The 72,089-nt window shown below is 37.5% G+C and overlaps 4 protein-coding genes across 4 annotated transcripts; 3 read left to right on the top strand and 1 right to left on the bottom strand.

Moving 5' to 3' along the window:
- Positions 1–6,184: 6,184 nt before the first annotated feature.
- On the top strand, positions 6,185–9,023 carry LOC115994463 (serine hydroxymethyltransferase 4). The gene is made up of 4 exons (XM_031118634.1): positions 6,185–6,951; positions 7,370–7,760; positions 7,854–7,955; positions 8,460–9,023. Exons 1-4 carry the CDS (start codon positions 6,274–6,276, stop codon positions 8,702–8,704), a joined length of 1,416 nt encoding a protein of 471 aa, XP_030974494.1. The 5' UTR covers positions 6,185–6,273; the 3' UTR covers positions 8,705–9,023.
- Positions 9,024–11,390: 2,367 nt separating this feature from the next.
- On the bottom strand, positions 11,391–56,923 carry LOC115994183 (DNA repair protein RAD50). Its single transcript, XM_031118240.1, has 26 exons — positions 56,628–56,923; positions 56,455–56,541; positions 56,036–56,379; positions 55,618–55,732; positions 55,010–55,238; positions 54,734–54,912; positions 54,471–54,641; positions 53,572–53,676; positions 53,374–53,481; positions 53,062–53,273; positions 52,870–52,962; positions 43,370–43,497; positions 35,374–35,485; positions 35,128–35,257; positions 34,755–34,964; positions 33,572–33,780; positions 32,888–33,089; positions 29,874–30,043; positions 29,474–29,798; positions 18,368–18,493; positions 18,240–18,292; positions 12,742–12,892; positions 12,456–12,518; positions 12,241–12,374; positions 12,030–12,158; positions 11,391–11,898 (listed from the first exon to the last, which is right to left on the bottom strand). Exons 1-26 carry the CDS (start codon positions 56,748–56,750, stop codon positions 11,859–11,861), a joined length of 3,948 nt encoding a protein of 1,315 aa, XP_030974100.1. The 5' UTR covers positions 56,751–56,923; the 3' UTR covers positions 11,391–11,858.
- On the top strand, positions 39,761–42,641 carry LOC115994185. Its single transcript, XM_031118241.1, has one exon. The coding sequence runs from the start codon at positions 41,002–41,004 to the stop codon at positions 41,563–41,565; it is 564 nt and encodes a 187-aa protein (XP_030974101.1). The 5' UTR covers positions 39,761–41,001; the 3' UTR covers positions 41,566–42,641.
- Positions 56,924–61,417: 4,494 nt separating the features above from the next.
- LOC115950039 lies at positions 61,418–69,112 on the top strand. Its single transcript, XM_031067291.1, has 5 exons — positions 61,418–61,967; positions 62,263–63,059; positions 65,827–65,935; positions 66,276–66,416; positions 68,625–69,112. The coding sequence occupies exons 1-5, from the start codon at positions 61,418–61,420 to the stop codon at positions 69,110–69,112; spliced, it is 2,085 nt and encodes a 694-aa protein (XP_030923151.1).
- The last annotated feature ends 2,977 nt before the right edge of the window (positions 69,113–72,089 follow it).

The raw sequence follows: 72,089 nt of genomic DNA on the forward strand, positions 1-72,089 counted from the left end.
CTAACCATGACTCAACTATTCTTGTAGGGGTATTTGTATCATTCTATTTAAGAACCCATTTTTGCTTGCGTTTTCTCTATAATTTGGAGAGATTGCCTTTTGGTGGGCTCAGGAAGAAAACACTTAGGCCCCACCAAAACCCTTCCTATTTTCTTCCCAAACCAAACACTCCCAAAAATCATTTTCTGGACCCTTTATTATGAGGTCTTCAGTAGTAATTTTCTTTGGCCTTCAAATGTCACAACAACTCCCAATAAATGAATTACTTCACAAATTCCTTTTAGACTAACCGACTTGATATTGCTATATATACATGAAGTTTTTGTTGCAAATAATGGACACACTTAGTATCATGGGGACATGTATTTCGGCCATAAAAAATAAAAAAGAGTGGATGACCACTTAAGCTTTAAGTTCTATATACAATCACTTTTAGCTTTCTCTATTTTTTCCACTACTTACTTTTATTCTATAAGAACATTTGTAGTAGATGTGGTAAATGTGCCAAATGTCAAATATTTGGCACATTTGCCACACTAAACACAAAAATGGAGGTTTATCAGATGTTCCAAATTCCAAAATTTATGCAACATGGCTACAGTACCGTCTCAAATATGAGACAGTATGGACAGATGTTGCAAAAAATTTTATAGTTTTTTATTCTCTTTTCTCTCTCCTCTCTCTTCATTTTTTTCTTTTCTCTTCTCTCTCACCGGTTCCCTCTCTCTTCTCCTTGTATTATCTCTATACTCATCTCTCAGGATCTTCGACCAGTTCAGGATGTTCACTGACAGCGACGATGGCGTAGCTCCGACGACAACAGTGCGCTCCGCCGATGAGGGCTTGGAGGACAGCTTCTTGGAAATGCGCGCCGATCTCTCTCACCCTCTGAAGCCGCCACCGCCGATCTCGCCCAGCCGCCGTCAATATCGCTCAGCCACGCTCGATCTCGCCGATTTCACTCACGGGCCGATCTCACCCAGAGGCCGCCGTCGATCTCACCCTCTTCCCTCTCCTCTCTATCCGCCTTTCACTCTGCCTCTCTCTGGTTGTGGGTTTTTTTTTTTTTTTTTTTGCTGCAATTTGGGTTGATCTGATATTGGTGAGTAATTGTAGTGGTTGGTTTATAGTAGAGGTGGGTTGTAGTGGTGGTGATGGTGGGTATTTGTGTTTGTTTTTTAAATTGTAGGCGACAGGTGGTGGTTCAGTTGATCTGGGTGATGGTGGGTTGTGGGCTATGGGCAGTGACAGTGGCAGTGGTGGTGGGCTGTGGGGGTGATGGTCGATGGTGTCTGTCGGTGTTGTTGCCGCAGTGGATATTTGTGGCCGGTGGTTGTGCTGTTGATGATAATGGGGGGAGGGAATAATATATTATTTTAATGTGTAGTAAATATTATTTTAATGTATAGAATTATATGATAAAATATCTGATAAATGAGATGTTGTAAAATGATGTGGTAAAATAATAAAGTAGGTCTTTTGTGTGGCAAAATGGTATAATTTTTGCCACATCTGTTGTGGATGCTCTAACACGTTATCAGTACAACGTTCTAGCTAAATTCAAAAAAGGAGTTATCATCTTTTTTCCACTTATGTGAAAGGTTATTTATGCGACACTTTAACATTCACATGTGTTACATAATCTATAGAGAATAAGTTTACATATGAATAATGTAGACTTTTTTTTTGAGAAGGAACTTGAAATATTTTATTAAGATGCGGCCAAATTGGCTAAATCATTCTGGAAAGTGGAAAACAAAGGTGGTGGAACATCCTCCATCCACATGACATAGTCTAAGACATTAATGGAATGTTTAGCTAAACTATGGAGTTTATTTCCATCTCTTCTGCAATGAGAGTATAGTAATTTTGAATACAAATAAGATAAAACAAGGGCATCCTAAATGAGAAGTTCCACCGAAGCAATAGTGTGACCACCTGCCTTCAAAGCTTTAATGATAAGTTTGGAATCTCTCTCAAGCACAGCTTTAGCAATACCAGTTTCCACACCAAACTCAAGGGCACAGGCAACAACAATGGCCTCAATCTCAAGTGGTTGAAACGCATATGGGAGTTGTTGGGCAAGGGAAGCAATTACTAGTCCTTGATGATCTTGAATAACTAGTCCTATGCCGCTCTTGTTTTCATTCTTAAAGACTCCGTCGAAATTTGTCTTGAACATGCTTGGATTCGGTGGCTTCCAAGCCAGTCATGGTCTTAGCATCACTGGTAGCTTTGGTGGAAGGGTTACAAGGAACTCATCCAGCTTTTCTTTGGCCTGAGGTATAAGCTGGTCAGAAGTGTAGTAGGGGATATAGAGTCGAACCTAGTTTCTTTGATGCCAGATTCCCCAAACTATCATTACGAAGAGCTCCGGATTGGCATGGTTTTTAAGGATCCAATACAACAGTTCCTTGAAGTTTTAAAAGCTAGTGTTGAGACGAAACCTCCACTCACCCAAGGAAGACCAGACCATGTCAAGCTCTCTGCAAGACCATAATGCGTGAATTGGAGATTCCACCTTACTGGAGCAGCATTCACACAGCACATTGTCAGTGATATGGCATCTCATCAAGTTATCTTTTGTAGGGATAGAATTGTGGCAGGCCTTCCATATGTAATTTCTGGTTTTGTTTGGGATCCGCAAAGCCCAAATGCTTTTCAAGAAACTCCCCTCACATGCCTGAGCTTTGTTATCTCCAACCCTATCAAACTCATCCTTCAAGAACCTATATCCAAATTTGCAAGAGTGTTTCCCATTCTGTGTCCACAGCCAGTACAAAGCATACTTAGTGGAATGTCGTGATAGTGGTTTGCTCTTGATGAGCTCGGCTTCATGTTGAAAAAACAGCCCGTCAATCATGCTGGTGTTCCAAGTCTGTGACTGAGCATCAATCAAAAAGTCCACAGTGACTTCCTCCAAGCAATCTAAGACTGGGGATGACACATTGGTTGGATGCTTGATAGGTAACCATGTGTGTTGCCAGATTTTGGCTGAATGACCATCACCTATTCTCCAACAAGTGCTTTGATTAATCACTTCACGACCAAGTAGCATGCTCTTCCAAGCATATGAGCCATTTCTACAATCGAAGGCCTCCATGATAGTGCAATTTAGGAAGAAATGGGCTTTGAAGACTTCGTAAAACAAAGAACTTCTATCTTGCAATAAGCGCCATGCTTGCTTGGCTAAAAGAGAGTCATTGTATAAGGCTAAGTCACGAAAGCCCATTCCACCCGCCACTTTAGATTTGGTCAAATCATCCCATTTTTGCCAATGTATTTTTTGTTTATCTCCATGTTGACCCCACCAAAACTTCCTTATCACTTTAATTTCATTACACAACCCTAAAGGCAATTTAAAACATTCCATAGCGTAAGTTGGAATAGCTTGAATAATAGACTTAATGAGCACCTCTCTCCCAGCTTGGGATAAGAGTTTGCCCTCCCATCCCTGTAACTTCCTCCATACTCTCTCCTTGATGTAATTGAAGCTGGCTTTTTTTCCTTTTCCGATCAAAGAAGGCAACTCCAAGTATTTTTCACAGTGATGGATTTCACGAACCCCCAAAATCCCTTTTATAATCTGTCTGGTAGCTTCCATAACAGCTTTGCTAAAGATTAAAGCTGTCTTTTCCCCGTTTACTTTTTTCCCAGACACTTCCTTATACACAGATAGAAGATTCATCACCTTGCTACATTCTGCCGAGGTGGCTTTGCAAAAAAGGAGGCTATCATCTACAAAAAAACAAATGGGTCAATTTAAGGCCTCTCTTGCAAAGACCAAACATTGTGATATCTCCATTGCTTGATACTTTTTAAATGAACCCATGTAAGCCCTCAGTATATAGGAGGAAGAGGAAGGGGGAAAGAGGATTCCCTTGTCTAAGGCCCCTTGAGGGACAGATCAAACCCTTCGTCTCCCCATTCACTAAGATAGAGTAAGTAATAGTTCTCACACAAACCATGATGAGCCCAATCCATCTTTCACAAAAAGCCATTCTTCTCATTAAATTCTCCAAGAAACCCCATTCAACCTGATCATAAGCTTTACTCATGTCAAGTTTTAGAGCCATAAAACCTGAAGAACCTGATTTGTAATTTTTCATGCAATGCAGGATTTCAAAGGCTACTAGGATGTTATTAGTTATACAACAATCTTTATCAAAAGTAGATTTAAGCTTAGTTATAATAGATGGGAGAAATTATTTTAGCTTGTTAGCTAGGACTTTTGAGAAAATTTCTTAGAGAACATTGCATAAACTAATGGGGCGATATTCAAACACAAACTAAGGATTTTTCTTTTTAGGGATAAAAGTTATAAAGGTATGATTCACTGGGAGTGGCAAGATACCTAAATTTAGCTAAGACAACACCAATTGAGTTACATCACCTTCAACCATTGGCCAAAAATGCTGGTAAGATAAAGGAAGCATTCCATGAGGTTTAGAAGCCTTCATCAATGCCCTTTGCTTCAAAGTTGTTGCCACTTCCCATTCCTCAAAATTGCAAATCAACTACTAATTCATGTCATCAGATATAACATGAGGGATCTGATCCAATACTGGTGGGGATAGGGTTGGGTTTGATGAGTTAAAGAGCTCTAAATAAAATCCAAGAGGACTCTAGCTATATCATCCAGGTTGACTCTCCAATGGCCATGAGAATTGTTGATGCCCATGATCACATTCTTCCTAAACCTGAGAGAAGCTCAACTATAGAAGAATTTGGTATTGCCATCACCTTTGCTAAGCTAGAGAAGACAAGAATGTTGATTCCACATTCTAGTTTCTCGGTCTAGCAAAATGTTGATCTCAATTTTCAGCTCTTTGATTCGTTGATTACTACCACTTCTCATTGCTGCGGCCTCCTCAATTAGCAACTGCCACTTTTTGTTGAGTTATTTACAAATGTTGCCAAAGACATTTTGATTCCACCAAGTCAAATCCTTGCCACATTTATCAATCTTTCCAATTATTGCACTGTCCGAACCCCTAGAGGCACAAGAACACCATGCTGCTTCTACCACTTCCCCACACCGGCTATTGGATAGCGACATCCACTCAAAACAGAATGTTTTCTTACTAGTTAGAGCTTTAATTCCAATTGGATTAAGTAGAAGAGGGCAATGGTCTAATGATAGACAAGGAAGATGATAAACCCATGTGCCAAGGAACCTCAAAAACCAAGAATTGGTAGCTAAACCATGGTCTAACCTCTCCCAAACCGAATGACCACTATCAAAATTTTTACTCCATGTGAATTTAGGACCAATGAAGCCCAAGTCCATGAATTCACAATCATCAAGGACATCCTGAAATAGCGGCATTTGGTTATGTCCACGCATGGCGCCTCCCAATTCATCTTGTCATGTAATCACGTTCAAAATCCCCTACACACAACCAGGGAATGCATGGTTGATCATTTAGGGTTCGAATTTTAACCCATGTTTCATGCCTTTTTTGTAGTGATAGGTTCCCTATAGAAACCTGTAAAACACCGCTCCTAAGGAGTATTTTTTTTTTGTATAAGTGCATCAATGCAATACTTTGATGAATCTTCAACCGAGAGATATATGCTATCCTTCCACAACAGAACTAATCCACCTCCACAACTATTGCTAGGAACAGTCCATCTATTTTTGAAATCAAAATTACGTAAAGTTTGATATAGCCTTGCATCATCTGCTTATGTCTCAGCTAAAAACATGATAGAAGGATCTTTTACTCAGATGTATTCTCCAATATCTCTCTTGTACGTGGGTTCCCAAGCCCATGATAGTTCCATATTAAGAGACTCATTGTGATTGGTAGGACTGATCAACAGTCTCCACCAATATAAATTAACTGCAAACTCAAAATATAAGGACAAAAATAATATTAAAAAAAAAAAACCAATTTCTTACCAGTGAAATTGCGGGCCAAAGCCAGACGAACCCTTGGAAAAAAATAAAATAAAAAAGAAAGAAAAGGAAAAATAGATAGGTAAGCTAGAAACATTGTGAGGTGTGGATTACACTACAGGGCCACCACCTACCCACCAAGAAAATAGTATAAATAAATAAATAAATAAAAAGAAGATTTTTTTTGGAGGAACATAATATAAAAGAAGAAGATTTTTAAGGAAGGGTATTGTAGTAATTTGGCAACCAAATAAACTCCTTCAAATAGCCCCTACAGATTAAACCCAGAACTCGCAGCAATTCATTGAATTTCATTTCATTTCTGCTCTTCTCTCTGTTTGTCCTCCTCAGATCAGAGTCAGTCCATAAAAATGGATCCCGTGAACGCTTGGGGAAACACACCTCTGAAAGCAGTGGACCCAGATATCCACGATCTAATCGAGAAGGAGAAGCGTCGTCAATGCCGTGGCATCGAGCTCATCGCTTCCGAGAACTTCACCTCCTTCGCTGTTATTGAAGCCTTAGGCAGTGCCCTGACCAACAAATACTCAGAAGGCATGCCAGGTAACCGATACTACGGAGGTAACGAATTCATCGACGAGATCGAGAATCTCTGCCGATCTCGAGCCCTCCAAACCTACCGTCTCGACCCAACCCAATGGGGTGTCAATGTGCAGCCATATTCAGGTTCACCAGCTAACTTCGCTGCCTACACCGCTGTGCTTCAACCACATGATCGTATCATGGGTTTGGATCTTCCATCTGGGGGTCATTTGACACATGGGTATTACACCTCTGGTGGGAAGAAGATCTCTGCTACCTCCATTTACTTCGAGAGTTTGCCTTATAAGGTGAATTCCACAACTGGGTATATCGATTATGATAAGTTAGAGGAGAAGGCCTTGGATTTCAGGCCAAGGTTGATCATTTGTGGTGGGAGTGCATATCCAAGGGACTGGGATTATGCTAGGTTCCGTTCTATTGCTGACAAATGTGGAGCCCTTTTGCTTTGTGACATGGCTCACATTAGTGGTCTTGTTGCTGCTCAGGTATATCCATATATCTTTCTTTTTCTTTTACATAGATCTACATCATGCATCTCGGTCATTCTACATCTGGTTTAACACTTCCATCAAATTGTAACTTGGTAGCTCATCCAGTAAATTTTTCCTTGTTTTGTCTAATAAGAGATCTGGGTCCAAAAACCAATTCTTCTCTGCTAAAGAAAAGTATCATGGAGTCATAGGATTAGGTTCAAATAAATAAAATAAAATAAAAAAAACAAAAGTTGTAACTTCAATCACAATTGAGTCTCAGAATATCTATTTTTAATCTTCCGTACTTTAAGACTGCCTCAAAATTTCGTTGTACAGATCTTACATGCAAAGAAAAGCATCTCTGGATTGCAAATCTGTTATTGGGTTTATTTTTAAAGATCCAAATAATTACATTTGTTGTTGGGTGTAGGAAGCTGCAAACCCCTTTGAGTACTGTGACATAGTTACAACCACAACCCACAAGAGCTTGAGGGGTCCCAGGGCTGGTATGATCTTCTACAGGAAGGGGCCAAAGCCAGCCAAGAAGGGCCAGCCAGAGGATGCAGTTTACGATTTTGAAGACAAGATCAACTTTGCTGTCTTCCCATCCCTTCAGGGTGGTCCTCACAATCACCAGATTGGTGCACTTGCTGTTGCTCTAAAACAGGCCATGACACCTGGCTTCAAGGCCTATGCCAAACAAGTTAAGGCCAATGCAGTTGCCCTTGGAAACTACCTCGTGGGCAAGGGATACAAGCTTGTCACTGGAGGAACTGAGAACCACCTTGTTCTCTGGGATCTTCGCCCTCTTGGCTTGACTGGTATAACAAATGACTCAATCACTTGGTTAAAGTAACTAACTGTTTTGGGCATTGCATTGATTCCACTAATGCAATTCTAATTTCTTGATGCAGGCAATAAGGTTGAGAAGCTCTGTGACTTGTGCAATATTACTGTGAACAAGAATGCTGTGTTTGGTGACAGCAGTGCCTTGGCTCCTGGAGGAGTACGAATTGGTAAGTACAACCATATAAATAAAACTGATTTAAATAATTAGCATCTATTTCTAATTACATCTGAAAGAAAGCAGAGGCCTTCATAAAACGTGATATTAGGTTGTCATTCTCTGAATGAGATGTCTAAGTTACTCATCTTTAAATGGTTGTATAAGCATCTCGTGAGAATGATTTTTAGAGAGCTTGACTTGTATGATAGTTTAGTGTCTTATATTGTGTTGAAATAAAATAATATTCTTCAATCTCTCTATCAAAGTCACCTTTCCCTTAGAAGCATGTGACAATTTATATCAGTGATTGCTTTCCACCTGGTAGAAAGATTTAAGGTGGAATACATTGTTCATGAAAACAAACAATTATTGTATTGTAATTTTCTGGTACTTGAATTTGCTAAACTTCTAGATATCCAGCTTGATTACTATACCTTTCAGTTGTTGATAATTTAAAGAACTGATTTTCTTTATCTGTCATGACTAAATAAGTAATGGTGAGTGTTTTTGACAGGTACCCCGGCCATGACTTCAAGAGGGTTGGTTGAGAAGGACTTTGAGCAGATAGGTGAGTTCCTTCACCGAGCTGTTTGTGTCACCTTGAGGATCCAAAAGGAGCATGGAAAGCTATTGAAGGACTTCAACAAGGGCCTGGTGAACAACAAGGACATTGAAGCCCTCAAGGCCGATGTTGAGAAGTTTTCATCCTCCTTTGACATGCCTGGCTTCCTGATGTCTGAGATGAAGTACCAGGATTAGAAATATGGAGCTTATTCACTGCTAAAACCATAAGATTCTGAGTCCTTACATCATAAACTCTCTTGGAGTTGCCTAATGTCCACAAAAAATTTGGTGAAAAGAAAAGCTTTGTTTTGCCATTTTGTTGTAGGTTAGCTGTTTCATTTCCAAAGGTTTTCTTTTTCTTTTTTTTTTCTGTTTTTTGGTCTGTGTTGTGAGAGTTTGATATCTATCCTCTCAATAACAAGTTGTGCTTTTTATTTCCATATTTTTTATTTTAGCAAATCGTGTGCTCTCGTTCGCACTTCTAATAAACAATGAAATTGCAGTTTCTGTAGATTTTCTTCTCTTTTTCCCTGCCAAAATGAGATTATGGTTTTTGCGAGAACGGCCGTGGGCTACATTGTTCCCCTTGCATTAAAGAGTTACGTTTGTACTTCACCAATCCAATTGTCACGAACTAGTTTTTTAGAATGTGCCTTATTGAAGTTTTCTATGCAATTGATGTGTTTTCTGCTAACATCATATGATAGGATTTCAAAGATGTGTCCATTTAAAAGGTCATGATTCAAAAGTGAATAAATTTAGTGTCTGGATTTTGGCAACTCATAACCTTGGTTTCCTTTAGCCATAATTAAATTATAAATGAGTTGGCAAGGCCTGGACCCTAAATTTATTTAACTTTGAACCATCATGGACACTATTTCAGTTTGAAATGGAGAGAATCCAGCCCGTGCTAATTTACAGCTTCTAAATTACTAATATTAAAGGATACATATGGATGTACAAGAAATGAAGAAAGTATGACCATATTTCATTCTTAATTACTCAAAGCACATGTCAAGAAAAACAAAGTTACGAAATAAAACAAATCGCCGGTTATAACGTCAACATAAGTTAGAACTTAGAACCGAAGACCTGTGAGATGGGAAGTACGACAGAATCAATTAAAAAAATTTAGCAAGAGGACTAACACAATTTTTTTTTTTTTTTTTTTTTTTTTTTTTTTTTTTTTTATGACTACCACAAGTTTTATCCCCGTTTTGCTTCCTTTCTACGTCCCTGGCCTAATTGGTTATCATATTTGCCACCGATGTCCAAAATTAAGCTCTAGAGTGAGGAGCGAAACATCTTTTTTTAGCATATTTTTCTAGAGTAATTTTCAGTACTCCTTATGTACAATGGTATAGTACACCTCTCTTATATAATAATGTGGCCAAAATAGTCAAATATCATCATTGGTCAAAATAATTAGTATTCTATTATTGTTTGCAAAATATTTAGCAATTTATCACCTTTTTAAAATTCGAGTATGTGAAACTCGAATTTCAAAAAATTAAGTTCTATAAAAAACTATTACGGTGTTACCCGTTGACCTGAAATTTAGAATTAGTAATGCCACGTGAAACTCGAGTTTTGTAAGTATGAGCTCCATGTTTGAAAGTCGATTTCACCATAATGGAGTTCCTTGTTGTGTAGTGTTGCAGTGTAGCCGTAGCTGCTGTAGCCGTAGCAAGTTCCAACTGACTCTCAGTCACTACCACTGTCTATTACTAGACAAGCTTAAACTGTAACTATTACTTTTTTTTCTAAAAAAGAAAGTTACACTTCAGTACTTATTCAATTCCACCTACGTCACACGCTCACTTGTCCCACAGGCAATTTCCTAGTATATTCTTATTAATTGATACATATATATATATATATATATATAAAATACCATAATACCACATTACCACCCACCATTTTGTCAATTTGTTTGTATCATTAATGTTACTATCCCACCTACCCCTCACTTGCTTTCATTACTCTTCCATAAGTCATATTTCTCTCTGCAATACAGCAATACTACCATCCTCTCTCTCTCTCTCTCTCTCTCTCAAAAGATATGTTGGATACCACTCCACGCCACACATTCTCTCTGAAGATATGTTGCAAAAAATCTGTTCTCATTTGTTCAAAAACCCGTTTGGTAATGTTATTCTAATAAATGTTGTTTAAGTTTTTTAAAAATATGTGTAGGTAAAATAGTATTGTGAAAATATATATTGTGTTGTTTAAACAATGAAAATTGTTACTTAAATACCTCAACCAAACACCCCCAAATTTTTAAAGAAAGTCACATTTTTTCTTTTCTTTTTTTAACTTGATTTTCTTAAAACTCGAGAACTCGAGCTTTAGGAATTCAAGTTTCAAAATAGTGGTAGATTGCTAATTATTTTGCAACCAATGATAAATCACTACATATTTCGGTCACAGTAGTATTTGGCTATTTTGGCCCACAATTAAACTTATTATAGAATCCACCATCCGTGTGAATAAAGAAGGTATCTGTGTAAAAGAAGAATGTATTTAGGGACCCATTTTTAGGGGTTAGACGAGTATTCAGGAAGTTGGGCACTTGTGTAAAACTGAAATATCATTACGATTTAACCAAAGCCGAAGATCAGGTGGCTCTTTTTTCTTTTTTGATATTAAGGTAAGAAATGACAAATATGAAGACCAAAAAAAAAGGGTCTCCGTTCTTTAAATTTGTGAAAAAAGTAGATTGACCCATAGATAGGGCAAATTATAGTAATCTGTTCCAGGGTGTTCAGTGGGTAAACTCATTAAAAAAAAAAATGGAAGGTTCACTTTGCAAACTTGTTTTTTAGATGAACCTTGGTCCTCCATTCATGGATCAGGTGGGAGGTGGTTTAGTATATAATTTAAATGATAAATACTGGTCATTTGCAAAGCAACGTTCAGCCGCAATATGATGTTTCTCAAGTCCTGTAAAATATAGACATTCATCTTACATTGTCTGAAACTAAATGGATGCAATACTTTAAGCATCTTGGTCCTCTTGCCTTCAGCTTGTGGTTTGGTTAATTAATACCACAAGAAAGGAGAGAGTAAATCCTCAAGCTTCAACTAGCTGTAATTGAATTCTCTTGCCCTCAACATCATCATGATTTCCAACTAATCCAAACGAATAAAAATGCGTGCAGCCAAAATTCCTTGTTTAACGTTGCCTTTTGTAAAGCCCACATCACATCATTAGTGCATGATAATTAATTTTTTACCATACAAGCTTACATATTCTGGGATTGTGCCCATTCTGTAGAGAACTTTAAATATGCAGCAGCTACATCCCAATAAATGATAGTATGCATAAGACTCATTTGGAGAATCCTCAATCAAATATCTCCTGGGCTTCAATTACACTGTGCTGACTGAAAAAGAGAGCAGGACAAGCTAGGGTGATTGGACTGAGTCTGAGTGTATAAATTGAATTTAAGTCGAAAATATAAAAATAAAAAGCAGAAGGAAAATCAGATCAAGAAAGAAAAAATTATGATCTTACTGGTCATCCTTTGCGACCCGATAATATTTTTCTGCATGCTGTCGTTGACCGATTAGTTGAGCAAAACGCTCATCATGAGTAATCACTATCAGCTGAAAATTTTCCTGGCCCTTTCTGTCCTCCATAATTCTGAAGAAAGAGGACAGAAGATGGGTAAATGCAGGCCTTCATTCTGTAATGGACTCTCAAGTGAAGATAAGTAAATTCATACCTCAGAAGAGCTGCAGCTAGACTCTCAGCATTTGGGCCATCTAAGTTTGTGGTCGGTTCATCTAGTGCTAGTATACCACAGTTGAGGCAGAAAGTTTCAGCTAATGCCAACCGTATGATCAGGGACGCAAGAACCTGAACTAAACAATTATTTTCCAATTCCTTGTAAAAGAAAGAGGCAGTAGAATACAAAGTAAGCATTTAACGATCACTCACCTTCTGCCCAGCACTACACCTTCCCCTCATTTCTAACTCTGCATCACCAGTCTGCATGAGAACCTGTATAAAAATAAAAAAAATGCAACAAAAACAAAAGAAAAGTTATTGATGAATAATAAAATGTTACAAATTACGCAATGGGTGATCTTGAACCCAGAAAATTTCACTCCACCTTGCTCTTACATAGAAGGAGGCACATTTGAGCTAAAACTCGTTGGCAAAGCTATAATAATAATAATGATAAGAGAAGGAAAGAAAGAACAGTTGAAAATAGTTTCCATACCTTGTAGCTGTAAGAACGAGTCCCAGCACCTTCAGAATCTGAATGGATACTTATGTAATCTATATCTTGTCCTCTGTAAGTTTGCTGCCACAATTCTCTTATAATTTTATTTATTTCCTCCATTTTCATTGTGTGGAAGCGCATAAGTGCTCTGAAAGGATATGGATGAAGAGAAATGATTATCAAAACATTGTCAACATTCATAAGAGAACTTTCATCATCAGTTTTGTACCAGTAATAAGAACCATAAAACAATGTCTTTTCTTTTCTTTTTCTTTTTTTGGTTGAATAAAACAGTGCCTTGTCTAATCCACTATTTTTCAACATCAGGTAATGCTGAGTAATTTAAACAATGCCTCTGCTGAATATGGCCCGAGAGAATTCCATCCATGGAAAAATAAAAAATAAAAAACCAAGTTATTAGATAATTAAGAATATAGAGATGTCTATTGGAAAAAATATAGATGATTGCAGCGATTAAAGAGAGATGGGAATGTGATAAATTCTATAGCAATAACTGCAATATAGACAATCTGTTCTCTACTGTTATAGAATTTAAAGATAGTAAATTTACTAACACTTAGATCTTTTCTCTCTCCTTCATCCCCAAATTGCTATAGAATTTATCATATGCCTTAGATTTAGCCTTTTGGACAGGTAGGCTGCTATAATTCTAGGGGTGGCAAAATTGGACACGATCCGTGAACCCAACATGACACGACACGAAATTAGTAGGTTATGGGTTGAAGCTTAATGGGTTAATGTCATATTCGGATTGACATGATTGACCCGTTTAATAAATGGGTTGTGCTAGTGTTCAACATATGGAACCCGTTTGACCCGTTTAATTAAATGACATTTTACTAATATACCAATCAAACCCAAGGTACATAAACTTATTAGTTGTTGTGGTTTATTTTCTTTGACATATTGTGATTGATTATTTATTTATTTATTTTTTGATAAGTAATAAGAATTTTATTAATCAAACTGAAAAATAGAAGAAAGCAAGTACAAGGTGTTCATAATGGTGAACACAAAGAAATGCTACAAACAAACAAAAAGCAACAAACAAACAAACAGCACCAAACAACAAAAATAAACTTAATGAGCAATACTAAGAGACGAAATAAACTCCAAGATAGTGGAACAATCCGAGAAGCCCCAACACCTAGACCAATCAAATAAAGTCTTTTGGCATAGCGCTTGTAACTGAACCAAGGATTTCTCGGTATCCTCAAAAGAGCGCCGATTTCTTTTCGTCCAAACAATCCACATCAAACAGCCAAGAACCATATTCCAAATGTCTGAATTAAATTTTCCCAGCCAAAAGCTCCAACAATACACCAAGCTTTCCACAGAGCCTGGCATGACCCATTGAGTCCCAAAGATCTAAAACATATAAACCCACAAAGAGTGAGCTATAGGACAGTGGAGGAGAAGATGATCCACAGTTTCCTCATTCCGATGACACATACAACACCAATTCACCAAAATGCGACCCCTAAGCATAAGATTATCCAATGTAAGGATCTGCCCATGAACCGCTATCCACACAAAAAAAGCGACCCTCTTAGGGATTTTAGCTTTCCAAACATCCTTCCACGGAAAAATGGATACAGCTGCACCCCTAATGGTATTATAATAGGACCTGGTATCAAATTTGCCATTCCCTTTGAGACACCAATGAGAAGTGTCACTCCCACCTATGATAAATAGTCTTATAAATTGCCACATAATGGGTTGAAAAAGATGACTCCACAACCTTTGTCCATAGTATGAAACTAGAGGTGGAGTTAATTTCAAATTAGAAATTTGGCAAGACGCTCTAAAATCTAAAGGCTTTTGATTAAGTAGGATTACAAGAATACATGGAATGTAAGTCAAGTAAAAATAGGAACAAAAATGAAGGGGCAGTAAGACTCGATGGTCAAGAAATATTAAAGAGTGATAACTCATAAAATTGGAGAGATTGATGAGGATATAAATCATAGGATAATAGCACGGTGTATGAAGTGGAGAAGTACATCAGCAGTATTATGTCATCTTAGAATAGCTAATAAGTTTATAAGACAAACCATGCTCTATGGTATTGAATGTTAGACCAACATATTCATAAAATAATAGTAGTTGAAATGAGAATGTTAAGATGAACTAGTGGAAATACATAGAAATATTGGATTTGAAACAAGGAACTTTGCTTGAAGATACAAGTGGCCCTATTGATAAAAAGTTGAGGTAGAGCCGCTTGAGATGGTTTCATAATGTTCAAAGGAGAGCGATTAATACACTAATGAGGAAGAGTGGGTTAATTCAAGTTGAGGGAAGGAAAATGGTAGAGGAAGACCAAAACTAACATTAGTTGATGTAGGACGAAATCCGCTATTTAATTTTTGTAATTTATTAATTTTGGTATTTTTATGTAATTTCATTATTTTAGGTTTAGGGTATTTACTTCCTTGTTTTTAGGTGCTTTTAATGTTTTTTAGGTCAAATTTCATTCTCATTATGGTTAGGTATTAATTAGGATTTATTTTAGAATATATTTTCTTATCTTTCAAGTTTTATGGAGCCTTTAAATAGGCCTCTAAGTCTGTATACGTTTTTAAGAGATTATTATTAATAAAATTCAGACTATCTATTGTTCTCTCTAGTGATTCAAGATCTATCACCCTGTAGATTCAAGGGACTCCTCATGGATTTGAGGTTTACTACCATAAACTAATATGTTAGTTTCTGTTCCATCAAAGAGAGCATCATGTATGCTTTCTTTGGGCTTCCACGACATCAGTTGCTATCAGAACCTTGACTTACCCTAGTTTGATGGCTAATGGTGTGATGGTAACCACCACAACGACAACGACGAAGTTGAAGAAACAATCTTCACTAGGGCTGAGTTCCACCAATTTCCTGAAGAGAGACAACAAATTATGGGCGTAATCTGGCCAGGGATTTCTACTCTTCTTGCTAGGAAATCATCTCACAACAATAATGATCAATATATTCAAAGACACACTCCTAACTACAAGAAAATTCTATTCTTTGATGGAGAGATGCTTAAGTTGGATTTTATTGATTGGCTTCTTGATTTGGAAGAGTATTTTAATTTTTGGAAGATATGTTATGAAGAAAAAGTATGGCTTGTGTTTAATAAATTAGACGGTGAAGCAGAGGAATGGTGGGAAGACATTCAAATCGATAGAAAGTGTCAAGGTAAGCATCCAATTCACTCTTGGCAAAGAATGTAAAATGTATTGATTTATTTATGGTTTCCTCATGACTATTATGATATACTAGATTATACAAGTGTTGACTATAGATCTATATATTCGTATGAAAAACAATATGTTCAAAACAGGAAAGGGCAACCACAAAACAAAAATTATTACAGCCAAGTCCATGTTTCAAGATAAGAAAAGTGTTTGAGGGTTGACAAGATGCAACCAATTTCTAAAGAAAATTTTGAAGTTGTTGAACTGAAGCTTAAAGATAGCACTTTCCAAAATTTTGATGAAGAGGTCAAAGAAAAGAAGATTTAGTTGATTATGGATAATGATAGAAATCAAGAGATGGTAGTTATTGAGAATATTGTGGAAGGTCCAATTGAGATGAGGATGAGTCCATCACCCACAATCACCATGTTCCAGTTGGTTTGCTGAAGATGACTACCCGATCTATTGATTTTCTTGGAGTAAAGAATTTTGATTTTATTATCAACACTTTGTTGATTGATGTTGCAAATAAATTGAAGGCAAATGAGAAGAAATTTTATGCTACACTATACAAAGGATACAAGTTTCAAAATCGAATCAAGTTACTAAAGCATTCAAAGTATATGTTTATTTCGAGAGAAAGATTTCAAATCTCAACTATTAACTCAAGGACAAGCTTTTAATGCCTTTTAGGTCAAATTTGATTCCCATTATAGTTAGGTATTAATTAGGATTTATTTTAGAATATATTTTGTCTGTCAAGTTTTACCAGGCCTTTAAATAAGCCTCTAAGTTTTAAATGTTTTTAAGTGATTATTATTAATAAAAGGGTTTGATTAATGTGTGCCCTTAGGGCACACATTAAGCTATCCATTTTTGGAAACAATTTCTCGAGAATTGAAAAAAATGTCAATACTTTTTCAATTCCCGAGAAAATTTTTTCCAAAAATGAAAATTATTGTGTGCCCTTAGGGCACACATTAGAAAAATCCTTAATAAAATTCAAACTTTGTTTATTCTTTTCTCTGGTAAATTATAGATCTATCACCTGATAGATTCAAGGGACTCCTCATAAATTCGAGGTTTACTACCAAAAACTAACAGTTTAGTTTCTATTCCATCAAAAAGAGCATCGTATGTGCTTTCTTTAAGCTTCCGCGACATCATTAGTAGAAATTGTTGAAAAGAACATTTCAATTATGGAAGTTACATAAGAGTATAATTTCAAATGGAATAGAATGGCAAAAAAAACACATGTGGTCAACCCTAATTAATCTTATGAAGATGCATAGCCAACCCCAAAAAATTTGAGACCAAGGCTTTGTTGTTGCTGACTAATAAGTAATACACACATTCTGGGTCTTAAGCAGACAACTTCACCCTTCAAATTGTTCTTCGATGAGGGTGTGGCATTTGAGCTTGAGCTCATTGGCTAAAGCAGGTATAATTAAGTGAAGGAATTGGAGGGCAAAAGGAGCATGGATCATGACAGAGAGAAACATAATGTCTTATGATTCTGTTGGATTACCAGTTGTCCTAAAGGTTGAAGCTTTAAAGTATGACAACAGTGTTTATTTAGCATGCCACAAACTACAGCCCATCATGTCTTGGCCTGCCAAACAAGTTATGACAAATTTGGGCCTTGCACGTACATAATAGAAGAATTTACTAGAAAGGAAGTCACAAAGACCAAAGGTAAGTATCTCATAAACAATAAGACTACAATACCTAGGTGAACCATCATTTGCAGAAGCGACACTGCATATTAAGCATACCACACTCTAAAACATGAATCAAATGTAAGCTTTCCCCTCAAACCTGAACAGATATGGGCCTAGGAAGTGGGACAATAATGCCGATACTTGAAATTTTTTTGAACTTTATGTATACACCATGTATGGGTTCCCCTCTTTTCAACTAAATTGCTTACTACTTTTTTTTATAAGTAAATTGCTTATTACTTATCCACTGCCTCCCCCCCACCCTCAAAAAGAAAAGGAAAAAAAAAATTGGGTCAATTCACGTACTTGATTTAAAAGAGATATGCACTGCATAAAGCAGAATGTAAAAACAATATATGTAGCTTATCCCAAATGGGTAAGAGTTTTACCACGAGTATAACACAAAGATAAATTCTTTTAAAATAATAGCATAATGCATTGGTTTAAGGGGTTGCCCATAATCAAACATAACTGAATAAATTTAGGAAGACTTTAAACCTTGATTAAATTATTGCGGGTGATATAAAGAAACAAATGAATAGTAGTATTTATCCAAGAATCTTACTTGTCAAGCGCATTGTAGTATCTGTCCAGGTCCTTGTTTGCCATCTCTGTTGTCTGTCAAAATAAAGTTCAGGTTAATAATACAATGGAATGAGTAGCAAAGGAGATAACCTAAAAAACATATCCCACCTTAAGCTGGATTAGCTGATCAAAGTACCGCTTGTCAATGTCCTTGTATTGTGCCTGTTTAAGATCAATTTTGTTTTTTGAAATATTACTTTGGTAAACGGACGTCGTTCCATGACACCTGTTTAACTGCCATGAAAATTACCAAGGTATTAATTCTTTTCATGTAAGTAAAGGACTGCTTCAAAACAAAATTTTAATAAGTGAACTTAAAAGCATAAAAAAGGTGTATAAGATAGAAACCACATTCAAATCACTCTTCAGCTATTGGCCTTCAATGTGTTTTAGAATGTGAGCACTTGCAACCATAACTTTCTTAGTAATGGCAATTAGTCACCTTTTTCTCCACTTCTTTCTTTCTCTCCCCAAGCAATTAGAACTTAATCTCTTTCACATTTAGGGACCAAAAGTGTATTTTAGTATAAAAAAAATAAAAAAAAATAAAAAAAGACTAGAGTACACTTTTAGCCCTAGAACAAACTCTTTCAAATTTTCATCCTTCAACCTAATTGCACACATTAACTGATCCTCTAACCTACCTTGCACTTCACATTCTGCAGGTCCAGCACCATGAAAGGAGTTTTCATCTTCTATATCATCATTCTCATCCCCGTGGCTGAACAAGTTTTCTCCAACACAAGTGCATGGGTAACTCACCAATAAAATAAAAAAGACAAGGCCTTTGAAATGCCATGTGATGCGGGAGACGCAAGAAGATTATTATTTAGCACTATTTATGTTTGCAAGTCAATTGTATTTTTATGTTTAAGGTCCTAATAGTTTATTAGGCTATTAATATTTTAATTTGGAAGCAAGGTTATTTTTGTAATAAGGCAATTAGGGTTTCCTAGCCAATTAGAACTAGGGTTTAACAATATTTTATAAGCAACCTATTGTACTCCATGAGGAGTTAGTTGATATTTTGATAAATGAAAAAATGACCACTTGGTCTCTTTCTCTGGTCTGGTGCTGACTCCAGACCCACCCTAGGTGCTAACTCCTAATGGTTTTCCCGCTTGGTGCTGACTCCAAGCAAGGCTTAGGTGCTAACTCCTAGGTCATATCCCTTTATTTTATTGTTATTTTAGTTTTGTTTTGGTTGTCCTGCATAAGTTTTGGTATCAGAACAAACACGATCTGTTTGAAGCATCGTCGCAGTCAATCTAGAACCAGAAAAATATTACCAAAAAAAAAAAAAAAAAAATCCATTCACCTTATTTTTTTCTACCACCAGAAGGTTACCCATCAACCCAAGCTCTTAGACCCAACAACCAACAAACCCCACAGCCAGACCTGGTCAGGTTCTTTCAAGAAGTTTCTTCGCACGCCACGACCCATTGGAAAGCCAACGCTCATCCCACGTCTGTCAGATCGCACCACAGTGAGCCCCACCACCATCCTCTTCTTGGTATTGCACCACCATGACCCTCAATTGCCCAGCACCATGCCTCCGCAATCCCTTCCATCTCACAAGTAACAATAACTAGCCTTTTATTTAATTTAAAACCCCAGCACCTTATTTTCTATTCAAACTCTTCCCGATCATTTTTTAATTTGCAACCCCACATTGTTTTCCCACTAAGAACAACTTGGCCCGGTCCGTTTGAAATAAAGAAATCAAATTGAAACCCATTAAACTACTTGACCCAGTCAAAACAACAAACTCATTATACAGTCACACAAGCCCTTGACCAAACCCATTTCATTAACAAGACCCCAAGTCTAGCTTTATACCCAAACCCTTAGCTCCGGTTTAAAATAAAGAAATCAATCAATATAGCCTTTTGCCTTTAATTGACAAACCATCAGCCCCACCAAGCCCACTCATCACTAGTGTTCCAACCGTCAGGTTTTACTTGGTAAGGCCACGGCAATGCCTTCTTTAGTGGGCCATACTTAGCAAGTCAAGTTGGCAAAATCTTTTCGCCCAGTGAGCTATGATAATATCAGAAGCACCTTATTTTGATGGTTGTAAAACTAATCCATAGGATTTTGTCAATTGGATGAATGGGATGGAGCAATTCTTTGAGCAAGCAAATTTTGTGGATAACAAAAAAGTCAGGTATGCAAAGTTGAAGTTAAGAGGTGGAGCACAAATGTTTTGGGAAGATCTTGAATATTTCCGCTATCTAAAGTATGAACCTGCCATTAGCGTGTGGGAAGATATGAAAGAAAAGTTTTGTGATGAGTATTTGTCATCGTACTTCTGAGCTAAGTATCTACCACAATCTCAGTGTGGTACTTTTCAAGTTGAAGCAAATACAATGAATCACCATCCCATTTCATGTCCTTGGTGCACTTTTGAACAAAATACCAAGGAATTAAAGAAATTATCTAAAAAGCTCACGAAAGGTGTTCAAGACATGATTGCTTAAATGAAGCAAATGAAAACTCAAACCGATTCAATTGGGAAACCAAGGATAATTGGTCACGATGAAATTATTGCTACCCCCATAGAAGACAACATTGATGATGATATCTTGGTAGTGGAGAAACCTCAAGTAACAACAAAGCCTAATGTAGACAAAGACATACATGCCTCGACAAGTTTTGCTTTAACATGCATGCAAGGAAACGAATCTATTGAAGAGCGGCAAGGTGTAGAGATGGTTTCTAAAGAGAGTATTATGTTAGAGAGTGCACATGGTAACACCAAAGCCTAATGTTGACAAAGACATACATGCCTCGACAAATGTTGCTTTAACATGCATGCAAGGAAACGAATCTATTGAAGAGCAGCAAGGTGTAGAGATGCTTTCTAAAGAGAGTATTATGTTAGAGGGTGCACATGATGTAATATTGGAAGCTAATGAATTTGCTTTTGATCAACCTTCCATGGTGCATGAAGACAAATAGTTTGCTAAAGTGGAGAAAGTGGATAACATAGTGCTTCCAATGGTTCAAGATAAGATTGTGTTGACTCCACACATTGATTTTGTTATTTCAGAAGAGTTTGACATGGTGGAATTCAAGGTTTTTCTTTTCTCTATGCTCCCTAAGGTGATTCCAGACTTGAAGCAAGTGTTACTTGTCAGCATCCTAATCTTTCAATACTTTAGAACTCGAGGTCGAGTTTAGCATCCTAATCCTTCAATGCTTTAGAACTCAAGATCGAGTTTTCTTCAACCAAAGGAGAATGATGCGGGAGACGCAAGAAGATTATTATTTAGTATTATTTATGTTTGCAAGTCAATTGTATTTTTATGTTTTAGGTCCTAGTAGTTTATTAGGCTATTAGTATTTTAATTTGGAAGCAAGGTTATTTTTGTAATAAGCCAATTAGGATTTTCTAGTCAATTAGAACTAGGGTTTAGCAATTCTTTAAAAGCAACCTATTGTACTCTGTGAGGAATTAGTTGATATTTTGATGAATGAAAAAATGACCATTTGGTCTCTTTCTCTGGTATAGTGCTGATTCCAGGTCCACCCTAGGTGCTGACTCCTAGTGGTTTCCCTGCTTGGTGCTGACTCCAAGCAAGGCCTAGGTGCTAACTCCTAGGTCATATGCCTTTATTGTATTGTTGTTTCAATTTTGTTTTCGTTGTCCTGCGTGGTACTATCATGTTATTCAAATCAACATGTGTATGCAAACCTTCTGTCCAAAATAACACTTTTAAAAGTTGCATCAAACGCTTAGTGTGCATCACTCTCTTGAATAGTTTCTTTTATATGAACTGAAGTATTCACCTATAAACTATCATCATCAAAGTAGACATCAAAGGTTGGTGGAAAATCCTAAACTATAGAACAAACTCTTTCAAATTTTCATCCTTCAACCTAATTGCACACACCAACAGATCCTCTAATCTACCTTGCACTTCACGTTCTGCAGGTCCAGCACCATGAAAGGAGTTTTCATCTCCTATATCATCATTCTCATCCTTGTGGCTGAACGAGTTTTCTCCAACACAAGTGCATGTGTAACTCACCAATAAAATAAAAAAAGACAAGGAATTTGAAATGCCATGCCTAGTCCAGTAGCTACAGAAATGATTAAAATAACCTCAAATTAATAAAACAGAGGCTGAATCTAAATCCAAATAAGATACTAGAGAACTAACAAACTACCAAACACTGGTTTCAAACATTTTTATTTTAGCTAAATGCAATGTACATTGCCTAGGTTCAGCTTCCTTCCAAAGAGTATATTTCTTTTTCATCTAGATAAAGCCCTATAGCACCAAAGATTCTCAGCCGTAGGACACATCAGAAATAGCAGTTCCAGTAGTGAAAGCTGTGCCCAGAGGAAGAAGGAACTTGACACAATACTCCACAGAAGCTACCCCCTAACTCCGACCTCCCAGTCTCACTTTCTCCCTCTGCCCTTCCCCTGTTACTGCCCAAAAATGCATATTAAAAGACATTCACCAAGACTTGAGATTTATGGTCAGGCTGCAGCCCACCTAATTTCACCAGCTTCTTGCATCTTATCCCATTTTCCATTATGTCTCAAACTTTTGTTGTATTTGATTGGCAAAGGGAGGCATTTTTAAAGCATTTAAAAAAATAAAAATAAAAAACAGCGGATGAAATGGGCCTCAATAATGAAGCCCATATCTCAAAACTAATCCATGCCAACCCACAAAAGGTAATTAAGTAAATACCTCTACCTATTTTAGTCTGGAGGCCCCACCACTATCAGCCCAAGCACTCAGCTCACAAGCCATATCCAAAGGTTAATTTAGTCACTCCCCAATATACCAAACACAGCTTCTACTTAGAATTCCAAGGCTCTCTCGGTCATCATGGAGCCCATCTCTGTGGAGGTTGAGAACCCACAGGATGCCAAGCTTATCTTGCAGGACTAAAGTACCATTCCGTTGGTATCGGCACTGCCTTGCACTGGTGGTCTTGGATCCCAATACTAACACCGCAGGTGATTTGACAGAATTTCAACAACAAATCCAGAAGCTTTTATTTGATCATGCCGTCAACGCGAGTAGATCATAGGGAGCTTCAAACAAGTGGATTTTGGAACTCCGTGATGGGAGAAGAGTGGTGGTGCCAATTGAGATTGGGACACAGTGAGCAGATTTCTCTAGGGTTTTAGTTTCTGATGAAGAGTTTTAAGGTTATTGAAGATTCAAGGAAATTCTCTTAGAGGATGTAGATTCCGTGAATTGGTCTAAGGAAGGTGATGAGATGGTTGAAGCTCAACCATGTGAGGATTATTCAGAACCCCTGAAAGTGACTCCCTTGGCTATATCAAATCCTTTTGAGGCCGAGGATGTAGAGATTTCTTCTGTTTCTTTGGAAGATGGTGAGTCTGAAAAAAAATCTCACCTGTCACCTTGGGTTAGAAGTAAGTTCCAGGAGTTTGATACTTTTTTAGAGACTCCAGTTGAAGGTTTGGAAGAACTAGCAACTAATTTCCTCTTGGTTGTTGAAGAAAAATTGAGGCAAAGGGCTGCTGAGAATGCTCAAAATAAATCAAAGGGAGGAGGGAAGGGTTTACAGGAGTTGAGGAGTTTATTTAGTTTTGTTAATTATGATTCCTCCTCTGTTAAGTCTCACAGCTCCAATTGGGAAAGGGCTTTATTTGCGTCTTAATGAATCTAAAGATAGTCTCTTGGAATGTGAGGGGGTTAAATGAAGGGGATAAGAGGCTTCAAATTAGGAATTTTTTTAGAATATGGCGGGTTGATATCATTTGTCTGCAAGAGACCAAGATGGAGTTGATCATCAACGGTTTTATTAGAAGTCTTTGGGGTTGTCATTATGTTGATTGGGTTTACTTGAGTTCTATGGGTGCTTCATTAGAAGTCTTTGGGGTTGTCATTATGTTGATTGGGTTTACTTGAGTTCTATGGGTGCTTTGGGTGGGATTTTGGTTATATGGGATAGGAGGGTAGCAGAGAAGTTGGAAGAAACGGTGGGGAAATTTTCGGTTTCCTATAGATTCAAAAATGTGGGGGGATAATTTTGAATGGGCTGTTTCTGATGTTTATGGTCCTAATGTGGATAGGGAGAGAAGCTCAATGTGGGAGGAGTTGCTGGGTCTTTATAGTTGGTGGAATTTGCCATGGTGTATGGGTGGTGATTTCAATGCAGTTCGTTTTCCTTCTGAGCAATTGGGGGCTGAAAACTTCACTCAGGGTATGCAAGATGTCTCAGATTTCATTTCTATTCATGGGTTAATGGATATTCCTTTGGAGGATGGCAGATATACATGGTCCAATTCTATGCCCGGATCTAGGATAGAACATTTTCTCTTTTCGCTGAAGTGGGAAGATTTTTATCCCAATATTTATTTAAAAATATGGTTGTTCTTATCATACCACTTTCCAATTTTGTTGGGGAGTGACGAAGTTCAAAAGGGACGAAGCCCTTTTCATTTCAAAAAAATGCGGCTTCAAGTTGATGGTTTTGTGGGGAAGGTAAAGTCTTGGTGGGATTCTTATCTTTTTTATGGTACTCCTAAGGTTGGCTATGAAGTTGAATGCTTTAAAGGTAAATTTAAAAAGGTGGAATGAAACAGAGTTTCGGAATGTAACTATAAATAAATAAAAAATGAAATGGTGGAATGATTTGAATGCTCTGGATTCTATAGATGATAATTCTTCTTTATCTTAAGATGAGAAACTGGAAAAGGAGAGGATTAGTAGGAAATTGAAAAGACCACTCTATTGGAAGAGACTAGTTGGAGACAAATGGCAAGGGTGATATCTTTGAAGGAAGGGCACAACAATACAAAAATTTCTCACCAGATGGCTAACTCAAAGATCAGGAAGTTATTGAAGACAGTATTCTTCCGTTTTATAAAAATCTATACACTGAAGATAAGGCCCATTGCCCCCATCCAGATGTGCTGAATTTTCCCAAGATCTCTAGGGATAAAGCTGGTTGGTTGGAGCAGCTGTTTGATGAAGCAGAGAGTTTTGGAGTGGTTAAGGATTTCAATGGCTACAAAGCTCCTGGACTTGACAGTTCCTATGGCCTTCTTTCAAACTTGTTGGGACATTTTTAAAGCCAATCTTCTGGCAGTCTTTCAGTACTTTTTTGATAATGCTCAATTGGAGAAAAGTTTGAATGCCACTTTTTTTGCCTTCATTCCTAAAAATTTGGATGCAGTGGAGGTGAAATATTTTCAGCCTGTTAGTCTGATTGGGGGATATGCAAAATCATTTCTAAAGTCTTAGCTAACAAGCTGAAAATGGTGCATGGGGACATTATTTTTTTAATCTCAGAATGCCTTTGTTAGAGAAAGGCAGAATTTATCACTAACGAATGCTTGAATAGCAAGCTAAAATTAGGAGTTCCTGGGGCTTTGTGTAAGTTGGATATGGAGAAGGCGTATGATCATGTGAACTAAGGCTTTCTTATTTACATGATAGAGCGTTGTGGCTTTCCTGATAAATGGAGGTGGTTTTTTTTCTGCATCTCTACAGCCAAATTCTCAATCCTCATCAAGGGAGTTCCTTGTGGGTTCTTTGAGAGCTCTAGGGGCATAAGACAAGGTGATCCTTTTTCCCCATTGTTGTTTGTCAATGTCATGGATGCTTTTAGTAAAATGTTGGATAAGGCAGTGAGGGATGGTCTCCTGTTTGGTGTTAGTGTGGCTTCTATGGGTAACTCCTTGCAGGAGACTCATCTTCTCTTTCCGGATGATGCCTTGGTTTTATGTGATGTTGTTCTTGATCAGATTTTGCTTCTTCGACTGATGCTTTTATGGTTTGAAATAGTCTCAAGGCTGAAAATTAACATGGGCAAATCAGAATTAGGCCCTGTGGGTGTGGTTCCAAATTAGTGGAGTTGGTTGATGCATTAGGGAGCAAGCAAGGTTCACCCCCGATGAAATATTTAAGCCTTCCTTTGGGTGCTAAATCCAAAGAGGAGATAATTTGGAATCCAATTATTGAAAAGGTGGAAAAGGTGGAAAGGAGATTAGTGGGATGGAAACACTTGTATAAAGGTGGTAAAGTTACCCTAATTAAGAGTACATCATCTAATCAGTCTACTTATTTCCTCTCTTTTTCCTATCCTGGTGGATGTTGCAAACCACATTTTTTTTGATAAGTAAAAGTTTATTGATCTCAAAAAATGGAACACCCTAGTACACAGGGAGTGTACAAGGGTTCAAACAATCAAGAACAAAAATTACAAGAATCTAAGAAATCAAGAAAGGAAGGAAAGGATTGGTTCCGCAAAGCAGCCAACCAATCCATTAATGTTCTAAAGAAAAATAGCTTCAAATCTGATATGGATCTCTCCTTATCTTCAAAGCACCGATTATTTCTCTCCCTCCAAAGGCACCACAATAAGCAATGGGGAACCATAAGCCATATATACCCATTTCGATGACGGCCAAAATTGCCTTGCCAACATGCTAGAAGCCCCACTACATATTGCGGCATAACGCAACTCACTCCAAACAACCCGAACACCATAGCCCACATATCCATTGCAACCGGACAATGAAGAAAAAGATGATCAACCGATTCCCCATTACACTTGCACATGTAGCACCAGTCTAATATCCAAACCTTCCTTCTTGGTAAATTGTCAATCGTTAAGCATTTCCCTAAAGCAACAATCCAAACAAAGAAAGCTACTCGAGAAGGAATCTTCTGCTTCCAAATGCTTTTCCAAGGAAAACAATAGTCATTAGGGCCCACTAAGAGATTGTAATAATCCCTAACTGTGAAGCCCTTCTCTCTAACAGATTTCCAGCACATTTTATCCTCACCAAGCCCTCTAACCGACACACCATATATGATATCCATGAAACTGGCCAGCGCCTCTAGTTCCCGAGCATGCACACCCCTAAAGAAACTTACATCCCAAAATAGGATTCCATTATCAAACTTCATGACCTCAGCCACACTAACCTCTTGATCTCGGCAGAATCTAAACAATTCAGGATAGCTGACTGCAAGAGAAGTTTCACCACACCAACGGTCTTGCCAAAATTTCACCCTAGACCCATCCCCAATCTCATATAGAATGTGTCGAGAGAAAGTAGGCCATCCCCGACTAATATTTTTCCACAAGCCAACACCATATGGACCGTTAGTAGGCCTAGTACACCAACTACCCCATTCACAACCATATTTCACAGCTATCACTTGCCTCCAAAGAGCAGCCCTCTCCATCCCAAATCTCCATAGCCACTTCCCAAGTAGAGCTTCATTAAAAAGTCTTACCTTATCCCTAAACCACCCGAAGCAATGGGAGTGCAAACAGTAGCCCATTTGACCAAATGGAATTTTGGTTCATCACCAATGCCACCCCATAAAAAATCCCTCTGAAGTTTCTCAATTCTGTTAGCATTGAACAACTTCAACAGAATTTTCTTTGAAGTAGTTTGGGGGATGAATCAAAAATTCACTTGGTAAAATGGGCTTCAATTTGTGCTCCTTTTCAATCTTGGAGTTTGGAAATTAGAAATTTAAGATATTTTAATGAAGTTTTTCTAGGAAAATGGTTATGGATATTTGGAACTGAACGAGAGGAATTGTGGAGGAGAGCGACAAGGATTAAATATGGTTGTGAAAGGGGAGGTTGGTGTTCTAATCCTGTGGAAGTCCATTAGTTGTGGCTGGCCTACATTCTCTCAATACATTCAATTTAAGGTGGGGGTTGGGTCTACAGTTAAATTCTGGCAGGATGTGTGGTGTGGGGATACCCTCTTAAAAATGTGTTTTTTGGAATTATTCACAATAAATTGAAATAAGGAGGCTTGTGTTGATCCTATGAAGTTCTCCAATGGAGTTCTGTTTTGGGATTTGAGTTTTATTAGAGCTATTCAAGATTGGGAATTGAAGTCTTTATCCAATTTCATGGATAGTATTTATGGAATCCCATTGAGGGGGTGAGAATAAAATTTGCTGCATGCTTGCTAAGAAAAGGGGTTTTAAGGTTATTTTGTATTACCAGGTTTTGACTGGAAGTAGTGATCAATCCTTCCCTTGGAAGTCTATCTGGAAGCCTAAGGTTCCTTCTAGAATTACTTTTTTTTTTTTTTTTTTAACTGTAGCTTTGGGGAAGATGTTGACAATTGATATTTTACTTAAGGGGAAGATTTGGATTTGAGATTGGTGTTTTATGTGTAAAAGCAATGGGGAATCAGTAGATCATCTTCTTATCCATTGTCCTATTGCTACGGAACTATAGTCTATGGTGTTCACCTTGTTTGGCATTCATTAGGTAACGCTGAAGACGATTGTTGATCTTTTAGCATGTTGGCAAGGGAAGTTTGGGCGATCAAAATGGTGTTATATGGATGGTCGTTCCTCATTGCTTGACGTGGTGCATTTGGCGAGAAAGAAATAACCAAAATTTTGAGGATTCTAAAAGAACAATTCCTGACCTTAAACTTTTCTTCCTCAAAACTTTATCAAACTAGTCATTTATAGTAGGCAGTCATTCTATTTTTTTGGTTTTTTCTTTGATGGATGCTTGTAATTTGTGTTTTTGATTGTTCTTGTACCTAGTGTATACTTCCTGTATACTAGGGCAACTTTTTTTTTTTATATTTTAATTAAAAAATCTCATTACTTATATAATAAAACAAAAAAAGGGAAGATTACATTAGGTATTTTAAAATCTTAGTGGGTGAAAAACAAATCAATACACCCAAGGAATTTGTGGAGAGAGAAATCAAAGAACTTTCAAGGGCAGGAGTTGTCGATTGTGAGGGCCAAATTGATGTTTGTCAACTCCTTTTTTCATTCGCTGGTAGTAGATGCCGGCTGGGAAGACCAAAGGATATTGTAGATGTCATACTCTGTATTTTTTGAGAGTTCTTAGGGCTTTAGGAGGAAATACATATAGTATTAGTATACTCACCGAACTAGAGAATGGTTGTACTTTATATTTTGGATCTTAATACAAATATTCATTACCCATCATTAAAAAAATAAAAAGTATATAAATAAAGAAGAAGAAGAAGAAGAAGATAGCATAACCATACAAATAATTCTACAACAGCTTTGCATGATTTATTGACTTTACATCATATCAAATAATAGTTTCTGCTCTATTGTTAAAAAGGAGAGGGAGGGGGCACGTCTCCATGTTTAAAACAGACACCAAACATCAATGAATCGGCCATGCTACTTAAATTGGAAGGCAAATATACAATAAGGTGTCTGTAGTATATATAAATACCTCTGAAAGAAGTCTCTCTCTTTCCTGGGCAAGCTTTCCAAGTTCAGCTTCAAATGTTGAAACCCCACCAATCTTCAATATTCTTTCTTCCAGTAATTCAATGTCACGGGTAAGTTCATCTACTTCGGCCTTTGTTTTCCTGTAATTCAAGTTGTCCTCAATGTTTCGTCTTAATTGATCTTGATTCCTCATCAAGTCTTTACTTTTGTTTAGTTCAGCTAAAATTTCCTGCTTCCTAATGTCACAACTTTGGAGCTGAGATTCTGATAGAGATTTCTTTTCTTGCAGTTCTTTCAGCCTATCTCCTTTCTTTAAATCATGATACCTGTTAGAACAATATGATGATCAAGATCAACGCATTGGAGACCTTACACATCAAATCTCGGGCTCAAAAACTTACTCTTTAATTTTAGAATTAATTTTGAGAAGACTCTCGACTTCCTGCTGGTAATTTCTTTTTTGCTCAGACTGCTCCTCATATTCTCGATTAAGCTTAGCTTTCAATTCATTGTAGTCACTCAGAAATTTATCTTTCTCCTTGGATAAAGGGCCAAGAGCCTCCGTCAAATGCTGAGAGTAACAAAAAGATCATTGCATTGTGCATATCAATACAATAATGATAAAACTTTCTTTTCAAGAAAACTGCACACAGTAAACAAGGTAGAGCAAAGAGTCCAAGGTTTCCAAATCTTGTGGCCCTAAGAGATATACAACATTAAGCATTTGGTTAGGTTCTCTTATATCTGAAGATGCACAGCACCACCTACTTGACCAAACTTATTGAAATGGAAAATTAGACACAGATAACTGATGTATCCCATAATCAATCACATCACAAACTAAATAATTGCAAGTTCTATGATAAGACAACAATAAAAAGAACTCACTTATGAATGGAAGCACTTGCACATTCAGATTGGGAAGAATTACCCTCAGGAAATCTATTACCAGATATTGCACTTTTCTTGGGGAAACTAGATTACTTGGGAAGCAAACTGTTCTTACTTGTATAAGTCATGGGCAAAACAGTAGTATCATTTAATCACATATGTACATAATATTTATGTGTGTGAGGGTAATTAATTTTTGTGCCCTAAAATCACTTCGCCAAAACAACCTTAATTCCACAAAACATCTTCTAATGTTGATAGTGGTGCTTGAAGCCAAAAACAAGTAACAACTGAGTGAGTTTTTTGCACAGGGAAGGGGGGAAGGGAATGGGAGGAAGCAACAGATTTATTTTCTCCATCAAGACCACAAGTATTTTCTCATCTCACTATGTCCTTCCAAATTAGTTTTTCAGTTTCATTTATTAGGTTATTTGTCAACAAAAAGTCATTGATTTCATGACAACTAAACTCTTCAATCTCTTTCTCCATTATAAGAGCACTAGCATTAGCTCTTCTAAAAAATTTAGCATTTGACACATCAAAAAGTTACTTCATTTACTATAACATACCATTTTACAAATCACTCTACTTCACATCTTTTAATTTTCACTTCTGTTTATTTTTTTATTAATTTCAGTCTCTCTTTCACTCTCTTCCTCTCTTTGACACACCATTTTACAACTCACTCTACATTACATCTTTTGAATTTTCAATTCTATTTATTTTTTTATTCATTTCATTCTCTCTCTCTCTCTCTCTCAAAACAGCCACACAAAAATCCTTCTACATTGCATGAGCTAAATCCACTCCTCTCTCTCTCTCTCTCTCTCTCACCTTTCTCTTTTCTCTCAATCTCTCATCTCTCTATTTGGGTTGAAATTGGGTTGTGGGGTCACAATTTTAGGATGACGATGTCCAATCGGCTGGATTTTTTGGGTTTGCTATGGTGGTGAAGTGCTAGGATTGCCTCTCTCCTAGGTTCATTGATGGTGGTGGATGGTTTTTATCGGCAGCCAATGATTGGTGGGTTTGGCCGATGATTGGGTTGGTGGATTTGGTGGTTGAAGGTGGTGCTTGACAGCACGAGCTTAAAGGTGGGTTTAGCCGGTGATGGGTTTGGCTTTGTGGGTTTTTCTGTTGGATTTGTTTTCTGTGATAGATGAGTTTGGCCGGTGATTGGGTTTTGTGGATTTTGTGGTTGAAGGTGGTGCTTGGTGGGTTTTGCCAGTTATTTTGTTTGTTGTGATTGGTGGAGATTGGCAGAGGTGTTGTTGAAGATGGGTCTATGATTGGTGGTGATTGGCATAGGCGTTGTTGAAGGTGGGTCTGTGATTGTTTTTCTGTGGCAGTGGGGATAGAGAGAGAGAAGTCAGAGGCAACCAGAGAGAGAGAGAGTCAGTAGAGAGGAGAGAGAGATGAATAAAAAATATTTAAAAATTTAGAACGTATGACCGTACCATCTCAAAGCTAGAACATCACTATAGCTCAAAGCTAAATTTTTTTAGATTTGAAACATCTGATGTAAGTGAGTTTTTTGATGTTTGGAGTGCTAAATGCTAAAAGTTTAGCATTTAGCACACCTGATGCTAATGCTCTAATGGATTATATGTGCTTCTATAGTTCTCCCTTTTTTCATTTTTTTATCAAGAAAAAATTACCATTTTGGTTACAACCAATTTCATCCCTCGTATTTTCAACTTGCAGTAATTTGGTCCCTATTGTCAACTCGCTAATGGAAATTGATTACAAGTTGAAAATAACATAGACCAAATTGACTACTACCAAATTGACAGTGACCCCAAAATGTAAGGACCAAAATGGTATTTTCACCTTTTTTTTTCAAGCATGTTGGAATATTACTTCAATTTTCAAAATAAGAATGATTATTCAGCTTCCCTGTCAAAGCCCAACAAATTAAACACCAAGCCCACCTACGTGCCTCAAATTATTTAAAAACAAATAAAATAAGAGTGATCTGAAACAGCATCAGTTTCTTCAATCCAGAGGAGAATGGAGTTCAAATTAAACAAAAATATCAGGACCAAAATTACCAATATCTAATAATAGCTTATGCAGAGAGAAAGTGTCAGGCTGTCAGCAGTGCATACAACTACAAATGTAGAACCTCTGATCACCTATTGATTGTAGAGGGTTGGCATCAACTACAATACATGTGGGTAATGAAAAGACCGTATTGTTATTAAAACAAGATAGAAACCCTGGGAGGGAAAAAAATATAGTATATGCACTACAAACTGCATAAAATTATCACCTGAAAATGCATAAAGAGCAGCAAAACTGATTTCTCCTCAAATAGTAATTTTTCACTATAGTACTATTATTTACCTACAATATTATATTTATTCTCAGCAATCAAATATTTATGAAAATATCAAAAGTAGGCAAGCTAGTTACACATGTATTTCATGATATGTGAAAGCAATTACCATTTCACATGAGAAGAATACATAGAGAAAAGCAAGATATTGGTAATACCAATAGATATTTTAGATGGACAAACAACCTTCTCATCAAGATCAACTTGACTTTTTTCCTCTGTCAAACGCTCTAACTCTTCTTCTGCCTTTCTAACATCACGCAATGTATTGGCTGCTTTGACTTTCTCCTCCCTTAGAGTATGCCACCGTATCTGAATGTTGGATAAATCATTTTCCATGTACCTCTGCTCATCCCTTAACTTCTCCAGTTCATTATGCAAACCATCCCTGATTGCCGACAATTAAAATAGCCAAACAAATCAAATTAAAACAAAAGTAATAGGTATTGCAATCAACAAGAGTCAATAATTCATACATTTTAAAACGGAAAAAAAATATACAGTTGGTCTCTATTGTAAACATACCAAATTAGCCCTTCAGTAACCTTGCCGTTATAATTTTTTATTATGCGGCAAAATTTGAAAAAGCCACATGGCACTCCATTATAATGGAAAGGTTATGGAAGGACACTTAGTATGTTTACAAATTTTTTGAGGACTAAAAAGGAAATTTTAGGGACCAATCATATATTTTCACCAATTAAAAAGCAACTGTACAGCTAAATATTGTAAAAATTAAGAAAAAATAAAGACAAAGTAACAAAATCTAATTTCACGTCACGTGATTTGAAAAATAAATGCGCTTTCAAATGCTTCATAATCAAAAATTGGTGAAATAAAACAAAAGGTGGATAAACTCAAGTCAAATACTTTGTGCTTTGCAATGTATTCAGCTCCAACTGTATTTCTTCCACGGTTCTCACACCTTGGCCTCGAAAATCAAGCTTATACTCCAAATCATCAACTTGCTTTTGCCAAGTTTGAATTTCTAGGAAAAGCCTGTCAGCAGTTTCAACAGGTTGCACCAAGGCCTCAATTGAGTCCTTATCAGCCTTTACTTGAGCTAAAATACCTATGACCTACAACAGATAACAGCCATGGTTGGTGATGAAAAACTTAACTGTTATAAGAAAAGATTTTTCGATTTAGCAAAATAAACAAGCTTCAATAATAATAGAAAGGTCAAATAGCGGGCAGGGGCTTCCTAATCCACTTTCGACCTTCCCCATTTGTTCTCACGCACGGATACTACCACTTATAATCTTTCCGGTCTTAAGTAGGGAAAGAGAGAGAATTGCTTAAGAAAAACAATTAACAACATATTAAATCAATGTAAGGAAACCTCATCCATGAGACACTCCTAAGGCAAGTTACAAAAAAGAGGAAGAAGTTTGTTACTTCGTTTTCAGCTTTGATTGTACTCTCTCTTTGTTTGATGAAATTGATATGGTTCTAGTAAAATGATAACAAAAAACTTAAAGCTACTACAAATACAGTCAATTCTTCAGATCTCCATTACTTTTGTGCTGGTGGCAGAAATACTTTCACACCATTCTGCTCTATTAAGGGGTGTGTCATCTGTTTGATCAAAAGCAATCATATCATTTCTCACAGCCTCAATCAACTACTTTTACTCCTTGTAGTGCCTCTATCTCAAATCAAATCATCCCTTAATTTTATTTCTTCTTGAACTTGACATGATCTTTGTTATCATCTTAAAACATGATGCAAGAGCCTCAATCAACTACTTTACTCCTTGTAGTGCCTCTACTTTTTTCAGTTTGTTTCAAAAGAAATGTACCCCAGCCTCTCCTTATAGTCTTCCAAAGGCTCACGTCATATGACCCATTAACTACATACAAGCATCATCCTTCCCACTTACTACCATATTTTATGTCTATGCTGTAAGGGAAAACACAGTATTACACATAGAACTTCATTGTTTGGAGGTTGAATTATAGTGAACAGTGTACATCACATGCTTCCCTCAAAAGTTGGCAATACTCAATTGGAGAGAAAATTAAAAGCAAAATGTACCAGAATTGATAATTACATCATCAAGGGCCTGAGACTTTTGATCCAGCTCTTGAGTCAGCTCATGCAAATCTTTCTCAGCATTAGGAATTGTTTCCTTTCCAATTTTAACATATTCTTCATAAACCATACGGAGCTTGTCCAACTGCTGAAAATGAGAGTCAGCACTTGAGGAATCCACAGCCAGCACTTTCATATGCTCAGCAGAACTTGCTGCCTTCAGTCGTTGCTGTAATTCACAAGAAAATATAAGCCACCAAATTTATTGGGCATCCTAGTGCAACTCCAAACATTCCCAAAAAAATAAAAAATAAAACAAACAAACAAACTAGTGTGTGCTATAGTCCAATGATTAACCTACTTTAAAATTTTGAATGATGAAATAGACCAACCTTTTTAACAAAATCATCTTCCTCTTCTGCAGAGAAAGGGCGCTCACAGCAAGGGCAAACATGATGAGCACGGGCAACCCTTTCGAAGGGATCAAACATTTGCCGCATACCATCTGCAATGTTGTATTTGCTGCAGGGGATGCAGCAGAATACCATTAGCACCTCTATAACCACAAAAGTGATGCATAAACATATTCATTCAGATATGCATCAATTGATATAGTCTGTGAAGCAAATGTCAGGAACCTTTTCTGGACATCACTTTTCTCTTTAGCTGACTCCAAGACTTTGAGATAAGAATCAATTAGAGATTGTTGATCCAAGGACTGAAGTTTGGATTCAATAAATCTCTTCCTTGCTGCACGAAAATCAAATATGAAGCACTATAGAGCAAATCATTTTGACCCAGTGAGCTACTTTGCATAACAAGTGGGGGGGAGGAAGCAAGAGAAAGTTGGCTAGCATCAAAAGATAATCAGAAAAATACTTGCTGCTGCACTTAATAAGATAAATTATATGACATTTACTCATTCAGTGTCTCTCACAATTCTGAGGTTCTTGATATGAAGAAAGTCAAACCATAATTATAAATGCCTTAACGCCTGTTCTACTTACATGTTATCTGTAACATTAGGCATGTATGAAATTTATCTGTATCAGAGAACTCTGAAACAGAGACTGAAACCAGCATTTGAACTATCATAACTGAAGTAACTAAACAATAGCTAAAACAAATAGATTTTTTTTAATGACAAGTAAACATAATTTTATTCAAAGAGGAAATGGATAGCAAAATGACCAAGTATTACAATCTCAAATTAAACAATTTGCTTAACACTCCATTTGTTTTGATAGAAAACGTTTTCTGGAAGAGTTTGATTGAGTTTCCAATGTTTGGTAGTCTATGAAAGTAAAGCCATTGGTCAATGAAAAACTACACAGTTTCAGCGAAAAATGATTCCCGCATTTACACTAAGGCCAAGCTTTGCTCCAAAATTCTAATACCTTTGTCAATCCTCGAAGACTGTATTTTTTTTTTTTTTTTGATAAGTAACGAAAGAATTTTATTAGAAATAAAACAAACCTAGTACACCAGCAATGTACTAAGAGAGAAGTACAATCAATTCAAAGTACAATGATCAAACCAATGTCAGAGAGGAAAACAAGGTGGAAAGAGAAAAGCAGCACTCCAATCTAACAAAGTACGGAGAAAGAAGGCTTTAATTTCAAACTAAACAATTTGCTTAACACTCCATTTGTTTTGATAGAAAACGTTTTTTGGAAGAGTTTAAGTTTCCAATGTTTGGTAGTCTATGAAAATAAAGTCAATGGAAAACTACAAAGTTTTAGCGAAAAATGTTTTCTGCATTTACGCTAAGGCCAAGCTTTGCTTCAAAAAAGTCCTAATACCTTTGTCAATCCTTGAGGCCCGTATTTTTTTTTTTTTTTTTTTTATAAGTAACGAAAAAAATTTATTAGAAATTAAAAAATAAATAAAAAATAAAAATAAAAACCTAGTACTCTGGTGGTGTACTAAGAGAGAAGTACAATCAATTCAAAGTACAATGATCAAACCAATGTAAGAGAGAAAAACAAGGTGGAAAGAAAAGTAGCACTCCAATCTAACAAAGTACGGAGAAAGAAGGCTTTAATATCAAACTAAACAATTTGATTAACACTCCATTTGTTTTGATAGAAAACGTTTTCTAGAAGAGTTTTATTGAGTTTCCAATGTTTGGTAGTCTATGAAAGTAAAGCCATTGGTCAATGAAAAACAACACAATTTCAGCGAAAAATGTTTTCCGCATTTACACTAAGGCCAAGCTTTGCTTCAAAAAAGTTCTAATACCTTTTTCAATCCTCAGGGCCAATTTTTTTTTTTTTGATAAGTAACAAAAATATTTTATTAGAAATAAAATAAAACTTGTACGCCGGCGGTGTACTAAGAGATGAGTACAATCAATTCAAGGTACAATGATCAAACCAATCTAATAGAGAAAAACAAGGTGGAAAGAGAAAAGCAACACTCCAATCTAACAAGGTACAGAGAAAGAAGGCTTTAATTTCAAACTAAACAATTTGCTTAACACTCCGTTTGTTTTGATAGAAAACGCTTTCTAGAAGAGTTTTATTGAGTTTCCAATGTTTGGTAGTCTATGAAAATAAAGTCATTGGTCAATGAAAAACAACACAGTTTCAGCGAAAAATGTTTTCCGCATTTACACTAAGGCCAAGCTTTGCTTCAAAAAAGTTCTAACCTTCGTCAATCCTAAGGGCCCAATGTTTTTTTTTTTTTTTTGATAAGCCGGTGTACTAAGAGAGAAATATAATCAATTCAAAGTACAATGATCAAACAAATGTAAGAGAGAAAAACAAGGTGGAGAGAGAAAAGCAGCACTCCAATCTAACAAAGTACGGAGAAAGAAGGCTTTAATTTCTAAGATATTCCATTCACATCCCTCAAAACTTCTGGAATTCCATTCTTGCCAAAGACACCACATAATGCAATGTGGCACAGCCTACCAAAAAGTAAACTTTCTATGCTTTCCGAAAGACCCCTGCCAAGTTGCAAACATATCAATGACTCTCTCATTGGCATAACCCAATGGAATCCAAATAAACAAAACACCAAAGTCCACAGGTCCCAAGCTATAGGACGATGTAGGAGTCGGGTTTCATAGTCTCCCTACATTTTTTGCACATGTAGCACCAATCCAAGATCAACATACCTCTCTTCCAGAGATTATCTATAGATAAGATCTTCCCCAGAGCAACAGTCCAAGAGAAGAAAGCTACCCTAGATGGGACCTTCGAGCACCACACCATCTTACACATGAACAACATGCCATTAGTCGAAGATAGGAAAAAAGTAATTACCACGCACCTCAAACCCCCGACTCTTGGCAGGTTTCCAACAAATTCTATTCATTCCCTCACCCTTAACAGACTTGGAATAGATAAGATCCATAAAAGATATCAAAGACTCCAACTCCCAATCTTGGACCAGTCTAGATAAGCAAACATCCCAATGGGATACCCCATTAGAGAGTCATAAAACATCAGCAATAGAGGAGTCTTTAACACTATTGAAGCCAAATAACTCCATAAATCTCCTTGAGTGGACAATCACCACACCATACATCATGCCAAAATTTAATTCTTGTGCCATTACCGACCTCAAGCTGAAGGTTTTTGGAAAAAGTCTCACATTCCTGTCTTATAGATCTCCAAAGACTCATATAATAGGGACTCGAAACAGCTTTGGTGCACCATTCTCCCCATTCATTCCCTTATTTCGTCTCTATAACCTTTCTATATAGCGACTCCCTCTCCGTCCTGAATCTCCAAAGCCATTTCCCTAAGAAAGATTGATTAAATCTCCTTAGATTTCTTAAACCTAGCCCTCCACAACAAACAAGTTCATAAACGGTAGCCCTTTTTTTTATATATGTAAAAATATTTAACATTAAAACCGTACCCCATTGAACCAGATGTGATTTAAGTCTCAGGTCCCATAGCCCATTTCCCTAACAAAGTCTCAGGGCCTGTATGTATTGCAAAAAATTTTTGTTAAAAGTGTACTTAAAAGCTCAAAGTACCAAGGTCCAAGCACTTTGCTTGGCCAAAGCGAATCTTATTATATGAGACACACCTCAAGCACACATTCCTAGTGCTTCTTGAAGAAGCACAAGGCACACTTAAGTGCGATTTTTTTTTTTTTTTTTTTTTTTTTGCTAAAAAATATTTGAATTAATAAAATTAATTGTTCGATCTTTAAGTAAATGACATAGACATTGATTTATTATACAAACACTATTCTTAAGGTGTTGTATTACACAAACAATTTTTTGTTTACATAGAAAAGACATGAATAAGGATTATTTACAATATTGTGGTTTTTGGACTTTGCGTTTTGGGTTTTGGATATATTTCGACTTGACGATATACTTTCTTTGATCATAGCTATCACAACTATGAATTTTATAAAACATAAAAAGCATTAGATAAAATGTTATCTTTAAACTATTAATCACTAAATTATCATCATATTGTTCATTAATAATTGTTTAAAATTTTATTTTGCAAACTTTTTGCAATTGCACTATTCATTCTAGCCAATAGGCAAAATATATTACTATTTTGAGTTTATTAAAAAAAAAAAAAAAAATTCATAATATCTTATGACTTCTATAACAGGTCATTATAATATCATATATGAAAAATGGAGGCTTACTTCAATCAAGCATGCGCTTGTGCTTTGCACCTAGGCTCAATCCATCACTAAGTTCGATTTATGTAATTCTATGTCTCAAAGTTCTAAAACCCTCATCGCTTTTCAATTGTGGAGGCTTAGGTGTTTGACTGTGATTCTGTTGAAGATGTGATATTTACATTGTAATTATCACAGAAGTTACAAAATTTTAAAATTTCATGTTAGTTAGGGACTTTATGTGGTGTTGAATTGCTTGTTTAGATCGTTAGTTAGTAATTATGGTTAAATACTTTATTCAAAAACTAATCTAAGTAGGCTTTTAGATTTTTTTTATATATCATAAGGAACATCCCTAAAGAAGAGCACTTTGGACTCGCCTCTAGCCAATAAAACCTATGGGCAACTGACCCACCAGACGGGCTAAGCACTTTATGTTCACACACAGGAGCAAGTACTTCGGCTACATTGTATTTGTGTTAAGCTATTTGGAATTACAAGAATATTATTGAGCATACCAAAAACACCAATAAAAATGTTTTTCAACTCATTATCAAGGTTGCAACCAAACACAAGAAAAATGAGTAAGTTTACATAAGTTACGAAATTTTAGACTTTCATGTTAGTTAGGGACTTTATGTGGTGTTGAATTGCTTGTTTAGATCGTTAGTTAGTACTTATGGTTAAATACTTTATTCAAAAACTAATCTAAGTAGGCTTTTAGATCTTTTTTTTATAGCATAAGGAACCTTCCTAAAGGCGAGTCCTTTGGACTCGCCTCTAGTCAATAAAACCTACGAGCAACTAACCCACCCGCCAAAACCAATTGTCGGGTAATCCAAGGGTATTCACCCCTGACGGGCTAAGCACCTTATGTTCACACACAAGAGCAAGTACTTCGGCTACATTGTATTCGTGTTAAGCTATTTGGAATTACAAGAATATTATTGAGCATACCAAAAACACCAATAAAAATGTTTTTCAACTCATTATCAAGGTTGCAACCAAACACAAGAAAAATGAGTAAGTTTACCGAAACAAATTAGTTGAGTAGGCTATTCAATACCCTCAAAAGTTCTACCAAAATGGGAATCAAACTTCAAGATTGAGTTAATTGAGTTCTATGGTAGCTTGAATTATGAAGAATTCATGGATTGGCTTAACCAAGTGGAAAGAATCTTTGATTTCCATGAGGTACCAGATTCCAAGAAGGTGAAATTGATCTCTATCAAGCTAAGAGGGAGAGCTTCAGCCTGGTGGAAACAACTCCAAGTTCAATGAGTTAGGAGGGGTAAAAGAAAGATCCAAGATTGGTGCGAGATGAAGCAGAAAATGATAAACCAGTTTCTGCCTTTCAATTATATGCAGTCCTTGTACAAACAACTGCATAATTTGAAGCAACATGGCAGTGTGGAAGAGTATACAGAGGCATTTTATCAACTGGTAACTCAAGTAGGCCTGAATGAGAGTGAAGAGTAGATGGTTGCAAGGTTCTTGAGTGGTCTTAAACCATCAATTCAAGATGCCTTATCTTTGCACCAACTGTGGACTATCTTTGAAGCTTACAATAGAGCCTCGATGTTTGAGAAGCAACTTGCAAGAAGAGGTTTGTGCAGTTCCCAGCTTATAGTGGTAGCAGAAGTACCCAAGTCAGTACTCAATGAATGCCAACTACTAATAGTGCACAGCCTTTCAAGATTGACAATGTAGGTCTGCCTTCAACTTCTGGTGCAGCCAAACCAGTCCCTAAAGCAGCACAACGTTTTAAATTTAAGTGCTACAAGTGTGGAGAAGCTAGGCACAAGGCCACAAATTGCAAGAAAGGGGGAGTTAATGCTCAAGGCAAGAGTAAAGCTTTGATGATTGAAGTTTGTAAAGACCAAGAAGATGAAGAATTCCAAATATATGAAGAAGAAGAAGAAATGTGTGATAGTGTATTGATAGTTGAAGACAATAGAGGAGGGGAATGTATTCAAGAACCCGTATATGATCAATACATGGAAGAAGAAGTAGGTGCACATATAGAGGAAGAAAAGGATTTATCATTAGCAACAAACGTCTTGCAAGTTCCTAAGAAAGAAATGGAGGATGACGAGTGGCTTAGAAGAAGTAGTTACAAGGATATGGTGTCACAAGAAGTTTTTAACAATCTTCAATCAAAGAATCAAGACCAGCCCCAACCACAAAAGCTATCTTGCTTCAAGAAAGGAGGTGAAGTTAGAGATTGAAAGTTCTTAGTGTTCTTAATTAATGACTTTCAAGAGTTCTTTGTAATGTGGCAACCATGGATGTTTGCCATCTCTTACTTGGGTGTGAAAGATTATGTCCATATCAAACCATTTCGGGTGGAAGGATCAACACATCCAGGTTATACAAGAAAGGAGATCGTTACACATTGCAGCCAAAGAAAGGGAAAGCTAGTCCCAAACCAATGGTCAGAATGAAGGTTGGATGCAAGAGCATCTACATGGCTGCTTACACTTGCAGCCTTGACACAAAGCAGCAACAGATCTTAATGTCTAAAATGCAGCAGCTTAATACAGCAACTAATGAGAATGTAGATCAGTGGAACTACCAGATCATATGCACATCTCCAACAGTTTCAATTTGCATCACTTGCTGCCCTATCATGCACCAGATCAGCTTACAACTAGCCACACTTGAGGACAAGTATGTTCCAAAAAGGGACAGTCCTAATACAGTTCATTTTTAAAGCTAGCTATTACTAGCTTATGTTGTATAATAAGTAGTTTCCTTTTACTTTATCACCTGAAACAGAAAATTGGTTAGCTGATAGGTTGTTAGTGATAAGTGCAATAGCCTATTAGTTAGTTAGAGAAGTAAGTTAGGCTTTGGCCAATCACATGGCAGCCACATGGTGGGTTCTTGTAACTAACTCAACAGTTTGCTTATGTAACTATAAATAAGCAAGCTGCCCTCATTATAACTAGTGGAATTTGAATCCAAGAAATCTACCTATGAGGTATTATTCCAAGAGTGTGTCTCTTGAAGAGCTAGTTCATTCTTTCTTTTATCTAAGCAACTTAGCTTTCTAAAACATCTTTCCTTTTCACCATTTTTCCTCCATCAAAAACCATCCACGACTTCCATCTCCCAATCTTGAATAGATTGACAAAGAAAGGATTCCAACTCCATCCGCCAACAAAGGCATCCTTATCCACAGCCAATGTAAACAAATAAGGGAACCTGTCGCTATTAAAATCACCGCACCATGGATTGTGCCAAACTTGACCTTAATTCCATCCCTAATTAAAATTTTGAGAAATCTGCTAAAAATCCCACCCTCGTCAAATGATCTTCCATTACCCCATGTGAGCTCCTAGGCACCTCCGTCATCCAAACCACCCCCCCCCCTTCCCCTCCCCACCCCAACAACACACACACACACGCACATGATTCTTCATACTTATAACAGGTCTCCACAAGTGCTCTCTTTCTATTGCAAATCTCTACAACCACATCCCTATCAAAAGCTTAACTAGACGAACTATGCTTTTGAATCCCCTAACCACCTTCCTTCAAAGGTGAGCAAACTACCTTCCAGTCAACTTAGTGATATTTCATCCCTCATCCCCTCAAGAAAATCTCTTTGCAGATTATCTAATCTATGGGAAATATGAATGGGCATACTGAAGAATGATGTAAAGTACATAGGAAGAGAAGATAGAGTACTCTTGATAACAGTGATCCTCCCCCCCTTTCAAAAGATAAAGTTTCTTCCATCCTACAAAGCTCCTCTCCACCTTTTCAATAATCATATTCCATAGAATTCAACAAGCAGAGTGACTTTGTTTATAAGATTATATGCCCAGGATGTATAAGAAAAGAAAGCAAAGTGTTATATAACCTATTTGTTCATTAATATGGGTGACAAAAGTTTGCTAAGCCATTACCAGATAAGTACACCGTCCTACCAGATTCTTTGGCACAACACAACACCTACTACAAGACTAGTAGTACCCTAAAAAGATCTGAAATGTATAACTTTCTCAAGCTGTGAGTAATACTTACATTCCATATCCTTGCGATATTTGGACAAATTATTATTAACTTCTTCTATTTTAATTTGCAGCATATTCACCTCCTTCTCAGCTTCACGGGATTTTGTATTCAAGTCATCAAACTCCATTCCAATAGACCTGCACAGGAACAATATCAACTTGAAGAGAAGTACCAATGCATATTGAAAAACAAAAAGGATAAAAACAAGAGAAATAAACACCCAAAAAGTTTAGAGGTGCCTCTGCGCTCTGACCTATGAGCAAACAACCCTCCATCACATGATGGAGATGGTATCTTATCTATCAAACGTACGTAGTATCTCTCTCACAATGTGTGGTGATGGAGATGGTATCTTATCTATCAAACGTACGTAGTATCTCTCTCACAATGTGTGGGGCCCACACACTGTGAGAGAGATGCTATATACATCTGATACATAAGATCTTTTTTCCACATGTGACAACAAAACATATGGGGTATTTTTTTTTGGGGGGGGGGGGGGGGGGGTGTGAAAAGGAACAGTAGGATTTGGGGATGAAACAAAGGGGGAAAATTGAGATTTGGGTTGTTGTTCCAAGCTTGTGAACAGTAACTCATCAACAGTGTTTTGGCTCTTTATGGACTAATTAGGGTAGTTTAGGGTTATGAAGTTTCAGATTTTTGCATTTAAAAGATAGCAAATCATGTGTGTGTGCAAGGTTTTAAGTTGCTGGGAATTTAAAAATGGAAAATAAAAAGAATAAACTTCTAGGCATCAGACCTCAGAGAAGGTATATCACACAAACCTCAAACAAAGTTCTAAAGAAAAATGATTTAAGATTAGGCATAATTCTTTTAGTATCTTCAAAACTCCTGTTATTCCTCTCCTTCCACAGACACCAAATCAAACAATGTGGGGCAGCCATCCATACATACCCTTGCAATGATGCTAAAAAGGACTTGGCCAACAAGCTAACAACTCTACAACTATCTTCTACATCACCCAATAAACTCCAAATAAATCCAACACCATAGACCACAGCTCTGCTACCCAAGGGCAGTGAAGTAAAAGGTGGTCTATTGATTCCCCATTACGTTTACACATATAGCACCAATCCAATACATACACATTCTTTCTCCATAAATTATCAATCGTCAAGATATTCTCCGAAGCTGCAATCCAAACAAAGAAAGCAACTTTAGAAGGAATCTTGGATTTCCAAATGCATTTCCAAGGGAAAGATTTATCACAATTGCCAAGTAGAACCCGGTAGTACCCACCCATGTAAATCCCTTTTTCTTATCTGGTTTCCAACACATTTTATCCTCCCCATTGCCTCTAACTAAAACATCATAAATCATATCCATGAAATGTGATAAAGACTCCAACTCCCAATCCTGCACAGCCCTTATGAAATTTACATCCCAATGAAGGATTCCATTAGCGTATTGCATAAGATCAGCCACACTAACCTTCTTTTCACGACAAATCCTAAATAAATAACTCTGGAAAGCACATAGCAAGAGAATTATCCCCACACCATCAAGCCTGCCAAAACTTCACTCTAGATCCATCCCTTACGTCATACTGGAGATATCTTGACAACGTAGGCCAACCTCAGCTAATATACTTCCACAAACTCACCCTGCAAGAAGCATACATTGAGTTGGAAAACCAGCCCCCACCCCCTACTCACATCCATACTTCGCTTCATCTTGGATTCTTGTTCAAAAAAGGGTAGAAAACGGAGTTACTACAATCCCATATGTTTTTACAGGAGCTCAAATTGGGATGTGCAGTTCTCTTGGGATTTGAATGATTGGGAGTTGGGTTCAGTGGCGGATTTCCCTCATATCTTGGAGTCCAATACCCCTTCAAAAAAAAAATGGGGACCGAGTGAGATGGAAGTTAAAGAAGAACGGGGGTTTTCACATTCGCTTTCATTATAAAGCACTATGAATTTCCCCATCTGTCATCTTTCCTTGGAAAGGTATTTGGCGAGTTAAGGCACCTAAGCGAGTTTCTTTTTTTGTTTGGACTGTGGCTTGGGAAAAGATACTCATCGGTGGTAATTTAAGGAGGAAGGGTTTCATCTTTGTTGACCGGTGTTGTATGTGCCAATGTTGTGGGGAGAAAGTTGATCATTTATTGTTTCATTGTGAGAAGGCTTATCAATTGTGGTTTTTTGTCTTTTGATCTTTTGGGGTCTCTTGGTTCTTACGAAGAACAGCGCTAGACCTTTTTGGTTGGAGGAATTGGTTAGGTAAGCACTCGTCAAACATTTGGAACTTAGTACTGTTACGTCCGATGTGGTGTTTATGGAGGGAGCGTAATAGACGCACATTTGAGGATGTGGACAATTTAGGAGACCAGTTGCTTTGCTTTATTCAGTGGTTCTATCTCAGGCTTGGGGACTCACATTTGGTGATTCCCATCCATTGTTTATAAGTTTTCTCCTCTCTTGTAATTAATTTTTCTGTTTTGTTCTTCCTTTGATTTTACCTTTTGACTACTATGTGATATTTTCTCATATAGTAGTACATACATATTAGGGGTAAATCTACTAAAATGATTATTACAAATAATGTGTGTTAGGATAGTTAACCACACTTCAGGAGAATATAACAACGACCTCCATCCTTCTTGATTTTTCACCATTATAAAAAGATTGCATTGAAGCAAAAAGGTCAATAATAGATCATTGATTAGATAAACAACCTAAAAGCAAAAAGGTCAATTATAAAAAGTTTATACCTTATACTCATGTCTGCAGACACAAACATATTGAACAGGTCTATAATAGATCATTGATTTGACATCTCACCTTGACCGTCCCAAGGGCACATCAAAAAGGCCAAGCCCAGAAGGTTGCATGAGACAAACAACCAGCATTCATGAACTGGTCAATAATGCAAGCATATGCTTTGAGCTAAGGAAATTTGGCCCGTCTTAAACTTTAGCAATCTACATCGGTTACAATGCAACTCTCTCACTATTCATGTTATTTTCCTATTTCCAAATTGATTCAAGGTTTAACTTGGTTTAACAGTTTAGAAGATCAACAAATGATTAAACCAAACAAAATCTCCGAAGTTCTAATAGAATGAAAATCTTAAGATTATTCATACACAGCCACAAGAAAGTAAAAAGAAAAATGGAAACTCAAAGACATAATCCTCTCCTTCAGAGGTTCAAAGCTAATCAAAATATATCAAAAAGTTGATTCCCTAACTATTGTTAGAAACATCTGAAAAGTCATATTTCAAACACATTCCTGAAGTGACTAAATATTGTCAACTGATAGGAACAACAGTAACCTTGGTTAATTATTAGCAATGCATAGCCTGGGAAAAGACCTATGAATACAGGCTTTTTTTTTTTTTTTTTTTTGGATAAGTAAGAAGAAAATATTATTAAAAGGGGAAAAGCAAGAGAATACAAAGAGTTCACGGTAGTGAACAAAAAGACACAAGCAACCACTACGAAATACTAATAGACAAAAGGAATTCCATAAGGGTAAAACAATCAGAGAGACCCCAACACCGAGACCAATCAAAGAGGGTCCGTTGGCATAAATCTAATAATTGAACCACAGTTTTCCCCTTATCCTCAAAAGAACGCCAATTCCGTTCAGTCCAAATAGTCCACATTAAACAGCCTAGAACCAAATTCCAAATATCAGAACTATACTTCCCAAGCCAATGGTACCAACAAAATAATAAGTCCGCTACTAAACCAGGCATGACCCAAACAGTCGAAGCATATACGTCCACAAAGAATGAGCTATCGGACAAAAATGTAACAAGTGATCCACAAATTCCACATTACAACAACACATACAACAACGATTCACCAAAGGACAACCACAAAGCATAAGGTTATCCAAAGTTAGAATCTAACCATGAACTACTGTCCACATAAAAAATGTCACCCTTTTAGGAACCTTGACTTTCCAAATGCCCTTCCAAGGGAAAGTGGAACGAGCTGCATTTCGAATCTTATGATAAAAAGACCGAATGTCAAACTTCCCACTTCCATTAAGACCCCAACGATGCCTGTCACACCCATCACTCCTAGGAATCCGGGTTTGGATGAATTGAAGTAGGGAGTATGAAGCCGCTAACTCCCAATCATTGAAATCCCTAAAAAAGCTAAACTCCACACTCTGTCATTATCACCCACTAGAGGGCTTAACACTTCAGAAACATAAGCTTCTTTATTGGCTGAACACAAAAATAGCTGGGGATAAAGAATTTTAAGAGGGACATCCCCAGTCCATTTATCATGCCAAAAAAGAATACAAGAACCATCCCCCACCACAAAAGACAAATGCTTAGCAAAACTTTCCCACCCTTCACTAATACTCCACCATAAACCACAACCATGAGCCCTTCTGCAAACTCTAGTGCACCAACCCCCTTTCCCCTCCCTACATTTCATGGCTATAACCCTCCGCCATAGATGAGTGATTTCATGGCCATACCTCCAAAGCCATTTCCCTAATAAGGCCTGATTAAAAGACGCCAAATTCCAAATTCCCAAACCACCCAACTAGCGCGATAAACAAACCTTTTCTCAAGCCACCAATGGATATTTGAAACACTCAACTGAATAACCCCATAAAAAATTCCTCTTAGTACATTCCAATCTAGTCACCACAGCTTTAAGGATAGTAAAAAGGGAAAGGTAATAAGTCGGAAGGCTTGAAAGGGTACTTTTCAACAAAGTGAGTCTACCACCCTTTGACAAGTAAAGCCGCTTCCAGCCTGAAAGCTTCTTTTCCAACCTCTCAAGAATCAGATTCCAAATAGAAGTTATTTTATACAAAGTTCCCAATGGCATACCCAAGTAAATCATAGGCAAACTACCCACCCTGCACTAAAGAATATTACCCAAGGTCTGAATGTTGCTCACCTCCCCAATGGGGACAATTTCACTTTTCTCCACATTCACCTTCAAACCAGTAAAAGCTTGAAAACAAGTCAAAACAGCCTAATGGAAAAAATCTGCTCTCTAGAAGCATCGCAAAAAAGAATAGTATCATCGGCAAATAATAGGTGAGAAATACGAATACCGGTAGAATTATTAGGACCCACATGAAAACCCTGAATGAGACCACCTTCCTCAGTTTTCTTCAAGATACAACTTAAGACCTCCATGATCAAAAGAAAGAGGAAGGGAGACAATAGGTCACCTTGTCTTAGACCTCTAGAGTTACCAAAGAAATCAGCAGGAGATCCATTAACCAAAACTGAGAATCGAACGGTAGTGACACAAGTCTTCAGCCAACTCCTCCATCTACCCCCAAAACCCATCCTCTTCAACAGATAAAACAAAGAATCTCAATTCACATAATCATATGCTTTCTCAATGTCTAACTTACACACTACCCCTGGAGCACGACCCTTCAATCTACTGTCTAAACATTTGTTAGCAATAAGCACGGAGTCCAAAATCTGCTTGCCACAACAAAAGAATTCTGCGACTAAGCTTATACACACTGCCCACTAAGCTGATAGGCCGAAAATCTTTGATATTCAAAGCATTATTCTTCTTGGGAATCAAAGAAAGAAAAGAAGCATTCAGAGACCGTTCAAACTCTAAGCTCATATGGAAATGATCAAAAAATGCCATAATATCTATTTCCACTACACTCCAGCATTTTTTGAAAAAATGCCATAGTGAAACCATCAGGACCTAGGGCTTTATCATCCTCCATCTCTTGAAGAACCTTAACTACTTCCTCCTTAGAAAAACCCCTCTCTAGAGCAAGCCGCTCATCTTCCTCAATTCTAGCAAACTCTAAACCATCCATAGAAGGGCGCCTGGTATCAGACTCAGTGTACAAACTCTGATAAAACTGAACCACCTTAGACCGCACCTCTTCCTCATCCTCGTAGAGAACACCATCCACCTCTATACCCCGAATATGGTTAGTTCTTCTATGGGAGTTAGCAACCCGATGAAAAAAACGAGTATTATTGTCCCCCTCCTTCACAAATAAAATTCGGGACTTTTGTCTCCAAGAGATCTCCAAAGAGGCAAGATGTGCAACCTCACTTTTAATCTGACTTCGCCTAGTTTGTTCCTCCTGAGAGAGGCCTGACAAGTCCTCCCTAGCATTCAAACCCAACAATTCAGATAAAAGACATTTCTTCCTAAAGGCCAGATCCCCTCTCTACAAAACCCTCTTCTTTCAACCACATATTCTCAAATTTAAAGGCACTACGACCTTTATTAACACTACTGGCCACCACCAAAAGAGGGCAATGGTTAGAAACAACACGAGGGAGTACCCTTTGAGACACGTTCCCAAAATGATCTACCCAATCCACCAATGCCAAGGTTCTATCAATTCTTGACATACAATCTATCCCTGAATCTCTAAACCAAGTAAACGATGCCCCTTCAAAAGGTAAGTCCACAAGATAGTTAGCCTCAATGAAGTCTAAAAAAGCAAACATAGCCGGGCTAAAGGCGTCACAACCAAGTCTCTCACTTAGATATCGAATGATATTGAAATTCCCAATCACACACCATGTCGTATTCCACCTAGAGTGCATCCTTGTAAGCTCCTCCCACAGAGCACCCTACTAACTATCATCATTAGGACCATACACTCCTGAACATGCCCATACAAAATCATCTACAACCCCCTTCAGTAAAACATTAACAGAAAACTGACCAATAGCACAATCAATTTTTTCATAAACTTTCTTGTCCCAAACCAGTAACACCCCCCCCCCCTGCAATGTTGACTGCATCTAGAGCAGCCCAGTCTAGGAACGAACTACCCCAAAGGCTTCGAACAATAGAAGAGTTTATAGAAGCCAGCTTAGTTTCTTGATAGCAAACAATATCACACTTCTACTCCTTGAGAAGATTTTTACATACTTCCCACTTCTGAGGATTGTTTAATCCCCTAACATTCCAAGATAAAAGCCGTAAACTCATCTAACACAAGTAATCGCCCCCATGCCTACTGAGGAATCTCTATTCCTCCCCTTAGATGCTACCTCGTCATAATTGACTGAAGAAATCAAGCCTTTAAGTTCCCTAAGCCCTTTTTGCCTTGAGCTCACAATATCTTTAGAAGTCCCAACATTTACAACATCAATGCAGTCTTGTTCAAGGAGATGAAACAAAGCCAGGCATTGATCTTCATGCTTAACAATAGGAAAACCCACTATTCTACAAAAACTTTTCATCAGGCTACATACCCATTTCGAGTTTTTTACCTCTGACCCCCGAACCTCTCCCTCATCCACTTCCTAGATCACTTCCAACTCCTTATGTTCCTTGGGATCCCATTTAGATAAAGGTGAACACTCCAATAAGCCACTCTCTTCCTCCCCTTGAGAAAAAGCACTAGAATTAACTTCACTATGCTTCCACTGAAGCAGAACGTGCTTAGACCCATCCTATGCCAACTCATTTCCATCCTGTGCTAGTTCATCCCCATCCAAATCTCTCGACGAATTGCTCCATTTTTCTCCCTTCTCCCCTTACACCTCCATAGAATTTTCTATCTCCCCAAAACAGAAGTTCATCTTGCTACCAAACCCAACAGAGGAGAAAAATGACTTTGGGTTGCTCCCTGATGCCATTGAGGCGAAGAAACAACCTTCCCAGGCCCCCTCGGCCTCGTCGACCTCCCTCCACTGAACTCCCCAACCATCGGAGTCTGGATCTCCTCTTCGATGAACCCAGGCTTGGCAATCTCCGTCGCACCCACTGCTTTGATCGATGGTGAGACCACCGAGACAACATGCACAGGGTCGACGGTGAGGTCAAAGGCACCACGTTCCAGTTCCGGCACCGTTACTAACACTGGCAACTCGAGATCTCCTCCCCATCTTCCTCTCGAGCTCTCGCCTACTACTCACGATGACTGAGCACCAAACTTCACTAGAAATTAGTTGGGCTTGACCAAACTGCCCTTCTTTTGAGAATACACTTGCACCTCGGGTTGGGCTTTAACAAGCCCACCTGTTTGTTTTGTGACTTCTGGCCCATCACTTAAAACCTTGGGCCAGCTGAGCTCCTTATCACCCAGCCAAGTCACAGAACGTCTCCCATTCTCAGGCTTGCACACTCTCAAAGCCAAAGTAGCAGGAGTCAACTTAAATTGAAAAGCCCGCGTGGGTCTGCATTAAAAGCTAAAACATTGCCTTTTATAACTGAAACATTTTCTATAGGTTTTCTATGAATCACGTTCTACCCCAAAATAGTTCCAATTTTTTCAAAATTCCTGATCTTTTGCTAATTACCATAAACAGATAAAAACTTCCCACTCCGGCCACCATCAGCAAACTGCCCACCACCACCACCACCACTATTATTGGATGATACTTTGGCCATAGATACCGGTTTTGCACCAAAGCAAAAAATCCTTAGCTCTTTCTGAAACAAAGACCAACCAGCTCAATTGGAGCTTGTTGGTATCATTATACAACCACTCCTAGACCCTCCAAAATATACTGCAATAACAACAAAAAGACCAACTTTGTTTGATCTCCCACAAAACTCTATCAACTTCCCATTTTCCCTGAATCTCTTACAAAGTACAACATGACCAGGCACCCAATCTCATATATTTGCTAGACAAGTATCCACTCCATGCCCCTACGTCCAACCCAAATAGAGCTCTTAACGTTCCGACATGTCTCATGTATAGCATACAAATTAGACTGCCCCTCATCAAAAGAAAAAGAAAAAAGTTTAGCATCAATGTGAAACGACCTCTTGCTGCCCCCAAGGTCAGAGGATTGAGGTTTAGGAGGGATGTTTTGTGAGGTTTCTAAGGAGGGAGAATTTGGTTTGGTTAAAGGTGCAGGTACAGGCTGTTTAGGCAAAGCATTGTTAGACCCCTGAGGTGTAGGGGAGGGGGAAGGTAGTGGTGGAGGAGGGGGATAAGGATATGGGAAAAACCCGAACTGTGGAGGGAAGCATAGGGGAGAGGAAGGAAAATGTGGGGGTGCCAAAAGAGGAAAAAAAGATGGTGATGGTTGAGGGAGAGGGTGGGGTGGAGAGGATGAGGATGGGGTGGGGGAGGAGGGGGGTCGAGCTTCATGGGGGGGAGATCAGGGGGGTCCCACAGGCATTTTAGTAACACTGGTAGAATAAAAACAGAGTAATATAGAGGAAAATCTGAGAAATAAGACTAATGGACTAGACTATCAAGCATTAAAGCTCTTTACCTTGATATATAAGCTGAAACTAAAATGTCACAATATTCCTCGCTATATGAAATCAATTTGGAGGAAAGGAAAAAAGAAAACAACACAAAGAAATGCCATCTTGAATTATGCAGCATGCTCACATTTAAGGATCTTAAAAAATAGCATGGAAAATAACGCTGAAAACAGAAACGTTATAAGTATAATTTTAGTCATCTGCAGGAACCTTATGTGATACTGATCTGAATAATAGATTCAAAAGGCCAGCTTTAAATTATCAAAGGACTGATTGCAGAGATATCATCTTCTAGAGTAGTCATATTACAAATAAAAGAAATAGGTAGAACAACCTTAGGACTTGAGTGATTTCTTTTTTCAAATCCTTGTCAGGCGGAAGCCTCCCTTTCAGTACTCCTCTAATTCTGTCCTTGTACTCATCAACTCTTTAAATAAATTAGAAACAAAACACCATCAGCTTCAAAACACAAGAATACGTGCTAACTAAAAACTAAAGCAAAGAAGAGAAGAGAGATCTGATTTACATTTTTTTGTGTTTCTTCTTGTGATTCTCCAACTCTGCCTTCTTTAGAGACAGTTTCACTCTATCCTCAGAATCAGCAGCCATAATGTCTTTTTCTCGATTAACAGCCTTTATCTTTTGCTCTATGCTATATAGATCACTTTGCTTTTGACGTATGTTTGATTCAAATTCTCTTTCAGCAAGCTGGTTTGTTTTTCTCTCAACCTCAATACGCTGGCAATTAAGATTAAAGTTACTTAAATATAGCATAATGTGTTCGCTAAGACTAAGGCTGTGAATTCCAAACAAGACTGGCGAGCAGGGTCACCCTCACCATGCTCTTTTCTCTTTCATCAATGTGAGAAAGATTAACATGAGAGTTTTGAAGTTCGAACGAATCACGCTCATTATCCTTCTCTTCTATGCGTTTCAAGATGCCACTCTGCATGGATCATGATTGAAAAACCTACATGAAACATGAAGGAATTGACAATTGGAAAATTTACGAAAAACATACTTTGTAACCACAAACCTTGATCTCTAATTTAGCCTGCTTCTGAGCCTCAACATTTTTCCAAAGGTCATTTGCATCCATATAACAGGTCCATGCTGTCTTAAGTTCATTTTCATTTGATATCTGAAAAAGCATCCCTTGCAATCAATGCTACTACAAATGGTTGAGAGAAAGCTCATATATTTTGGATTTTGAAAAAAATAAAAAATTTCTCATCTCTGATAGTCTGATTTAACAACAGAATATTGAGAACATATATAAATACATTGAGAAATGTTATATCCACAACATTTTTACAACAAATTCTAAAGTTATGTTTGGTAACAGTTTTTGTTTTCTATTTTCAAAAACTTGTTTTTGGGAATATAATGAAAAAACAATTTTCTTGTATTTTTGAAATCAAAAATATGTTTGGTTAGTTGAAATTAAAAATATAGTTTTTTGAAAAAAAAAAAATAGAAATTACTAAAATATGTTGTTACTAGGATTTGAACTTTAATGCTAACTCATTAAATGAGACAGATTCATTAAATTAAATGCGTGTTTTCATTGACTTTTGAAAATTAGAAATTGAAAACAGCCTTTTGCATGTTTTCAGTTTCCTTCACAAATTGAGTTTTGAGAACAGTTTTTGTTTCTGTCTATTTTAGGTTGCCAAACAAGTTTTTTAGTCTCAAAAATAGAAAATTATTTTTGGAAAAAAAATAAAGAGAAAAAACAGTTACCAAACATACCCTAAGCGGTATGTTGTTATTAGCTGTTATTGTTGGAAAAAAAAAAAAAAGTAATTTCAATTATGGGTTCAAATTAGAACCAATAACAACGTAGCACCTATTATTTGTTGTGAAAATATTGTGATCATAGCACTTCTCATGTTCATTTCTATGAATAGAGATACATCTAGCCAAAAAATTCACCTTTTTATCCTCCATATCCTTCTCAAGATCCATCAACCTTGATCTTATTCGATTTATGAGGCTCAAAGAAACTTCATTGCTGAAGGGGATATCTAGAATAGACCCTAGATTATGCCTTGCAAAAAGTTTTTGGATGGTGGTATCTCGTTCGGTCTTCAAGGACATATGAGCCTGAAGCCAAAAGCAAAAGAGATTATTAGGAAAATGATCCACATGAATTTGTAAGACTTTTTGACTGTCAAAATATGCATAGTTTCACTTACTTCAGCTTCAGTTTGAAGCTTGCTAATCTCCCAGATATGTTCATTAATTGCCTGCTTAAGAAAAGAACTTTTAGTCTCTGTGTCATTCATTTCCCTCTCCAACTTGCTTATTTTAGATTCCAAAAGTGCAATCCTTTCTTCAAACTTGGTTTTCCATTCATTCAACTCTTCATCAGTGTCTGACCAAAACAAGATGAAAAAATATGAGAACACCCAACAAAGAAAAAAAAATGCAAGAATGAGACAGAATATCCTGCTTTTGCTAAAAATTCAAACCTTCATTCTCCTCAGCAAGAGCAGCATACTGTTTCTGCTGCTCCTTAAACAAAGTGCTTCTTTCAACAGTCTTGTTTGCTATCTGTTCCTGTAGTTTCCGCAAATCTTTCAGAGTTGTTTCAGTGTGGTGAACTTTGGCATCCACGTTTTGGATGCTTCCCTCCAATTCCTGCATTTGAATTTTCACAGATTCTGCTTTCTCTTGATCTTGAGCAATGCTTTCCCGAAGCTGTAGGAATCAATGAAATAACTCTATTAAATAAGTCTAGGTAGATAGCATGTCATCAAAATTTTCATGTATAATTGGTACAACTGAAATACTAATCAAGTTTCGTAACAACTCAAGCAAGTCAAAAAGACAGTGCATTAGCACTTCAAGACGCTTCTAGAAGCCACCTTGCCAAACACACACCCCCCCCCCCCTTCCCCAAAAAAAAAAAAAAAAAAAAAAGTAAAACTGAATAAATCAATGTGACTACAATCTCTTCCTCAGGAAGCTCAGCTGACCACACACAAGTATATATATATATATATATATATGTGTGTGTGTGTGTGTGTGTGTGCACGTATAAAATTATCTCAGTACAAGGGGGATAAGAGGAAAAAACCTTATATGCAGCATCTTTCAAAGTTTGAAGATTCTCCAATTTGAGTTTGTAGGTCTTTATTTCTTGAGCCTGATCCTTGTGAAGTTTTTTTATGACCTCCAATGCCTTTGTATATCTGCTTCATAGTACATGACCAAGTATTATAACTTACTTCAAGACATTAGCACCAACATATTAAAAAAAATACAGAAAGAAAAATTGCAATGACAAATACATGAAGGTTATAACAGAGAGCATTTTTGGTCAAGGCACTCAAAATCATGGAAACAAGGTATTTGAAATACTGTTTAATCTGTAGGGGGATTTTTGCAATATGCACCCTGAAAACTTCAAAACCTTAATTTGATAATAATTTGCCCAACATTTAGATTAGTGTAAAAATTGAGTAGAGGCTAATAGTGCATAGCACGTAAAATACCGGGTAGCGGAGAAGATATCGTCAAACTTCTTTTTAAGTGTGGAAGGGTCTTGCAAAGGCCAATTAGCTTCATCTTGGTGTACAAAAATGACATTTTCGAGAACAGCCTTAGAGACGCCCATTAAAGCAGGGATCTCTCGGTCCATGTCAGCACATCGATAGCTAAGGCAAACTTTTTCACCAGAGTGAGGATTAATTGTTTGAAGAACACTCTCGATGGCCTTATACTCCATCTTGGAGGCCTTCTGCGTCAGCTGAAACGACCTTATGCACACCACATCCTTGCCAGCTGCAGTCTTGAATCGGAGCTTAATCTGTCCTTTTGTCTCTGTTTCCCCCGCGACCTACAATCTCATCTCAATCAAAACACATTTTTTTTTTTATTATTACTCCACTATTCTTACACCTTCTTCTTATACCTTGGGGTCATGTATGAAACTGTGGCCTGAACGCGCATTGGGAGGCAATTCTCCTGTGCACGAAAGCTTTAAGCACTCTATAATAGTCTGCAGCTCATTAATTAATTTATTAATTTATAATTAACAAAACAAAATTATTTTATAATGGATTGAGAAAGTGAAAATAAAATTACTGTTTTGCCAGCTCCGTTGGGGCCGACGATTAGGGTTAAGGGTTTGAAGAAGGTGATAACGAGCTTGTTCTCCGGATCGAAGCTCCGGATGCCTTTGATTAGCATCTTATCCACAGTGCTCATCTTTCTTTCTTTATTCTTCCTCTTCTTCTTCTTCACAATACAATGTATAATGTAATAGAAGCATGAAAATGGAGGGACTGAGAGAGAGATTTTTTACTTTTTATTGGAAACTGCAAATCGGCGGGACTCCAAGCAACTCTTGTGTTGTGTTGTAAAATAGCAACAGACCCAACCTGACTACAAATATATACTATTTGTTTTTTTTTTTTTTTTTTTTTGGTTCCCAGAGCTTCGCTTGTAATTTTTACAGCACCAACAATTTCCCTCTCAATGAAATATTATAATACTAACAAGTAACATCTTCTTAACCAAGGGGTTGGCCAAGTTGGTTGAACTCTTGGTCTTAAAGTGCTTGTACTTGGCTCGACTAGATGTGCTCCCTAGTTCGAGTCCTGCTACCTGCACTTTGAAAATAATTTCCTTGACCAGTGCTTTACCCCTTCGTGGGCTCACCCGGCACTCAATTTCTATGAAAATTTAGATCGAACTCAAGTTCCACAAAAGAAAAACCAGAAATCAAAACCTAAGACAAACCCAAGTAAGCTTAAGAAAGCAAAGTCGAAACAAAAACCAAGAAAACCCAATCATAAACCCAAGCTGTGTAGATGCTCACCGCTACTCCGGTGATACTCGTTGCTGATTCGATCAATTTTGGGGTTTTTGATTGGGTTTTGTTCTTGGGGCTTGAAAGGATCAGTTTTTGTTTTGGGTTTTGTTCTTGGGGTTTCGGAAGTTTGAGAAAGGAGAGTGGAAGAAGAAGAACACGCTGGATGTTTGAGAAAGGAGAAGAGTAGTGGGATGGCAGGAGCAAAAAGATGGAGAAAGAAAAAAAAAAGAATGAAGGAAGAAGGAAAGCAAAGCAAAGGAAAAAATTGCAACTAGGCGGAAAAACAAAGAAATCGAATCTCTTACGCTCGAGTTCTAAGAGTAAAATTGAGTTTCTTAGGCTCAATATGTTAATTTCCTAAATAATTTGGAAACGTTGCTAACTACCGAAATTGTTTAGGGTTAGTGTTAATTTGCAATTTTTTCCTATAAACTACACTATTGCATGATTTGCTCTTGTATGACTTCAATTTGTATTACAATTTGATAAATAAGCCATTACTAAAACGTGCAATGACTTACAAAAAAATTTGTCAAATAGTTTCAAATACTACAAAAAAATAACTCAAAATTCATATTTAAAACTTCTGAAAGACCAAAAAATATTTAAAAAATCAGATGATTCACTACTTAGAATTTATTGAAATAAAACAAAATATATATGACTAAACAATAGAGATATATAAGAGAAAAATGGGTTACATTCAAAAACGGCTAAAGAGAATTTGGTGATTTATGCATGAAAATTACTTTTTAAAAAATACATGAAAAACCATAAAATAATTTTTTTTTTTAACAAAATAGAGAAGAAGAAAATAACAGAAGAAGAGCTCATACCTCTACTTGGCTTTAAAAAAAATTGGGTAAACGACATATTTGGTCCCTAACCTTTACACCATATTTCAATTTAGTCCATAACTTTTCAATTGTGTCAATTTGATCCCTAACCTTTCAATGTCGTGTCAATCTAGTCCCTAATGTTATATCTTAGATGAAAATTGCTAACATGACAAACGGCCAAAATAAAATTTAAGTTTATTGTCTTATCAACGTAAGCTAATTTTTTGTTTTGACCATTAGACACGTCATAAATTTTCATTCAAAAGATATCGTTAGGGACTAAATTGACACGATGCTAAAAGGTTAGGGACCAAATTGAAATATATTGTATAGGATAGGGACCAATTACGTAGTTTACCCAAAAAAATATATTGGAATTTGCCTTCCTTTTATAATGTTCATGATTAACTTCGCAAATTTTAAGATAAATTATCAACGGTTGAATTTGACTTTAAGTTGGACTTGTTAGAGAGATAGAGTTTCACTTCTTATTAAGTTTAGACTAAACAAAAATAATTTTGTTTAAAAAAATGATAATAATGCGTTTGAATTTAAGTTGGACTTGTTAAAGAGATAAAGTTTTACTCCTTGTTAAGTTTGGACTAAGTAGATTTCCCTCTCACCCCGGGTGAGTACTTTTTCCACTGAGCAGCGCCGACGAGTGGACCCTCATCTCTTATTCTAATATTTTTCTTCTCTACCCTCTGCTACCTACAAACCAGCTACCTACGACCCTCACCTTTTTATTAATTTCTTCTTTGTTTTCATGCTACCTACGACCCTCTATTTCACTGACCATACAAAACATCCATAACCACATCTATTTTCATTACTTTGGTGCCCTTGAAACACATTTTCCTCCCCTTTGCGGGAGCATTTCTTCCCACCGTGAGTGAGTTTTCACTTTCTCACCTCTTTTTCCTCTACGTCAATTACATACGGGGACTGGAAGGAGACACAAAGCCTTGGCTATGCCTCTGGTAAAGTGTCATGGAGTCTGAAATATTAGATCGTATCCAGCGAATGCAATTAACGGCGGACGAGGATGAAGCCATTACAGTACGTCCGTTGAGGAGAAAGGAGATCCTAGAAGAATATTCTCTGAGTTTAATCGGGAAGTTTCTTACAACCAGGCCGATTAATATTAGAGCCGCCAAGAACTTACTAAGATCAACGTGGAAACTGGGGGAAGACCTGAAGGCGGTGGAACTAGGCGACAGACTATTACAATTCAAATTTGCAATGGAGAGCCAACTAAACTGGGTTTGGAGCAATGGGCCTTGGTGTTTTGATAACCACATCCTTGCCATGCGGAGATAGGAAAAAGGTATGAGTACCAGAACTGTGACTTTCACCCACCTACTGTTTTGGATCCAAGTTTGGGGCCTACCGTTCGACTTAATCACTGAAGAAGCTGGACACGATATTGGGCGAGGACTGGGCAAGGTGATTGACGTGGACTGCAAAGCTCTCAAAACTGACCAAGCCCGGTTTCTCCGAATTAAGGTGGAGGTACCATTAGACAAGCCATTGAGGCGTGGAGGACCAGTCGTTAGTCCCGAAGGCGACGAGGCAAAAGTCGCTTTCCGATATGAAAGACTGGTCGGTTGGTGTTTTGCTTGTGGAAGGATAGGTCATGAGTGCAAGGAGTGCAGGGTGGCCACTGAGGTTGAAAAGCGGGAGAAGCCGTATGGGGAATGGTTAAAGGCAGGCACTCGCGGCAGACCGGAAACACAGAGAAATAACCAGAGAAGCTCAGATCAGAGCCGGCGAGAACCTGAAGCTAAGACGACTCCACCACCGAGGCCAGCTGGACCTTTAGACACATTAAAAGCTGATGCGTTACAGCCGCAAATTCCGGAAACTGTCCTACCTAACCCGACACATACGTTTCAGCATTTAAAGCCTGCAATCACACCAATATCCTCTCCAAAAACGTTACAGAATTTAACGCCAACATTCCCACCAAAATCAGCCCCAGCCACGCTACCTAGTGATCAAATAATTAAGACACCGGATATTACGCCAACTCAAAATCCCACCATCATGGAGACCGAAAATCATGGAAAGGAACTTTATTCCGTACCTATTAGTTATGGGAGAAATAAAGACACAGACACGTGCCTTACTGTAGCCATACGTGCACAAGAAGATAACCCACAAGAAAAACACAAAGCCACGTGGAAAAAAATTCCTAGACCAAAACAAAACACCACTAACCCAGTAGACAACTCAGAAGGGATGAACTCAGTGGGAAAGAAGAGACAAATATCTCATGCAGCCTTTGACGATGCTTAAGGTAACAAAGCAAAGACCAAACGGCTCAAGGTGGTGGCCGACCAAACACAACCTACTATCCAAACGGTGGAGGCTGCGGCACAGCCCCGCCGGTCACAATGATTATCATAGGGTGGAACTGCCGGGGGCTTGGGAATCGCCGGGCAGTTGAAGTTCTTGCCGAATTGGTGAGAAGCAAAGCTCCAACAATTTTGTTTCTTATGGAAACAAAACTGACAGTTCAAGAGATGGAGCCAATAAAGGTTGAGTTGGGCTTTCAATCAATGTTAGCGGTGTCTAGTGAAGGAAGACGAGGAGGCCTGGCATTGCTATGGAAATCCGGGGTGGTCATTGATACAAACACCTACTCCCCACACCACATTGACGCACAGGTTCTCCCTCCCTCTGGCCAACCGTGGAGGCTAACGGGTATCTACGGCTATCTCGATGAACAGCAAAAACCAGAGACATAGAGGCTTCTTCATCACTTATATAGTCGGTCAACACTTCCATGGGTGTGCTTGGGAGATTTTAACGAGATTTTGAGCTCGGATGAGAAAAATGGTGGACAGCCAAAGCCATTGCCTCCCATGCTAGAATTCTGACGTACCCTACTATTTTGTGGACTGATTGATCTTGGGTATAGTGGATACAGGTATACTTGGCGGAATGGGTGAGATGAGGAGGCATTTGTGGAGGAGAGGTTGGATAGAGTGTGTGCAACGATCACTTGGTCAGAGTTGCACCCGAGGGCAAAGGTGTTTCATTTGACAACCACGTATTCCGATCATGATCTGGTACTGTTGGATACAACACCGGTCTCTACTCCTACTCCTCGACATCGACACAAACTCCACAGGTTTGAAGAGAAGTGGGCATCTCACCCGGAGTGTGAGCAAGTGATCTGAACCTCATGGACCCAATCTCTACCCTTGGGCAGCCCCATGAACCGTTTATTTGAGAAAATCAAGAAATGCCGATTAGACCTGGTGGCTTGGAGTCAAGTAGCTTTTGGTAACACATGGCATAGGCTCAATGAAAAGAAGCAGGAGCTGGAGGAATTGGTTGAGCATGGATATGGGCAGAACCTACACCGCATCATTGAGTTGAGAAGGGAGATTAATACCCTGCTGCACCATGAAGAGGTGCACTGGAGACAGCGCTCGAGATCATTATGGCTCAAAGCAGGGGATAAGAATACTCAGTTCTTCCACCGTAGGGCAAGTCAAAGACATTTGAAAAACACGATAGAAGGGCTACAAGACAGGGAGGGGATATGGCAGACAGACTTAAACAGAGTTAGTGACATTGCCGAGGAATACTATACTGAACTTTTTACCACTTCCCACCCTAGTGGCATGGAACAGGTCCTGGAAGTAGTAGACAAAGTAGTCACTGAGGATATGGCAAACCATATGACTCAACCGTACACTGAGGAAGAGGTAAGAGTGGCTCTGTTCAGTATGCACCCATCAAAATCACCTAGACCAGATGGTATGTCTCCTTTTTTTTTTTCCAAAAATATTGGCATATTGTAGGGCATGATGTAACTCTTGCTGTATTATCTGTTCTGCACTCTGGTAGGCCCTTGAAGAAAATGAACTTCACACATATTGTCCTCATTTCCAAAAAAAATGACCCACAGTCTATCACAAATACCGCCCCATAAGCTTGAGCAATGTTGTCTCACGGGTTGTATCCAAAGTACTAGCTAACAGAATAAAACCCATATTACCTAATGTTATTTCTGATGCCCAAAGCGCTTTTATTCCTGACAGACTCATTTCAGATAATACTACTGTGGCTTTTGAGATGCTTCATAGGATGAGAAATAGGAGGAAAGGGAAGACCGGTCACATGGCGGTCAAGCTAGACATAAGCAAAGCCTATGATAGAGTGGAGTGGGAATTCCTCCGGAAGATCATGATGAAGATTGGGCTGCCTGAACAATGGGTAAACTTGGCTATGGAAACGGTACGAACAGCCTCATATTCTATACTCATCAATGGGGAACCAATGGGCTTTATCACACCAACTAGAGGCATTAAACAAGGTGACCCATTATCTCCATACCTCTTCCTACTTTGTGCTGAGGGGCTGTCCTCCTTGATTCGGAAAGCAGCAGACACCAATCGGTTGAAGGGCATTTATTCTTGTCGAGGTGGGGTACGTATTTCTCACCTCTTATTTGCGGATGATAGCCTACTATTTTGTGAAGCGAAGAGTGGGGAATGCCGCCAACTACTTGATATCCTTACACAATATGAGAAGGCCTCGGGGCAGGCCATAAATAGAGCCAAAACCACACTCTTTTTCAGCCAAAATACAAGCCATAGGCAAAAAGAAGAGATACGGAACTTGATGGGGGCACAAGTCATGAATAATTGTAAAAGGTATCTTGGGTTGCCCATGGTTAGGGGTAAATCAAAGGTTGACACGTTTAAGGAGGTCCAAGAGAGGATAACAAAAAAGGTGATGGGGTGGAAGGAAAAAATCATATCAAAGGCGGGTAGGGAGATTTTGATCAAGTCAGTGGCCCAAGCAATTCCCACATACTCCATGAGCATTTTCAAATTTCCTGGAAAGGTGTGTGATGGTGTTAACTCAATTTTGGCCAAATATTGGTGGGGACAAACTAGGAGTGAGAAGAAGATTCATTGGATTAATTGGGAAAAAATGTGCACACCCAAAAAGAAGGGAGGTATGGGGTTTAGAGATTTTCATGCTTTTAACCTTGCTATGCTAGCAAAGCAAGCTTGGCGACTTGTCACCAGAACACATTCCCTATTCTATCGAGTGTACAAAGCCAGATATTTCCCTAGGTGCTCTTTCATAGAGGTAGAGTTAGGCCACAATCCATCATTTGTTTGGCGGAGCTTACTTGCTGCAAAGGACTTAATTAGGGAAGGCTCTATATGGAGGATAGGGAATGGGCAGAGTATAGCAGTTAGTGACAAAAATTGGCTGTCCCACCCGCTTGTGTTTAAGCCAGGAGCAAACACCAACCTAAAAGTAGGTGACCTCATCCACCACGAAACCATGCAATGGAACCGACCTCTGATACAAGCCACCTTCATGCAATCCACGCAAAACACCATCCTGCGCACCCAGCTCAACAACACACATGCCCAAGATAAACTTTGCTAGAAAGAAAATAAAGCACAACAGTTCACGGTCAAAACAGCCTACCAAGTGGCACTCCGTATGCGCCGTGACTCAGGGGCTAAGCACTCAAGTGCAAGGGATGAAAAGAGGTTCTGGAGCAAGATTTGGAAGTTGAATGTACCACCTAAAGTGCGGAATTTCGTTTGGAGAGCATGCAAAGACATACTCCCTACCCGAGCAAACCTTTACCGGAGGAAAGTTCCAATAGATCTGTTGTGCTCAATTTGCGGACTGACAGATGAAACGGTCGGGCATGCACTTCGGGAATGTCCTCTAGCCAGAAACGTGTGGGCAATGGCACGTGGGAGATTGCAGAAGTGTGTGGCGACTGCACAAAGTATCTTCCTATTAGTTCGTGACCTAGAAGAGAAGTTCACGGGGGAGGAGTTGGAAGCATGGGCAACGGTGGCATGAGCCATTTGGAACGCCAGGAACAGATATTGCTTTGAAGACAAGCAGACCCAACCAGTGGACATCCTACAGGGTGCTATGAATCTTTTGCAGGATTACCAGAGGCTAAGTCGGCACATGGCAGAACCAAGCTGAACATGGGGAGGGACAACACGCTCTGCACCTGAAGGGACAGTGCACTATACGTGTTTTTCTCTTTTCAATTGTACTTTTTTCAAACCCAACGGCTATAGTTAGGCCTTAGGGTACTGTATACTTAATTGGGGTCAAAACCCAATGTTTATATTAATAAAAGTCCTATCTTCACAGTCCAAAAAAAAAAAAAAAAAAAGTAACAATGACCTACATCATTTGAACTGTATTCTTTTCAATTCGCACACATTTGCTTATTAAATTTACTATCAATAATCATTTTCAAAAAAAAAGTTTGGACTAAACAAAAATAATTTTATTTAAAAAAAAACGATAATGACGTGGCAAGCTCTGGAGAGGTCAATAAAAAGTTAAAGACTTCAGTTTCAAACTCACATTCATATATCAAAAACTAGTTAATGTGTTTTAGTTTTATGACACATATAAGTTGAAATTTTATTGTATCTAAAATAAATAAATAACAAACTTCTATCCTATCAAAAAATAAATAAATAACAAACTTCCAAAATAATTTCTAAAATTGTTTCCAATTTCCATCATAATAACTTCTTGAAACAATTTAGCAAATATATTTTATTCTCTTTACATTCTATTTTTCTCTCTAAATTTTTAAAACAAAATTATATTTTTGTTCTTAAAATCCAAAATGTCAATCATTTTTGTTATTTTTTCCATTTTCACTAAGCTTTTGCCATCGTAATTTACTAAAGATAATACAACCAAAACTTTATATTTTAGGGAGTATCATTTATTTAATGTCTTTTTCTTTTCTTTTCTTTTCACGAAAATAATATAGTTTATTTTTTTTTGCTAGGTGATTGCGGGGGCTAGAACCCCCGAGCAACAGGTCACAAGGGTACCTGGGTGCCAATGGCATATTGTTTATTTTTTACTTTTGGGGTTCAAGTCCCTTCCCGTTTAAATATCTAACGCTTAAAAATTAACCACCACAACATAATTAATTCCTCACTTTTTCACACATTCATGCATCAACAGTTCAACACTCGCATAATTTTCTCCTCTCTTTCTCAACCCTTATCAACAAGCTCCTTAGAAAAACCACCATCCATGCACCAACTGAGTTTGCTCTCCTGTGAGTTGAAGTCGTGGTAGGAGCCCATTGTCGTTTTGTTTGTGGAGGTGATTTCATGTGCAAGTGTGGGGTTAACGATGAGACCCAAATCTAGAAGTTTCCCAAAATTTTTGGTTTGAGTTATGAATCCCAATTCATTTTTCTACTTAATAGTTAATATCACAAAACTCATGGCTTAAAAGTTATGCAAAAACAACAATTAAAGGGAAAAAAATTAAAGATTGAAATTTTGAGTAGGGAATAAGCTTAAGATTGGTAAAAAATCAAATGGGTTTGTTGCAAAAGCTTCGAAAACTTTTGTAGAAACAACAAAGAATAAAAAAATTAAAAAAAAAAAAAAAAAACTTTGATCGTTAAAAACTGATTAAAGACTTTCTCTTTTTTGCTTAAAATCACAAACTCATATCTCAAAAAATTTACAAAAATAAAATAGAAAGAGCAACAAATTAAAGTGGTTGAGATTCTAAGTTTGGGACTAAAGGGAGAGCGCAGGTTGGTTAAGTGAGTTTGTGATTGTGTTGCTGGTAACAGTTCCCAAACTTTGGTGAAGTCTCTGGAACTAATTCCGACCAATCCTTGCCATTTACTACTAAAGGCATTGGTGTAAGGGTTGTGAGTGTTGAATTATTGATGCCTAAAGGTATGAAAAAGTGAGGAATTAATTATGTTGTGATGGTTAATTTTTAAGCATTAGATTTTTTTGCCACATGTTCTTCATTAGTGTAAAAAATGGAGAGAATGGGAGATATTTAAACTAGATGGGAGCTGGACCCCTACTTCTATCCCTAAAAACTTAACAAGAGTGAACAGAAAAAGGAAAAGTATTTTAAATTTTTAGAATACATGTATCAATAAGAACACAAAAAACGAATGGCGCTTTACAGGGTTTTACAGAGAACTAGAAACTGCAAGGAGGAGTGAAGCTTAGGACAATCTTCGTAGTTTAGCCTGCAGTTAGAATACACCATGGATTTGTGCAGGGGATTTCAATGAATTGGTCAAACAGAAAGAGAAACTTGGAGGTGCAACATGTAATCAGAATCAGATGCAGCTTTTCAGGGATGTCTTAGATGAATGTGGATTTATGGATCTTGGTTTTGTTGGCCCTCGTTTCACCTGGAGTAAACACTTTGAAGATGGATGCTCAAAGTGTTCACTCCTATAATGGATCTCTTTGCCTAATTCCCCTCGTTTCACCTGGAGTAAACACTTTGTAGGAGATAATGCTTGGTTTCAAAAATTTCCAAGGTCACGTGTTCACCATCTTCACTGTGATACCAATGATTGTTCACCTTTTCTCATAAATCTTTTGATTTTGGAACCTCCCCCATCGAAAAATAATTTCAAATTTGAAAAGATGTGGTTGTCAGATGGAAGGTGTGGTGAAATAGTGGAAGCATCGTGGTGTAGCTCGCATTATGGAGAAGGGGACAATACAATCTTAAAGAAGGTTGAGAGATGTGGGAAAGATCTAAATTGGAGGAATCAAAATATTTTTGGGAATGTCAAACTGGAATTAATGAGAAAGAGAAAATTACTGATTCAAGCCAAAAGGGAAGCAATGATCAATGGAAACAACTCACGGGTAAGGAAGCTTAAGATTGAAATTAATATTTTACTTGATAGAGAAGCACAGATGTGGAGCCAGCGTTCTCGTGTACTTTGGTTGGCTCATGGTGACAGCAACACAAGATATTTTCACATGAAAGCAACTCAAAGATACTGAAAAAAATTGATTGGAGGAATAAGGGATACAACTGAGACTTGGCAAACTCAACCCGAGGACATCACTATTGTTTTTCTACAATACTACCAGGCTTTTTTTTTTTTTTTTTTTTCTTCTAATCCAACAGACCAAAGCACAACTCTAGACCAAGTCCCATAGGTCATAACAAAGGAGATGGAGCAATTGTTAACAGGTGACTTCCTAGAACATGAGGTAACTATGGCATTAAAACAAATGGCCCCACTCAAAGTGCTTGGTCCAGATGGGATGCCTTCGTTGTTTTATCAACATTTTTGGTAGATGGTAGATCATGATATGATTAGATCAATTTTCTCTTGGCTAAATACAGGTACATATCCCCATCCTATTAATCATACCTTTGTTATTCTTATTCCAAAAACAAAAAATCCTGAGCATGTTACTAAGTATCGCCCCATTAGTTTGTGTAATGTGCTTTACAAGATTTTTTCTAAAGTCCTAGCAAACAAGTTAAGAAAGGTGTTGCCAAAAATTATTACTAAACATTAGTCTGCTTTTGCAAAAGATCGCCTTATCTCTGATAATATTTTGATTGCTTTTGAGACCTTGCATTGCATGAAAAATTATGATCATGGCGATAGTGGGTTTATGACCTTTAAACTTGATATGAGCAAAACATACGATTGGGTGGAATGGTCTTTCCTAGAGAACCTCATGAGGAAGATGGGTTTAAAGAAAGACGATTGGTCTAATAATGGTTTGTGTGAAGCCAATATCATATTCCATTTTAATAAACGACGAGCCTAAGGAACTTATTACTCCTACAAGGGGAATTAGGCAAAGAGATCCATTATCTCCTTTTTTTTTTTACTCGGTATTGAAGGTTTGCATGGGCTCATTAACAATGCAAAAAGTAGGGGCGACATCAAAGGTTTCTCTCTTTGCAAAAGAGGCCCTACCCTAACCCATATGTTATTTGTAGATGATAATCTTCTATTTTGCAGGGCTACTTCTGAAGAATGTGCAAAGGTGCTAAATATTTTGGAGGCTTATGAACAAGCTTTAGGTCAGAAGGTTAACAAAAATAAGACGGCCATTTTTTTCAGCAAGTCTACATCAGAAACTACCAAACAAGCCATTCAAGCTACTATGGGACATCAGAAAATCACACAATATGAGTACCTTGGCCTTCCATCCTTGATTGGTAGGGGGAAAAAGGAGAGTTTTAGTTACATAAAAGAAAAAGTGTGGTGGAAGTTACAGGGTTGGGAAGGGAAGCTTTTGTCTCAAGCAAGCTGTGAAGTTCTTTTAAAAGCTATCATCTAGGCAATACCAACTCTCACCATAGGATGCTTCAAGTTACCGCTTGGATTATGCAATGATATTGAAGCCATGATAAATAAAAATAAAAATAAAAAGTTTTGGGGCCAACATGGAGACCAAAGGAAAAATCACTAGCTAAAAATGGGATGAGTTAACTAAATCCAAAATAGTGGGAGGTATGGGGTTTTGTGATTTAGCTCTCATCAATGACTCTTTGTTGGCCAAACAATCCTAGAGATTGCTCAAAAATACAAATTCCCTTTTCTACAAGGTGTTCAAAGCATGTTTTTTTTTTTTCCAGACTGCTCAATTTTGGAAACGAAGGACTCTAGGTCGGACTCCTATGCTTGGAAAAGCATTCTAAAGGGTTGGGATGTATTATTGAGAGGTTCTCAATGGTGGATTGGAGATGGGAAGTTTGTGAAGATTTGGCAGAATCACTGGTTGCCAAGAAAACATCCACCCTTGGTGTTATCACCTATAGTTCCATCAATGGAGGATGCTACAGTTGATATTATGATAGAGGCAGAAACAAGGCAACGGAGCCATGATCTGATTGATGGGATATTTGCACCACAAGAAGCTAAGTTAATTATAACAATCCCTCTAGCACGGATTGAATCAGATAATATAGTGTTTTGGTTGCTTGCAAAGGATGGGAAATATACCCGCAAGTCTGGTTATCATTTTTTGAAGGAAGAGGCAGATTTAGAGCAACATGAGGATCGGAGCTCTAGGATAAGCAGCTATGGAAGGGGATTTGGTCTTTGCACGTACCCAACAAGGTGAAGAATTTTATTTGGAGGGCATCCCGAAATTTGTTGCCTACGAAAGTGAATTTAGTTCGACGAATAGTAATTTCTTATCCTACTTGTGAGAGATGCCATGACACACCAAAACAGGTTCTCCACGCTCTTTGGTTATGCCCTGAGCTCAATACTATATGGTCTGATATGCAATTATGGGCTTTTCGAATGACCACTCAATTTCTGGATTTCAAAAAGTGGCTGTTATGTATTTTGAAGGAGCATCAACACCTTAGACTCTTTCGCTTTTATGGTGTGGTCAATCTGGAACCAAAGAAACCAAACCCGAGTGTCTCAGTCGAGCTGCAATCTTCATCAGCCAGCCTAGGCAAGTAACGCACGTCTAGATGAGTTTTTGTCTTCCCGTCCACAACCTTCACCTCTCCCCGCATAACCCCGTGCCCATTGGAAACCCCCTCCGTATGATTTGGCCAAGATTAATTTTGATAATGCTGTTTTTTCAGAGGTGGACATATCAGGTAATGGTGTGGTTGTTTGCGATAGACATAGCTTGGTGCTTACGTCTCTATTGCAGCAACTTCCTTAGGTTCATACACCAGAAGACATAGAAGCCGTAATTGCTTCCAAGGAAATTTGGTTTGCTTCAGAACTAGAAATTAGACGAGCTGTTCTTAAGGGGATTCACCGGTCTTAATGTCTATAGTGATCAATGATACTGAAGTACTGTCTTGGAATGGCTTGCTCATTGAAGATGTAAGGCGTTGTTTGAGTTTATTTAATCAATTACATTACTCTCATGGAATGGATTGTTGTGCATATCTCAGACTTTCATGTGTAGATGGAGGATGTTTTCCATAGTTTCTTTCTGTAGTCTATAAGCTGACTTAGCTGGTTTTTCTTAATAAAAGTTCTTTGTTTCTTTCTATATTAAATAAATAAATAACAAAAAAAACAACAACAACAACAACACTTTTGCCAATATATTTACACTATCACATTTTTATACCAAAGTGACAGCTGCCAATTTCAACTCATATAGTTTCACCCTTTTGAGACATTTTTGACAATATACAACGTTTCATGATTTCATTTCCATTTGTTTTAACATAAAATATTTTCTTACAAAATATTTTTCAGCTAAAAACACTTTCAAAGTAACTACTTGTTTTTTGATATTTGGTTACATTTATAACAGATTTTTTAAACAAAATTTTCCAACATTTGACTTGCAGTAAAAATCACTTAATTTTCTTATCAATCATATCACACCAAAAAGACCATCAGTATTACATACACACACATATATCAAAAAACCAACTTCGAATTCTCAACTTAAATTCCTCAAATTTCTTAAATTCTCATAAATATTTTTACTTTTCAAAATACTATAAAACTAGTCATTAAAATTTTGAATGAACATACTATAAACACCAAACCCCAACACCATGCACCACTAGACAATCAAGTCAAACCTCATTGTAATCTACTATTGTGGGTGGCACATGCAAGACACATGCTATCTCTTGAGTGAGAAAATTAAGGTAGAATTTTTATTTGAAGAAGTATAAAACTATATACATAAAAAATATATGTCATACAAAGTTAATCTCATTCACATAAGAATTTTGATACCTCTTTGCTAAAGGTGATATCCACTAATTAAAAACTTCTAAGAATGATAATGTTATGATCCTAGTGTCCCACATGGATTAAGTATAAGTTTAACCATGTGTTTATAAGCTCTTGGGTACCATGCCCTTGCAAGCCAGTTTTCAAGGTTGTGTTCTACCCATGGGTTTGTAACATTTAGTATCAGAGCCAACTATCACCCCAAGTAATTGGATGTAGCTCATTGTGTATGGGATCAAATGAGTTGCAGTTTTGTGGTCGGATCTCGAAGAGGGCGACCTAAAGGCTAGATTAAAATAACTGCTAGGTGAGTGGAACCACCAAAGAGAATGGCTATCATCGGGTCAGTGTCGCTAGAGTGAGTCATTGAACATGTCGGTTGTGGAGTGTGGTGGTATGTTATGATCATAGTGTCTCACATAGATTAAGTATAAGCTTAACCATATGTTTATAAGCTCTTGGGCACCCTCCCTTTGCAAGTCGGTTTTCAAAGGTGAGTTCTACCCATGAGTTTGTAACAGGTAACGAATATCATCATCTTCCAACAATAAGCAACTGAGTTTTGCTAAAACCTTGTCACAATATTTAAATTTTCGTAATAAATGGTGTCATATGTTATAATTGAAACTCTACATCAAATACCTTCAACCATACACATGAAAACCTTGTCACAATATTTAAATTTTTCTAATAAATGATGTCATAGGTTATTATTGAAACTCTACATCAAATACCTTCAACAATACACAATGAAAATTTTGTCATTCATACTTTATTTTTTATCATTCTACATGAGTCTGGGTACAACTTTAGCTTAATTAGTTTTTAATGAACACTCATTTTAGGCAAGAAAAGAAAAGAAAAAATCAAAAGGCAAGTGTCATCGAATTTTCCATTAGATAAATTATAAATTTCGAAGATTTAAACCTAGAAAATCAATGCTCTCTAAGTAACAAATAAAACACCTTTTATTACCATTCCAACTTTCTATGCATTACTACCATTTAAAATTCAAAATACATGAAAAAAAGTTTTGGGATGTTAAAATTTAGTTGGAGTATTTTAGACATAATACAATGAAATATTTTCATAATGCTTTCATTTGAGTTTAATTGAGAGAACAACAATATGATATATTTGCTATTTTCCAAAATATTAAGGGAAAATTACTTGATTTTAAAGTTTAAGGATGAATTGTGAACTACCCTAAATATAAAAGGATGAAAAGTGTTTAATCCTAAGTTTTTGTTTTTGTTTTTTGTTGTGTGTGTGTGTGTGTGTGTGTGTGTAAAACTATGTGTTTTTACTTCAAATGGTGCATAAAGAAAAATAAAAAAAAAACAAAAAACAAAAATTCAACCCAAAAAAAC

Source organism: Quercus lobata, chromosome 6 (genome assembly GCF_001633185.2).
Source record: "Quercus lobata isolate SW786 chromosome 6, ValleyOak3.0 Primary Assembly, whole genome shotgun sequence".
In the NCBI taxonomy this organism is placed as follows: domain Eukaryota; kingdom Viridiplantae; phylum Streptophyta; class Magnoliopsida; order Fagales; family Fagaceae; genus Quercus; species Quercus lobata.

Excerpts from the sequence above, each read along its gene's own strand:
- LOC115994463 (XM_031118634.1), top strand. The coding sequence starts at position 6,274 with ATGGATCCCGTGAACGCTTGGGGAAACACACCTCTGAAAGCAGTGGAC. Across the intron at positions 6,952-7,369 it reads GTGGTCTTGTTGCTGCTCAG|GAAGCTGCAAACCCCTTTGA; the intron begins GTATATCCATAT and ends TGTTGGGTGTAG. Across the intron at positions 7,956-8,459 it reads TCCTGGAGGAGTACGAATTG|GTACCCCGGCCATGACTTCA; the intron begins GTAAGTACAACC and ends TGTTTTTGACAG.
- LOC115950039 (XM_031067291.1), top strand. The coding sequence starts at position 61,418 with ATGAACCGTTTATTTGAGAAAATCAAGAAATGCCGATTAGACCTGGTG. Across the intron at positions 61,968-62,262 it reads AAAATCACCTAGACCAGATG|ATAATACTACTGTGGCTTTT; the intron begins GTATGTCTCCTT and ends GACTCATTTCAG. Across the intron at positions 63,060-65,826 it reads TTTTCAAATTTCCTGGAAAG|TTCCCAAACTTTGGTGAAGT; the intron begins GTGTGTGATGGT and ends TGCTGGTAACAG.
- LOC115994183 (XM_031118240.1), bottom strand. The coding sequence starts at position 56,750 with ATGAGCACTGTGGATAAGATGCTAATCAAAGGCATCCGGAGCTTCGAT. Across the intron at positions 56,380-56,454 it reads GTTTCATACATGACCCCAAG|GTCGCGGGGGAAACAGAGAC; the intron begins GTATAAGAAGAA and ends ATGAGATTGTAG. Across the intron at positions 18,494-29,473 it reads GAGAGAGACTTCTTTCAGAG|TTAAACAGGTGTCATGGAAC; the intron begins GTATTTATATAT and ends TTTTCATGGCAG.
- LOC115994185 (XM_031118241.1), top strand. The coding sequence starts at position 41,002 with ATGCCAACTACTAATAGTGCACAGCCTTTCAAGATTGACAATGTAGGT.